The following is a 70,981-nucleotide window of genomic DNA, read 5'->3' on the forward strand; positions in this document are numbered from 1 at the left end:
CTGGACAGGAAAGTCCATGACACTCATGGACGATGAACCTGTTACACACCGAAAGTGGGGCTGTGGCTCAAGTGGTAAAGCACCAGCTATGAGCAGAAAAGCTAAGGCCCGGAGTTCAACCTGCAGTACCAGCACTCAGAACAAAGTGTCTGAGATATGCTGTTGAACAAACAGAGAGAGCTGAGGGAGAGGGAGAGTGCATGTTAGAACTTGGGCGAGTGCAATGGCGCTATCTCCCTTGGACAGGTTCTGGCACCGTGATCGTGACTTGCAAACGTGAGACCTCTTGCCTCCTTCTGCGGCAAGCTCGGCAGCCAGGATTTCTTAACTCCTGTCCTGGAATTGAGGGAACCGTGCCCATGTCTCCCAAGGCAGCCCAGAGACCAGACCCCCCTGCAGGCTGCTCGAGCTGTGCTTGCTCAGAATCTGTTGTCTCTGTCGGTACCCAGGGGAAACCCAGTCACCAGGCCTCCAGCTCCACCAGCAGTGCTCCCCCACCTTGGTCCAGAACTGCTCGGACTGGCCGAGAACAGCGCGGGGCTTCACTGACCGGGACCAACCAAGGGTTTTCCCTGTAGGTCCACAGAGGGGCTATGCGGACTAAGCAGGTGGAATGCACCTGTTCTTAGCTTCTGTGAGGTGAAGAGCTCCAGAAGCCTCGCCTCTCCGGAGCCTGCGGCGTGCTGCTGAGCACTCCCGGGGGAGCACCAGCGGAAGGCCTGGCAGTTGTTCAAGGCCCTGCACTTGCTGCCACCATCTACCACTCAAGGTGAAACCATTCTGGCCAGAGGGCTGGGGGAAGCTACAGGGACCCTTCTGGAGCATGTCTCTGCATCTTCCTAACTCTTTGAAGGTCTCCCCCCACCCCGCTTCATTTAGAATGTAAATTTAAAAAATTGGGGGGGGAGGATCATAGGTCTTGAACTCTGCCTGGGCCCTGTGTCTGAGCTCTTCAGCTCAAGGCTACCACCCCACCCTTGAGCCAAGCCCCACTTCCCATTTTCTAGAGGTTCATTGGAGATAAGAGTCCTTTTGTGCCTGGGCTGGCTTTGAACCTTGATCCTCAGATCTCAGCCTCCTGATTATCTAGGCTGACAGGCGTGAGCCACCGCGCCTAGAATGTAGATCAGTTTTAAACAAGTGTCACCACTTTTTACTGTACTGTGGCAAAGGCAGATACCATGGAAGTGCCTAACACTCTTGGCAACTAAGTTCACATTCCTTCAGGCCAATCTGTAAGTTAGGCCTATTCTCACTTACCATGACAACGCCGAGAATAATTTTCCTAAGTTACCTGAGTGTAGGTAGCCAACCAGGAGCAAGGATGGGGTTTGAACTCAGGACTGCCTGGCAGGAATATCCAGTGTCTTGGTGCTCAGCACACAGCTCTGTAATTATACCCAGAGTGGCAAAAGGCTTGGTAAGGCAAGAAGTCTCTACTAGGACAGGGTTGTGGGGAGGACCGGGGCACATGCTTGTGTGCGCATGTGTGTATCTGTATCTGTACTGGGGCTTGCACTCACAATGTGGGTGTTGCCACTTAGCTTTGTCCTCAAGGCTAGTGCTCTACCCCTTGAGCCACAGTTCCACTTTTTGGTAGTTAGAGATAAGAGTCTCAAAGACTTTCCCACCAGGTCTGGATTCAAACTGTGATCTTTAGATGTCACCCTCCAGAGTAGCTAGGCTTAAAGGCATGAGCTGCCAGTATCTGGCTAAAAGAAAATTATTATTATTATTATTATTATTATTGTTTGCCAGTCCTGGGCTTGAGCTCAGGGCCTGAGCACTGTCCTTGGACTTTCTCAAGGCTAGAGCTCTACCACTTGAGCCTCAGCACCACTTCTGGCTTTTTTCTATGAATGTGGTACCCAGAAATCTAAACCCCGTCTTTGTTCATGCTAGGCAAGCACTCTACCACTAGGCCAAACTCAGCCCAAGAAAATTATTTTTGAGCACCATCAGGAGAACTAGGATAGTACATAGCCTACTGCCTGACATACAGCAGGAATCAAGTCAGTGTCTAGTTGTCTAAATTACTATCTTATGCCCTGAAACATGAGCAGGTGAGTAGGATAGGTGCCCGGCAAGGCGCCTTTCTGTATGTTCTAGGCACAACTATTATTTATTTAAAAATACACACACTCACATGGTTCCATAGTAAGTCTGTTGGCCAAGCTAAAAATAGATTCTAAACATAGAACGGACAGAAACTGGATCTAGATAACAAGTCATGGGAAGCCGTCACAGAGCTCGCACCAGAAAAAGAGGAGCTCACAAAAACTGCTTACGCATTTGGATAAAACACCCATCTCCATCTCCGTCTTTCCCGTCCTTCCTCTAGAGCAGGAAGTCCATAGAGGCACATGCATGAATATGTATATCTATGCAAATGAAGATGAACATAATTCATTTCTGCCGATCAGCAGTGACATCATTTACAAACCTATTGATTTGGAGGCTTGGGGACTTTTGTTTTCCTGGTACTGGATCTTGAACTCTGGGCCTTGGTGCTGTCCCTTAGCTTTTTCATTCACGACTGATGCTCTACCACTTGAACCACAGCTCCACTTTGGCTTTTGGGTACTTAACTGGAGATAGGAGTCTCACAGATTTTCCTGCGTGGGCTGGCTTTGAACCATGATCCTCAGATCTCAGACTCTGAGTGGCTAGGATTATAGGCATGAGCCACCACCAGCATCCTGCAGAGGCTTGGAGTTTATGAATGCATAGTAGATCCATGGCAGAAATATAGTTCCTTAAAGCAATCCAGTCCAAACTGGGATGGAAATTCACCAATGGCTAGGCAGTAAACAGCTAGAAAAGCAGAGGGAACAATGACCTCTGTGCTCAGTAAATGCACAGAGGCTGACTTAGAAAGTGAGTGAATACTACCATCCTGTCATTGGAAACCCCAGGGCGGAAGGCCAGATAAGAGCTCTAATCACTGGGCCAGAGACTTGGTTGTCAGGCAGGGCCCACCCTCAGGAACAGAGAAGGAGCTCAGGTTCCCGTCTCTTTTTAAAATGTAGTCTGGAGCACACAATTATTTTTCTCTCTGTTGCTAGGGTGCTTCAGCTGTGGGCACTGGGAGAAAGCCATGAAATGTGTATTCTTAAATCTCATAATCTTCTTCCACGGCTGTTAAGAATAACAGATCTGTATGCATTGTGACCTGAAGGAATGGCGTATCTGTCATATTGGACAAAACTTTGCACAGACAAATATCAAGGCACACCCACTCAAGAAGTGAGTTTGTCCAGGAATGGTGGCTCAGGACTGCAATCCTAGCTACTCAGGAGGTTGAGACTGAGGATCACTGTTCAAAGCCAGCCTGGGCACTAAAGAAGGTGAGATTCTTATCTCCTGGGAGCCCACTCATGCCCTGCTGGGCCATGAGTCTACTGTCACAAGTACATAATTGTCATATAGACCCCATAGAGTAGGAGTGAGTGTTTGGGTTCTTTCTGGGTGTTGGCTGTATGCTATTAGTATTAGCCATTGTCATTTCCTAAGTTACAAAGATAATAGGTATTTGATGTAGATATTGAGGACTGATTCCCCTCCCCCACTTAAACGAGAGTTACATTTTGACAAACCAATAAGAACTATGGGAAGGAACAAAGGAAGTTAGCAAATGGATCCTTGAATACAGGATGCTGCCTGCGTCCTAGTAGTATCCCTACTGGTGGCTCTGCAGGGTCGTCCATCACTTCTTCTTTTTTTTTTTTTTGCCAGTCCTGGGCCTGAGCTCAGGGCCTGAGCACTGTCCTTGGACTTTCTCAAGGCTAGAGCTCTACCACTTGAGCCTCAGCACCACTTCCGGCATTTTTCTATGTATGTGGTACCGAAGAATTGAACCCGGGTCTTCATGCATGCTAGGCAAGCACTTTAACCACTAGGCCAAACTCCCGGCCCTCGTCCATCACTTCTGAGCACAGCTCAGCCCCTCACAAGCTGGTGGTCCGCACAGCCAGCTCTGGTAGTTGCTCGAAGAGAAGCAAATCATCTAATTTGCCATAGGAAAGCAGAAGAAGGCATGTTTGAATCAGGTTTGCCCAGCAAATTGTTAATAGAGCCTCTGAAAAGTGCCTAAAAGCATATTTTGACTATTTGTTTCCTTTTGGAAAGTCTTTTTTCTTTTTCTTTTTCTTTTTGATGGTTTCTTGAGTTTTTATTTTATGTACAAATAAGGTCTTTCATTGCGCTTGATGTCTTGGATGATCCACTCGAGGAACAAGGACGATCGATTATGCACCTTAATGAAGCCATGTCCTCGGTGTCCTGGTGGAAACACTGCAGCACACCTGAGCCTGAACTTCTGGACCAGACCCTGGCGGTTGGAGCACCCATGGCAGGAGCAAGATCCCCAGCTGAATTTTCGGGGGTGACTCCAGTATGGCGGCTGGTGACCCATCTTGCTTCCACAGGTTCAATGAGGGAAAAGGCTCTTTTTATTTCTGAAGGACAGCTTTGCTAGGTAAAGGATTCTTGGTTGGCTTTTTTCCCCCTGGACTTTAAACGTATTGTCCCATTCTTTCCTGGACTCCTAAGGTTCTGAAAGTTTGGGGGAAGGGAAAGTGGGAGAAAAGCATGGGAAGGGATACCAATGTTCAAGAAGCAAGGTACCCACTATCTGATGAATGTAACTGTAACCCCTCTACACATCACCCGACAGTAAAATAGAATGGAGAAATAAAAAAAAAAAAAAAAGGCTGCTGTCATTCTAAGGAGATTGCCTTTAAGTGACCTGATATTTTTCCTTTGCTATTTTTTTTCCAGTCCTGGGCTTGAGCTCAGGGCTTGAGCATTGTCCTTGGACTTTCTCAAGGCTAGAGCTCTACCACTTGAGCCTCAGCACCACGTCCGGCTTTTTTTCTATGTATGTGGAACTGAGTAATCGAACCCAGGGCTTTGTGCATGCTAGGTGAGCACTCTACCACTAGGCTATGCTTCTGGCCTGACACAGCTCCACTTTTGACTGTTTAGTGGCTAATCAGAAATAAGAATTTCATGGACTTGCCTGCCGGGGCCGGCTTCAATCTACAGTTCTGAGATCTCAGCCTCGTGAGTTGCTAGGATTACAGGCCAATTCCATTTTGCTTAAGGAGCAGACGAGTTACTGCATCGTGCTACCATGTGTTTCCATGCTTCTTGGGCTGTCTTCCCTCCTGTTTGTGCATCTGGCTGAATCATTGGTCCCGTGTTAACTTTATCTGGTGGCTTCTCCCATAGAGAGCTTCTCCCTGGGCACCGTGTCCTGAGTCCTGGCTGGAGGCATGTGTCTGCCGTGAGACTCCAGTGCAGCTGTGACCTGCAGGTGCACAGTTGGCTCTGTGGCCTGAGCTGCTGAGGTTCTGGCACCACGCCACCAGCTGGGGCGCAGAGCCTTCACATGGGGTCCACTCTGTCACGACGGAGCCACACCATGGGCCCAGGAGGAAGCAGGCTGGGGACCCTGGGGTTCTGAAGGCTGTGCCGTGCCCGTGGGCCAGACGGGCCCCCATCGGTGGGAAGGGCTGAAGGCACAGCTTCCTGGGGACCTGGGGCAGGACGGCTGCCCACCTGTGCCCTGGGTTCGGGACCAGGTGGGGGCCTGGCTACTTCCCAGGGCCTGGACAGGCCACACTGGCGGGCAAGGCGAGTGCAGGGCCAGGCAGCAAGAGATAGGGGTTAGGCTACTTCTGGGATTGAGGCAGGTGACTGGCCTGCCTAGTGGTGGGTGTGAGGCTGGACCCGGCACTGGGCTGGCAGCGCTGCTCAGGCCCCAGTGCTGCGCCGGTGGGGGGGGGGGGCAGAGGCCTGCATGTGAGTGGCTCTTGTCCTGGGCATTGCAATGGTGGGGTGACTCCATGGCTCCGAATGTGGGCGCAGTGCCTGCGAGGCTTGCTTGCAGCATCCCGCCCCCCCCCCTCCACCCCAGCCCGCGGTGGCAGGGACCGCTGGAAGCCTCCTGCTCACCCTCCTTGCCCAGTGAAGTCTTGGTGCTGCATAAGGCCGGCCTGCACCCGCGCTCAGTACCATCTCTGCCACCGCCCCACTAGCTCTGGCACCCTGCCTGGCACACCACAAAGAAACAGTCATTGTTTTCTGTTCTGTCTTGCATGAGGAGAGAAGAGTACCAAGCACCTCCAGTGGGTGCTTTTGTCGTTGTAGCCATTTTAAAGAAATGGAGACACATGGGATGGCAAAGGACAAAAGATAAATCACGCAGACGTTCCCCGGGTGAGATCGTGAGAGAGGGTCACGAAGGTTTACCAGCCATGGACCTATGATTTTATAAGACAATGTGAGCGGATTTAACTCCAATAAATGGAAGCAGAAGTTTTTCTGTTATGTTACTTCTTTTTGTTTGTTTGTTTTTTTGATTTCTGAACTTTTTGTCATGTAAGTTTATCTGCTGGGGGAAGATAAGAAAGAACACAGAAATGGAGGGACAAAGGGTAAACAAATGCAGCAGACATACTGTCTGGACATTGCACTGAAAATGAACCATACGACTTGTGGGTCGGGGGGGAAAAACTGGGAGAAAATGAGGGAAGAGGTGACACTGGTCAAAAGAAATGTACAGCAGGGCCCAGTGGCTCACGCCTGCAATCCTGGCTACTCAGGAGGCTGAGATGGGAGGGCCAAGGTTCAAAGCCAGCCTGGGCACAAAAGGATGAGACTCTTATCTCCAATGAACCTCTAGAAAAACAGGACGTGGGGCTTGACTGGAGCGTACTCATGACCTGATTTATGTAAGTGTAACCTCTCTGTACCTCATCTTTACAAAAACACACAAGAAATGGAGCCATGGTGGTATCCCATTCCCTCGATAAGACCAGAGTGGGGAAGTCAGGATTTTTTGGTTCTGTCTCTCTTATCCACTGTTCGTTGCTAAAATAACCCTTTTTTTTTCTTTTGATACTACTGGCCTTTGATTTCCGCACCCCATATCAAGCTTTTTTTTCTGTGTGCTTTTTATTTTATTATTATTACTTTTTATATGGATATGTTGGTCCTGGGGTTTGAACTCGGGGCTTGGAGTCTGTGCATGAACTTCTTTGCTCAAGGTTAGTGCTGTGTCATTTGAGCCACAGCTCCATTCCAGCTTTGTGGTGTTAATTGGACATAAGAGTGTCATGGATTTTCCTGCCCACACTAGCTTTGAACCATGATCAGTTCTCAGTGTCTGGTTATAAGGGTGAGCTAGCAGTGCCCAGCTTGTTTTATGTTTTAAGCTGTTTTTTTTTTTTTTCTTTTCTTTCCCTTTAAGTCTCACAGGGAAAGAGGTGACTAATTTTGTGAAGAACTTTTGCCCTTCCTATTCTGTTTTTTTTCTTTCTTTCTTTCTTTTGTGGGTCATGGGACTTGAACTCTGGGCGTGGGTGCTGTCCCTGAGCTTTTCAGCTCAAGGCTACCACCCTACCCTTGAGCCATAGCACCACTTCTGATTTTCTGGTGCTTAATTGGAGATAAGAGTCTCATGGACTTCAGTGTCCAGGCTGGCTTTGAACCTCAATCCTCAGATCTCAGCCTCCTGAGCAGCTGGGAGGACAGGCGTGAGCCACCATGCCCGGGTCTTCATAGTCTTCTCTAAAGATTCAGGAGTAAAATTGGCTGTACCAGTGACGTACTTGCAATGAAGCGGCAGGAGACGGCAGCAAAAGAGCTACACAGCTCTCAGTAAACCATATTCTTGCTCTGTTGCTGTACGTGCATGTACACGTGTGTGTGCTGAGCACAGCTGCTGCGGCGCACACCGAGCCACACCCCAAACCCCTCTCGGGTGTGTTCTGATCATTTCTTTTCTTTCTGAACTCCTCAGGTAGGGCTCTTCCCTGGAGTCCTCAAGAGGCGTGGCCATGCTTGCTGTCAACCACCCCAGGAAGGCAGATGCCTGAGACCACCTCTCCCCATCTCACGCCTACAGACTCGGGGCGTGCTCTGGCTAAAATGGCAAGGTGGAAATCGATAGGGGCCAGAGTGAGGGAGATTGGCAATCACATGAACTGCATCCCTTACACTCATCAACTCACTGTGCAGCCAAGAGTGCCCTGGAAGCCGGGCCTGGGGCAGAAGGCAGGGTCTGCTTGCTGCCTGCCCCTTCCTGAGAGTGGACGTTTCACTTGAGTGGATTTTCCTTGTTTCTTTCTCTCTCTCTCTCTCCCCCCTTCTTTGCGCCCTCTCTCTTTTCTCTGTGTGTGTGTGTGTGTGTGTGTGTGTGTGTGTGTGTGTGTCTGACTTTGATCCCTCCTAGCCAGCTCTCTTACACTGGCGTGTCTTCTGAATACACTTTTTCTTGGGCCGGTCCTGGCGCTTGAACTCAGGGCCTCAGCTCTGTCCCTGAGCTCGTCAGCTCAAGGTGAGTACTCTACCAATTGAGCCACAGCACCACTTGCAGTTTCCTGGTGGTTAACTGGAGATGAGAGTCTCCCAGACTTTCCTGCCTCGGCTGGTTTTGGACTTTGATCCTCAGATCTCAGCTTCTGGAGTAGCTTGCACTGCAGGCATGAGTCACTTGTAAGTTTTTACTGCGTCAGAGCTCTCACTCACCTGTATGGAGTCTCATGAGAACCATTTTTGTGTGTGCCAGTATCGGGGTTGATGTCAGTGCCTGGGTACTACCCTCAGCTTTTCTTTTCTTTTTAATAATTTATTGGCATTGATTTTTACACCATATTTCAAATGTCATGTTTAACAAACAAGTATTCAAGAAGGTAGTCTCTATATACAATCACGGACACATAGATTTTAGAACATGAAGTTAACCCGACCCCTGAGCTTTTTGACCTAGGCTAGTACTCTTGACCATTCATAGCTCCTCTTCTGGGGTGTGGCTCGTTATGTGGAAGTAAGGAGTATCACAAGCAGCTAGGCTTGCAGTTGTGAGCCACCAGAATGGGGTTCCTCAAGGGGTCTTGGAGTTCACCTCTCTTGAAAAGTGGGGGACTGATAAGTTCCCAGCCCACGAAGCTTTCAGCTCCCTTCATGCTAGGAAAGCAGGCCCAGTGTCTTAGATAATGGATGCAACTGTATTTAGAAACATTTTCTTCTGTGTAGTATAATCCAAGCATGCCTAAGGACATAACCTACGCATACACAGAAAACAGCTAGTCAAGCCAGTGTAATTATCTAAAGCTGTGCTCTTTTTTTTTTTTTTCTTTTTGGCCAGTCCTGGGGCTTGAACTCGGGGCCCAGGTACTGTCCTTGGACACTTTTTGCTCAAGGCTAACGCTCTATACCACTTGAGCCACTGCGCCACTTCTGGCTTTTCCTGTGTATGTGGTACCAAGGAATCGAACCCAGGGCTTCCTGCATGTTAGATAAGCTCTCTACAATCAGCTAGGCTCCTGACCCTCTTGCTCTTCTTAGCCTTAATGAAATCCCATAATATTCACTGAGGCAATAAAAAATAATTTTATCATTCTCACTTTCTAAAAATCACTATGAGATGCTTAAGTAAACTAATGTTTAGTCTGTTTTCATTTTGTTGAGAGATCTCTCACGGTGTTGCACAGGCTAGCCTTGAATTTGAGATCCTCCTGCTCCTGTCTCCTGAGTGCTGGGATTATAGAAGCTCATTCAGTGTTAAAAAGTGACCCAAGTAATACTTCAGAAACAAAATAAAGTCTAAGGAAAATCAAAATAAAAAATGGACAGCTGAGAGCATGGCCTAGTGGTAGAGTGCTTGCCTCTAGCATGCATGAACACCTGGACTCCATTCCTCCATACCACATACCTAGAGAAAAAAAAAAAAGAAAGCCAGAAGTGGTGCTGAGGCTCAAGTGGCAGAACACTAGCCTTGAAAAAGCCCAAGGAGAGTGCTCAGACCTTAAGTTCAAGCCCAGGACTGGCAAAAAATAAAAAAATAAAAAATGGTTGTAGCTTGCCATTATTGAAAGCAAGGGAATATTTAAGAAGACGTAAAATGGAATATAATCAGCAGTCAGCATTCTACAATTGAAGAGCAGACATGTGAGTTAAGTATTAGAATGATGCAGATGGCTGTTGAGGCTTCCTGGGTCTGTAGTTGTTACTTAGGTAATTCTTTTCACCTGTGAGATGTCGTCCACAGTAAGCATATACTTTTATGTCTCACCAGATTGGAAAATGTATACTAAGCCCCTAAAATGCTAGCCTGGAAGGGAAAAAGCCAGGGGACAAAATAAGACCCTGAGTTCAAGCTTTATTATTGGCATATCCACACAGAAAAAGAACTAGTTTTCTGTATAAGTCTGCACACAGGAGTTTGGCCTAGCATGCACCACATATCTGGGAAAAGCCAGAGCTGGAGCAGGGGCTCCGGTGCTGGAGCTCCAGCCTGGGGAAGGTCCAGGGCGTTGATGGGGCCTGAGCTGGAGCCAGGACTGCGCCCTGCCCACCAATACAAAGAGGAGGACGCAGGTCTGGACCGCACCTCACTCCACGTCCTCCCGACATAAAGAGGAGGACGCAGGTCTGGACCGCACGTCCCTCCGGGTCCTCCCATTGGGTCACCGCGGTGCACCGGGCCTGGGCCCTGCTGGTCTTTACTGTCCTGTCCACTCCTCCTCCGCCGGCCAGGGCTTCCCGGCAGCCGGAGGGGACTCCGCGGGGTGCAAGGCTTCACCGCCGGGCTCAGCCTCCCGGGGTCCCGGGGTGCCCGGCCTTCGCTGGCCGGCGGCTCTCCTGCCCCAGCCAGCGGGGCGGCGGTGCGGGGGGCGGAGCCGGGGCCGCCCCGGGGGCCCGGCCTCTCCGGGAGCTCGGCCCCGACGGCGGCCCGCGGGGACGGCGGGGACCGCAGGCCGCGTCCAGAGGCCGCGCCGTCCGGGGGGACCAGCGGGGCTCGCAGTCAGGGGGGAGGGGGGGGAGGGGGAGGGGCGGGACCCGACCTCCAGGCGACCTTGAGGCGGCCGCGCTGCCCTGGTGCGGCGCCGTGGGGTCAGCACGCGGCTGGGGAGGCGCGGCGGGGCGTCCGTCCCCCTCGTCGGCCGGCCCCGAGGGCGGGGAGGGCGCGGGGGAGGGGAGGGCGCCGCGGGGAGGCGGGGCGTCCCTGCCCCTCGTCGGCCGGCCCCGGGCCTGGCTCCCAGTGCGCGCGGGCCCCCGGGAGCCCCTGGCCGGGCGCGGGCCCCGAGGGCGGGGAGGGCGCGGGGGGAGGCGCGGGGGGGCGGGGCGGCGCGCCAAGATGGCGGACGATAGAGACCGAGAAGGTAGAGCTGGGCGCCGCCCGCCTCCCCGTCCCGGCCCCCGCGTCCCGGCCCCGCCGCCCGGCCCGGCCCCGCCGTCCCCCGCCCGGCCCCGATCCCCGCCGCCGGCTCCGGCCCCGCCGCCCGGTCACGGGCAGGCGCCATCTTAGCGAGGCCGGCGGGCCGGGCCCGGCCTCCAAGATGTCTCCCTCCCCGCGGCCAGGGCTCGGGGGGCGGCGGCGCCCGCGGCCCCGACCCCGGACCCCCGGACCCCCGGACCTCGGCTTCGATCCCTGATCCCCGGACCCCGGACCCGATCCCGGATCCCCCGGATCCCTGATCCCCCCCCCGGCCTCGATCCCTGACCCCCGGACCCCGGATCCCGGCCCCGATCCCGGATCCCCCGGACCCCGGCCTCGATCCCGGAACCCCCGGACCCCGGCCTCGATCCCGGCCCCGATCCCGGATCCCGGACCCCCCGCTCCGATCCGGGCCCCGATCCCGGCCACCCCCCCCCTCCTCGAGCCGGCGCCTCCCGGGAAGGTCGCCGTCCCAGCGCCCGGCGGCGGCGGCGGCACGGGGAGGCGGAGGGCCTGCGGGAGTCGAAGCCAGCCTGGACTGGGGCGCTCCGGACCGTCCTCCACCGGGGGAGGACGGGGAGGAGCAGGACCAGACCCCCCATCCCCCGGATCCGGGACGCAGGGCTTCATCGCCATCCCGTCCCGTCGAGGGCGGAGCCGGAGCCGGGCTGCAGCCGCGCGGGTCCCCGCCGGTCCCTGCCGAGCCCGGCGCCCTCCCCCTCCGGCTCGTGGGTTTCGGATGCAGCGCCCCTTGGGGACGGGCAGGGCCCCCGACCCGGCCCAGGTTCAAGCCTTACCTCGTTCCGGGGAGAGGGGAGGGGAGGGCGGACGACAGCGCCGGGCGGGGCTCCCGCCAGGGGACCCCGGCTCAGACCCGAGGAAAGAAAGAGAAAGAAAGGCAGGGGTGGAGGAGCAGGAGGAGGAGGAGGAGGAGGCCGGGACGGCCAGGCCCTGGGCGCTCACACACACATACACACACACACACACATACATACATACATACATACATACATACATACATACATACACACACATATATATACAACAACACAACACACACACACATACACATACACATATGTGTATACAACACACACACACAGCCCGGCCCTGTGCACACACACACATTAGATATATACATGCATATATATATATATATATATATATATATATATACACACAACACACACACACAACACACACAGCCAGGCCCTGCACACACACACGTTAGATATATACATGCATATATATATATATATACACACATATAACAACACACACACAGCCCTGCCCTGCACACACACATTATATATATACATGCATATATATATATATATACACACATATAACAACACATACACACAACACACATACAACACACACACACAGCCAGGCCCTGCACACACACACACATTATATATATACATGCATATATATATATATATACACATATATATACCACACAACACACATACAACACACACACACAGCCCGGCCCTGCACACACACACACATTAGATATATATACATGCATATATATATATATATATATATATACACATACATACAACACAACACACACAGCCAGGCCCTGTGCACACACATTATATATATACATACACACACATACATATATATATATACACAACACAACACACACACATACAACATACAACACACACAGCCAGCCCCTGCACACACACACACACACACACACACCACACACAGGCAGACCCTGCACACACACACACACACACACCACACACAGGCAGACCCTGCACACACACAGTCTGGATTTGGCTGAACATTAAAGTTTAGATGAGTAGGTACCCCTTAAACTTCCCTTCCTTTTGTCCTTTCCGTGTGATTTAAAACGAATGGCAGAAGGGATGGACCGCTGTTTATTACTGCCCTCTTTTTTTTTCCGTTGTCGGTCACAGGGCTGAACCTGGGGCTTGGGTGCTGTCCTGAGCTATTCAGATCAAATCTACCACCCTGCCCTGAAGCCACAGCCCCATGTCAAGTTATCTGGTGGTTAACTGGAGATAAGAGTCTCATGGACTTTAGTGTTCTGGCTGGCTTTGATCTGCGAACCCCAGATCTCAGCCTTCAGAGTAGCTAGGATTACAGGCCCAAGGCGTGTAGCTGCCATATGATTAAACTTTGCTTGAAATTGAATATTATGACACAGATGAACTATTTCAAATAGGGCCCAGCATAATAAACCTGAAACACGGTAGTATGCCATGGACATGAGAAGTTTGAATTTTTCTCACAATATTCCTTAGTAATGAAGATCTGTATACCTCTTCACTGGTTAGTTGATTCGAATTGGGATATAAACGTTAAAAGCCTTGGGAAAAATTCTGAGATTAAAAGTGTTAGAGCCAGTAAGTAAAACGCTACAGAAATGAGCCAAAAAGCAATAAAGTGTGCACTCCATCTTACCTGTTAGGTTTCAGCCACCCACTCCCCCTGAGAAATCAGAGCAGCAGGTCTCTCGAGATCTGAGCTTCACATGTTGGGTTCCCAGACTGTGACCGTATTCAACATCCACTACCTTAAGATCTTTTTTATTTTTTGTTGGGGCTTGAACTTGGGGCCTGAGCACTGTCCCTGAGTGCTAATGCTAAAGGCCAGCGCTCTGCCATTTTGAGTCACAATACTACTTCTGGGGTGTGTGTGTGTGTGTGTGTGTGTGTGTGTGTGTTGATGGTGGTATTTCCATATTTTTGGAGGGGTGGGGGATAACATTTTCATGCACTTTACTGCCTGGGTTGGATTTGAAGTGTGTTCTCAGATCTCCGCCTTCTGAGTAGCTTGGATTATAAGCATGAACCACATGCCTCTAGCATCAAGGTCACTAGTTGTTTATTTGAGACAGTTTTCTTGTGTTGGCCAGGCTGGCCTTGAACTCTTGAGCTCAAATGAACCTCCTATCTCAGCTTCCCCACTAGCTGAGCCTACAAGCCCATTTTATTTTATTATTTTATTTTTTTTGCCAGTCTTGGGGCTTTAACTCAGGGCCTGAGCACTGTCCTTGGACTTTCTTGAGGCTAGCACTCTACCACTTGACCTACAACACCACTTCTGGCTTTTTCTATGTATGTGGTATTGTACCTAGGTCTTTGTGCATGCTGGGCAAGCACAATATCATTAGGCCATACTCCCAGCCCCAAGCCCATTATTATTATTATTATTATTAGTGGGTCAAGGGGCTTGGCCTGGGTACTGTCCCTGAGCTCTTCAGCTCAAGGCTGCTTCCCGTTTTCTAGAGGTTAATTGGAGATAAGAGTTTCAGGTCCTTTAGTTACTTGGGCTGGCTGTGAACCTTGATCCTCAGATTTCAGCCTCCTGAGTAGCTAGGATTACAAGCGTGAGCCACCATGTCTAGCCCAAGCCCGTTAATTTTTAACATTCATTCATCCATTCACCTATTATGTCAGTATTGGAGTTAGAACTCCAGGCTCCTCCCTTGCCCAGCTAGCAGTTTTGGGCCACACCCAGCTGACGTTTTGCTAGTTATTTTTGGAGATGGACTCTTGCGGACTCTTGTGCTTGTGTTGGCCTCAAACCTCCAGCCTTTAGATTTCAGTCCTTTGAGGCCCATGGATGGAGGCATCAACCATGGGCACCCGATTGTTAATTGGTTGTCTGTGCCAATCCTGGAGCGTCAACTCTGCCTGGCACTGTTCTTGAGCTTTTGTGCTCAAACTAGCGCTCTACCACTTGAGCCTCAGGTCCACTTCCAGCTTTTTTGGTGTTTTAGTTGGAGATAAGAGTTTCTTGGGCCTTCTTGCCTGGGCTGGCTTCAAACCGTGCTCTGACTTCCTGGACTAAACATTACCCTCGTGGAGATTACCACTAAAGAGTTACACAACTGGCCTGCATTGCTCTTGTAAGCTATGCAGCTTGTTTTCCTTTCCCATTAGAATGCTTCTGTAAAAGGAGGTGGTCAATTAATGTTTTACAAATTATAAAATTAGACTATGATTGAGTATAATATTTATGTTTAGTGGGGAAAATAGGAATTCATGAAGAATTACCTTTTCCCTCCAGAAAAGACAGGACTGTATCTCTTGGCTGTTATTTTTTAATGCAGTCTGCCTGTGCTTTGGGTGCTACTGAGTCAGGCTGGACATAACATTGTTTATTTATGCTTCATTAATTAACCTTGAGGGCCTCTCTTCACCTTCTCTGTAGTATACTTTAAACAGCTCTCCTGACAAACATTTCTCTTGGGGCTTATTATTTTATCTCAGTTCCTTTAGGGGGGGTTTGGGCACCTTCTTAAATGTTTAATATGTGTGCAGACCTCAACTTTAGAAAAAACTCAGCTCCATTATTTGTTTAAAAAAAAAGAAAAAACCTGTATGATTGGGGCGGGGAGTGTGGCCTAGTGGTGGGGTGGTTGTCTAGCATGCACAAAGCCCTGGGTTTCATTCCTTGGTACCACATACACAGAAAAAGTCAGAAGTGGTGCTGTGGGTCAAGTGGTAGAGCTCTAGCCTTGAGAAAGCCCAAAGACAGTGCCCAAGCTCTAAGACTTGCAAAATAACAGTTTTTTCGCTTTACTTTGCTTTGATTTTAACTTACCTAGATTTAGTTGTCTTAGTGTTTCTATTGCCAAAAATCAAATATAACATAACATTTTTGGCAATGGTAGTATATAGTATGGAATTAAGCTGTGTAATGATATAACTCCCCTCTCACTGGAGTTTTATCAATTAAAAAGCATTTTTACTTCAACATTAATTTAGTGTGGCCTAGTGGTAGAGTGCTTGCCTAGCATAGACGAAGCCCTGAGTTTCATTCCTTAGTACCACATACAAGAAAAAGCCAGAAATGGTGCTGTGACTCAAGTGGTAGAGCGTTAGCCTTGAGAAAGTCCAAGGACAGTGCTCAGGCCCTGAGTTTTAGCCCCAAGACTGGAAGAAAAAAAAACCCAAACAACTAAGCATAAGGTAGAATAGATATGTGTGTGTTTATATATGCGTGTATATGCACATACATGTGTATACACATACATGGTGTCTCAGACTTTCCTACCCAGGGTGGCCACCAGCACCCTGTTTGGTTTTCTTTCTGATTATTAGTCTGGTTATATTTATTGAGAACTTATTTACTATGAATCTACTTGATGCTAATCCATTTATTTTCATTATTTCATCTAATCTTTATAAGTCAATGATTTATTGGGAATATTATTCTTATTTTACAGATGAAGAAACACGTGAGTTGGCAGAGTTTGTGATAAGCAGGACTTGTTCTATCACCAGTTTACTGTTGCCTGCTATGTTAAACTTGATTGCTAATGACCAGTATTTGTAGAAACTCATTTAAAATCTTGATATTTGTGAAAACAAATACAGTAAACAAATATTGATGAGACTTTTTTTTCAATACTTTTCAAGTTATTTTCACATAGTGTGAGTCTTTTTCAGGCTGCCTTTCTTCCCTTTGCCCAAGGTCTCTCACCTCAGACCTCATATGGCCTTTGGGTTCTGAAGCCCCGTCAAGCCTTAAATGCATGACTCTCCTACCTCAGCTTTGCAGAATCTAGGAATCCAGGTGTATGCCACAAAACCTGGCTAGCTTGAGACATTTAAACACAGAAAGGCATGCTACTGGGGTCACACTTAAAACCCTACCTACTCCGGAGACAGATCTGAGAGTCAGGATTGGAACCATCCGAGGCGGGAAGACTTGTGAGAGTCTATCTCCATTTAAGCATCACAAAAACTGGAAGAAAAGCTGAGGCTCAAGTGCTAAAATACCAGCCTCAAGCAAAAAACTCTGGGACTGTGGCCAGGCCCTGAGTTCAGACCTAGAACCAGCACACACACACACACACACACACACACACACACACACACACACACACACACAAGTCCAGGCCCTGAGTTCAGACCTAGAACCAGCACACACACACACACACACACACACACACATATCCAGGCCCTGAATTCAGACCTAGAACCAGCACACACACACACACACACACGCACACACGTACACACACATACACACACACCACACACGTCCAGGCCCTGAATTCAGACCTAGAACCAGCACACACACACACACACACACACACACACCACACGCACACACAAAATGGCTTGATTACTTTTCATAGTGCAGTGTGTAAAGGACGCTGTTAAACTTGACTTTTTGCTGTGTTGAAAATGAATGTTACAACTTGTGGATAGAGGTGGGAGGGAAATTGTATTCGTAGAAATGTATTCTTGCCCAGTGCTGGTGGCGCATGCCTGTAATTCTAGCTATTCAGAAGGCTGAGATCCGAGGATAGTGGTTCAAAGTCAGCCTGGACAGCAAAGTCTGTAAGACTCTTAGCTTTCAACTACAGGAAAGCCAGAAGTGGAGCTGTGTCTTAAAGTGGTAGAGTGCTTACCTTGAGTGGAAAGCTCAGGGACAGTTCCTAGGCCCCAAGTTCAAGCTCCACAACCAAAAAAAAAAAAAAGAAGAAGAAAAATATACTCTTTACCTGACTTATGCAACTGTAACCCTGCTGTATATCACTTTTATAATAACAATAAAATACAAAAGTAAAAGATAAAAAAGAAATAAAAAAAACTTTGTGGATGGAGAAATACTTGGATTTATGGAAGGCCTGGGGTGTTGACCTGGGCGTTGTCCCTGAGCTCTTCAGCTCAAGGCTGCCACCCTACCCTGGTTGTCCTTGAACCCTTCAGCTCAAGGCTACTACCCTACCCTGGAGCCAAGCCCCATTTCCTGTTTTCTAGAGGTTGATTGGAGATAAGAGTCTCAGGTCTTTTTGTGCCCAGGCTGGCTTTGAACCTTGATCCTCAGATCTCAGCCACCACGCCCAGCACTGTCCTTGGACTTTCTCAAGGCTAGAGCTCTACCACTTGAGCCCCAGCTCCACTTCCGGCTTTTTCTATGTATGTGGTACTGAGGAATCGAACCCTCGTCTTCATGCATAATACAGGCAAGCACGCTATCTCTAGGCCAAGCTCCTGGCCCCATGAAGCTGAGATTTCTTTCTTTCTTTTTTTTTTTTTTTTTGCCAGCGCTAGGGCTTGAACTCCAAGCCCAAGCACAGTGCTTGGGCTTTCTCAAGGCTAGAGCTCTACAACTTGAGTCATAGCACCACTTCTGGCTTTTCAGTGTATGTGGTGCCGAGGAATTGAACCCCTGTCTTTGTGCATGCTAGGCGAGTACTCTACCACCAGGCCAAACTCACGGCCGCTGAGTGTATGTTTTAAGCCACATTAAAAACAAAAACAAAAACAACATAAATAGGAATAGCTGACAGGAAGCTGAAAGCTGCACTAAGCTTTCTTCTAAATTATAAAATGCGGCTGACACATCTTTTTATGGACATATCTGTGATTACACACTGTTTTTAGACTTCGATAATTTTTTTCTGAAGGGAACTCTCTCCTTCAGATTTCTAAAAGCTAAAATAGCAAACTATGATGAGACAGAATCAGTCTTGCCCCTTTTAAAGCTGGGTTGGGCCCTATTCTCTTAAAGTGTGGACAAATGCAATGGTAAAACACAATCATGTACACTTGGGTGAGTGCAAAAAGTTTATATACAATTTCCAAAATAACATTTTGAAATAAAGTTTCAAGTGAGCACAGTTTTTTTGTTTTTGTTTTTGTTTTTGTTTTTGCCAGTCTTGGGGCTTGAACTCAAGGCCTGGGCACTGTCCCTGGACACTTTTTGCTCAAGGCTAGTGCTCTGCCACTTGAGCCACAGCACCATTTCTGGCTTTTTCTGAGTATGTGGTACCGAGGAATGGAACCCAGGGCTTCATGCATGTGAGGCAAGCACTCTACCACTGTGCCAAACTCCTGGCCCAAGAGAGTGGTTTTACTGGGGAAGTGGAAGAGAGCACCTCAGGAGAGCCTCCAGCTGGAGCCGCCTCCTCCTCACTGCCTGGAGTGTTCAAGCATTCTGGCGGGGGGCTAGCAAGAGAAGCTAGTGGTCAGACTTCAAGGCTGGGAAGGGAGAGGACCGGGGGAGGAGTGTTGGTGACACAAAACTTTATAGGGAGAGAGGAGGCGGGAATATCTGTAAATGGAAGCAACCTCAAGGTAAACACACCTGGAAGCCAATGTGGCTTGGTAGAGTGCTTGCCTAACATGCATGAAGCCCTGGATTCAATTCCTCAGGGCCACTTAAACAGAAAAAGCTGGAAGCCATGCTGTTGCTCAAGAGCCAGAGCCCTAGCCTTGAGCATAGAGAAGCTCAGGGACAGTGCCCAGGCCCTGAGTTCAAGTCCCAGGACTGGCAACCAACAAACACACCTGCGTATTGGGCCTAACAGTTAGGATTTTGATCAAAATTAAATGGAATCCAGAGATCTCTAGACAGTATGTTACTTGACTAGGATTGCTGAAACAAAGTAGCACAGACTGAGTGGCATAAACACTAAAAGTTGTTTTGTCTTATGGCTCTGGAAGTCAGACACTTTGACACCTAGGACATTTGTTCCATGTTTCTGTCCTAGCTTGTAGTGTTTTCGTTTTTCTTCTTTCTAAAATGTAATTCTTTTTATTTATTTATTTATTTTTGGTCAGTTGCTGGGCTTGAACTCTGGGCCTGAGCAGTGTCCCTGAGCTCTTCAGCTCAAGGCTACCATTCTACCACGCGAGCCAAGCCCCACTTCCAGTTTTCAGGTGGCTAATTGGAGATAAGAGTCTTGCTGACTTTCATGCCCTGGCAAGCTTTTTTTTGGGGGGGGGGGCATGGGGCTTGAACTCTGCCTGGGGCGCTGTCCCTGAGCTCGTCAGCTTAAGACTACCACCCTACCCTTGAGCCAAGCCCTACTTTCCATTTTCTAGAGGTTAATTAGGGATAAAAGTCTTAGGTTCTTTTGTGCCCTTGGTGGCTTTGAACCTTGATCCTCAGATCTCCTGAGTAGCTAGGATGACAGGCGTGAGCCACCAGGCCTGTTCATTGATGCTTTTATAAGTAGAGTTCTTAAGCCTGCTACCCCAGGACTGCAGTTAACACTGCACTGAGTTCAAGGTTAGCTTTCACTATATAGCAAGACTATCTCACAAAACAACAAAACAAAAAGAATTGTTCTCTTAATTCTTTTCTGATTATTTATTTTTGCCCGTCCTGTAGCTTGAACTCAGGGCGTGGGCACTGTCTTTAGCCACTTTTTGCTCAAGGCTAGCACTCTGCCACTTGAGCCATAGCACCATAACTGGCTTTTTCTGTATATGTGGTGCCAAGGAATGAAACCCAGGGCTTTGTGCATGCTAGGTGAACACTCTACCACTAGGCTAAGCTCCCGGTCCCCTTTCTAATGATTTTTTATGTCTAGAAATGCAGCTGATTTTTGTATTGCTTTTGTGTTTTGCTGCCTTGCTGAACTCTTAATTCTTGTAGTTTTATTGTGGAATCTCTAGGGGCTGAGGTGTAGCCCAGTTATAGCCTAACTAGTGTTTGCAAGGCCCTGGGTTCCATCCCCAGCAAATACACACACACACACACACACACACACACGCGCGCGCGCGCACGCGCGCGCGTGCGTGCCTCTTTTCTGTAACAAGATATTTGTTTTTACTTAAAAGAAGTTTTTAATTTAATGCTGGTCCTGGGAACTGGTGCCAGTGAGAAAAATCTCACGGACATTCTTGCCCAAGCTGGCCTGAACCATGATCCTCAGATTTCAACTTCCTGAGTAGCTAGGGTTACTGGTGTGAGCCACCATCACCTGGCTTGTGATAGCTTTTCTGTCTTCTCCTTGCCCAGATCCTCTGGGAAGAACATTCAGTAGTGAGTGGAGCAGCAATGATGAAATCGGATAGCTATGTCTTGTTCCTGGTCTTCGAGGAAAAGCCTTAAGTCTTTATCCTTGAATATGGTACTAAATGTTATTTTTCATAAATGCCTTTTATCATGTTGAGGAAATTGTCCACTCATTCTTTTTCATTTGTATATTGAATGAGTTTTATATATTGAACCAATCTTATATTTCTATGACAAATCCCATATGATGATAATATGCAATCATTTGAATGCTGCTTAATTTCAATAAGTTAGTATGATGAAATGTAGTGGTTAACAATTCCTCTTTAGGCCGGGAGCATAGCCTAGTGGTAGAGTGCTCACCTAGCATGCACGAAGCTTGGTGGGTTCAATTCCTCATTCCCCCCCCACCTCTCTCTCTCTCTCTCTCTCTCTCTCTCTCTCTCTCTCTCTCTCTCTCTCTCTCTCTCTCTCTCTCTCTCTCACACACACACACACACACACACACACACACACACACAGAGCTTTAGTAGGGCTTAGGTTGCAGCTCTTTGGAACTGCTTAGCATTCCCTGGGTTCCGTCCTCAGCCCTGCACACTGCTGTATATTTGAAAAACGAATGGCAGCCTGGCCCGGCAGTTGCGGAGGACTGCCTGGGGCCCCGAAGATTTCCATCCTACGGCCTCTTTCTATCCGGGAAGGAGGACGCCTGAGGCAGGAGTCCCTCTTCGATGGCCTCCAGCAGGGTCAGACAAGCCCTAACTGCATTATAATCTCATGGCAGGCTGAACCATCCTCTTCCAGAACCAAGAAGACCGATTGTCATGGTGACTACCAGAAAGTAGAGATTTTCCAAGAAAATCAGCCATCCCATGGAAAGTGCCACAATCTCGGTTCCCTTTATCAGCCTGTCCTTCCTCATTTCTTTTACTACACTCCCTGACCGCCAAGTTGACATGCTGATTTGTGAGCATTTCTTCCACTTTTGCTTTTAGGGGACAGGAAGGAGAGTCTCTCTTGCTGCTCCATTGGGGTTTGGGTTTGCCTGTGGCTCTAGGGACCTCAGAGGGGAAAAAAAAAGTAAGTCAGTTTAGGGGCATGATACTGAAACTGCAGCAGCCAAGTAGTATAACCAAGTGAGATTTCCCCAAGATACCATGAGGATCAGGGAGAACCAGCATTAGAAGGCAAGTCCAACCATTTTCTACTCTCTAAAAGGTGAGCAACTATCAGAGACATGCACAAAGATGAACTAGGTAAACCTGACTTTCAAGAATTGATTATAATAATGAAAAATTGGAAATAACCTCAACTTCCACAATTTTAGTGTTGGTTAAATAGATTTTGATAAAGCCCTGTAATTGAATAGTAAGCGGTCAAAAAAAAAAGATTATGTAATACTCTTTTGAGAATGTTGTATGCTCCCAATTTATTTTTGAGTGAAATACCAAATTATAGGACAGTATTAAGTTGTTGATTCTGGTGGTCAGAGGTGAAGATTTTTCCGTAACCTTTTTCATATTTTTCCCTTCAGGCATTCCCTGCTCCCCAGTAATGTGTGATACTTGTGATGGGAAAAGAAATGGAGCAGTTTTCATTTTACTCAAACAAATACAGGTGGGGGGAGGGATAATGGGACAAAAACGCAAGAAGGAATATCAATGTTCAAGAAGTAATGTACCCACTACTTGATGAATGTAACTGTAACCCCTCTATATGTTACCCCAATAAGACAATACAATAAATCCAGAAAAAAGAAAAGAAAAACAAAACAAATATGACTGACCTTGAAAATTGCAGTGATTCTGACATTGAGTTAAACTTACACTTTTTATGCTCATAGACATTTTTTTTTATGCAGCTGGGCTCACATCTGTAATCCTAGCTACTCAGGAGGCTGAGATCTGTTGATCTAGATTCAAAGCCAGCCCAGGCACAGAAGAACCTGAGACTCTTATCTCCAATTAACCTCTAGAAAATGGGAAGTGGGGCTTGGCTCAAGGGTGGGGTGGTAGCCTTGAGCTGAAGACTCAGGGACAACACCTAGGCCAAGGTCAAGTCCCAAGACACACACACAAAAAAAAAAAAAGAAAAGAAAAAAGTAATTTTTAATGCAAAAGATTCAAGATCTTAGTTGGGACCAAGTAGAGGACACGGGAAGATGGGTTTTGTGTGTGTGCACGTGAGTGCACACATCCATTTTCTGGGCCGTTTTAGTAGAAGTGATGTGTCAGTAACTTTTCACACTCACCTGTAATCAAAGCAGTGCAAACTTAAATAACGAAGGAGCATTCTTTTGTTGTCGTCGTTTCACGGCATGTGATTGCAGCGGTAAACGTGGTGTGCTTCTGTGGTACTGTGAAAGTGGAAGCTCTCAGCCTGAAGCACAGAGCATTCAAGTGAAGGAAGGAAGGTGACCACTGTTGAACTGGGAATACTAGCCGTCGTGGTCTGGGGCTGGAGAGGAGGGAGAGTTGGGTTTCTACCAGCGCTGCAGTTGTGAGGCCTCACGTTCTTTCTTTCTAAGACCGAGACACGCCACTGTGCCCGGCAGTGTACACAAGGCGCCTGGCACAGGGTCTGGAGAGCAGCGCTTACTCGGCAACCAGCTCTGGAGTGAGTGAATGGTAACTATTAAGAGCTATAGTAAGAGGATATAGGTGAAGAAAGCTGGAGGGAAAGTGCAGCAAAATGGTCAGTGCTGTGTTATCTAAAGAATGTGAGTCATTCTGCATTTTCTCTTCTCCTCTTCTACCACCTCTTCCTTTCCTTTTGTTTTGTTTTCTTTTCTGTGCCAGTACTGGGGCTTGAACTCAGGACCTTGTGTTCTTGCACTCATGACTTGAGCCATGCCTCCAGTTCTGGCTTTTATCGCTGGTTAATTGGACATAAGAGTCGAGGTTTTTTCTACCCAGGCTGGCGTTGAACTATGATCATCTGATCTCAGCCTTCTGAGTAGCTAGGATTTGCAGGCATGAGCCATCAGAGTTGGCCCCATTTTTTGGGAGGGGGGGTCTGATTGTGGGGCTTGAACTCTGGACCTGGCATTGTCCCTGAGCTCTTCAGCTCAGGGCTACCACCTTCCCCTTGAGCCACAGTGCCACTTCCAGTTTTCTGGTGGTTAATTGGAGGTAAGAGTCTCATGGACTTTAGTGCCCGGGCTGGCTTTGAACCACAATCCTCAGATCTCAGCCTCCTGAGTAGCTAGGATGACAGGGGTGAGCCACCGAGCCTGGCATATTATTATTGTGTGGTTGTTTCCCTGTAAATAGAAGGTGGGAGACTCACTTCTTATTTGGTAATATATTTGCAATTAAAATACTCACATTCATATTTACCCTTTTTCTCCTTTTCTGGCTGTTCTGTTATACTTACTTAATACATTTTGAAAACTGGTTACATTTATCCATATTCAGCCAAACATTTGACATTGACCCTGGCCCTTTTCTTCCTCTGCTTCTCCTCCTCCTCCTCCTCCTCCTCCTCCTCCTCCTCCTCTTCCTCCTCCTCCTCTTCCTCCTCCTCCTCCTCCTCCTCCTCCTCCTCCTCCTCCTCCTCCTCCTCTTCCTCCTGCTTCTTGCAAGTCCTGGGGCTTGAGCTCAGGGCCTGAGCACTGTCCTTGGCCTTTCTTAAGGCTAGAGCTCTACCACTTGAGCCACAGCACCACTTCTGGCTTTTTCTATGTACGTGGTACTGAGGAATCGAACCCTGGTCTTTGTGCATGCGAGGCAAGCACTCCTGGCCCTGGCCCTTTCCTTCCACACCTAGCATCATGCAGAACCCTGGGGCCCTCTGCACGCTCACTGATCCACTCCTGGTTCTCTGACCTGCGCTCTGTGCCACAGCCTCTGCCTGGCCCCAGTGCACTGGCTAGAGTGGACAGAAAGCAGATGAGACCCCCCAGCGGCGCCCCTTGAATTTCAAGCAGAAGCCCACATCTCAGAGGCAGCCATAGGCTCCTATAGAATCCTTCCCCTGTCTTCAAGCTTACACCCCTCAGGTCTTCCTGCAGTCCTGTGCTTTCTGGTCTCCGCCTAAAATCCTCACTTCTTCCTCCCACTGGGACCTTCCCGACCTCACCCTCCAGTTTTCCTGCCCTGCACCCCACATCCCTTCCTGGTTTGTTAGCTCACCTATAGCAAGCACCTTTTGACTTACTGTCAGCAAATATGTACGCCATCTAGCTTCCCCAATAAAAGAAGTGCGGGAGGTGGGGATTTCTGTCTGTTTTGTTCCTGGCTGTAACCTCACCAGGTGGTAGAGTGGCATCACTCACTGGGTGTAAGCACTCATCACCATTTTCTGTCGCAAGCCTTAGCCCCTCCCGGGTTGAGAAGCTGTTGGCGGGAGCCTCCTAGATTGAGTTCATGCCCCGGGCTCCTCCAGCCCCTCAGATGTAGAGCACAGCCAGAGGGCTGGGCACACGGCAGCGGCGCTGCCTCATGTACTCTGCCGCCTGCTAGGGTGACTCTGAGCTGGTGGGGAGGGTGGGTTGGCAAGAGTGTCTGCTCTTGTTCAAGGTAGTGGCTTTGTGAGTACACATGGGTAAAACGCCTCCATGGTGAGTTGAAGATTGAAATAACTTTGGTGTTTTATCTCAGAAGATTTGGACATAGCTTGTTCTGTTCTTTAACATGGAGAGGAGTTCAACATGCCACGTGCTACATAAAGACTGGGAGACGGAGCCGGGAGTTTGGCTAGTGGTAGAGTGCTTGCCTAGCATGTATGAAGACCCGGGTTCGATTCCTCGGTACCACATCCATAGAAAAAAGCCGGAAGTGGTGCTGAGGCCCAAGTGGTAGAGCTCTAGCCTTGAGAAAGCCCAAGGACAGTGCTCAGGCCCTGGCAGCATGGAGCCAGCCAACCTCCAGGTCTGGCTTTTGGGAGTCTGAAGCAGGAGGAGGATCCTAAACTTGAGGCCAGCTGGTACCAACAACCCCATCTCAACCAAACCAACAAAACCCCAAAAAGATGTTATTGAGATTTTTGTTTTGAATTTATAACTAAAGAAAAATAATTTTCTTTGTGTTTTGCAGAGGTAATTGTAGCAGAATTTCATAAAAAAATCAAAGAGGCATTTGAAGTGTTTGACCACGAGACGAATAACACAGTGGATGTGAGGTTTGGAAATCTCTTTTGTTACTGTCATAATTCTGAATTATTGATGCAATATACTGGTAGGAGAAGAATCTTTTTTACATTGTACCTTGGACTTAATATGCTAGTTAGAGCATTTTCCTGTGCTCAATAAAGGTCTTTGCTAATAACTATTTCAGATAAATTTTGTTTTTTATTGTTCATAGTCTAGTGGATGAAACATATTCATATTGCTTATTCCAGTCTATAGATTTAAACTCAGGGAATAAGTTGAACTCTCTTATTTAGTGCACATAGTTGGGACTCAGAAAGCATTTGTCAGGTGAATGAGTAGGATTTGCTTTTTTTTTCCCTTTGCCAGTCCTCGGGCTTGAACTCAGAGCCTGAGCTCTACCACTTGAACCACAGCACCACTTCCCGCTTTTTCTGTGTGTGGGTAATACCAAGGAATCAAACCCACGTGCATGCTAGGCAAGCACTCTACCACCAGACCACGCTCCCAGCCCCTAGAATTTGCTTTTAAAGATCCATGGTTTGTCTTATCAAGCCACGACAAACAGGTGATTGCAAAGAAAGAGCAATGAAGCTTACAGAATGGCGCCATAGCAGAAAAAACTAAACCAGATCTAGAGCATGGAAACGTGAAATTGGCAGAGGGACAACAGAGAGATGAGGAGAATGATGAGGAGAGGGACGAGGAGAGGGACAAGGAGAGGGACGAGGAGAGGGAGGAGAAAAGGGGTGAGGAGAGGGCCAAGGAGAAGGCCCCCTAGCGGGGCTCGCAGGTGTCCTGGCTTTGCTGCAGCCTGTCTGCCCCTCAGGAGTAGGCTGAGGAGACCCAGGCTTCTTGGAGGTGTTGTGGCAGCCATCCTCCAGTTTCCTTAGCAAGGTTTAGCTTGAAGTTAGGTCACTTTAAGCAGGAGGCAGGCCTGGCGTGGTGGTGGCTGGTAAGCAGTGATGGGTGGCTCACCACCATCTCAACTGGGAGGGACTCAGCTTTCCCCAGACCCTGTGGAGGCTTCTGGGGCCCAGGCCCCCCTTGGTGACTGCTAGGAAGTGATGTCTTTTCTTTGTGCCTCGCTCTTGCATTCACTCAGAGTTGTTAGTAATGTAAGTCATCCCTTGTATGTCCCCGGGGCCCTCTCAGGTGGCTGAACACAAAACTGTTTTTTATTAATAAAGCTAAGACAGTATCAGCTACTTTTGCGCCAGCGTGTGTATTGAAAGACTACATGACATGCATTCTAGCAGGATGGTTGGATCCAGCGGCAGAACCCTAAGCTGGACGGCAAAGGGACCTGCAGATGTGTAAAAGCACAACTCCTCCCAGTCTTCCTCCTAATTTAGTTTTGTGTTGGAAGGATTGACCTAAAAAATAAAAATAAAAAATTGAGCTTTCATTTCTAATATGATGAACATAGATTCAAATAGCACCTAAGTGAGGAAGAGTGTAAAGGAGTTCGCAGACCAAAACGTTTGGGAACTGCTTCTGTAGCGGACATTCTTTCTTTTCTTTTCTTTTTGTCAGGCCTGGGGCTTAAACTCTGGGCCTAAGCTCTTCAGCTCAAGGCTACGGCTCTACTCCTTGAGCCACAGTGCCACTTCTGGTTTTCTGGTGGTTAACTGGAGATAAGAGTCTCACGGACTTTCGTGCCTAGGCTGGCTTTGAACCAGGATCCTCAGATCTCAGCCTCGTGAGTAGCTAGGATGACAGGCGTGAGCCACCAGTGCCCGGCTGTTCTAATTCTTATAGCGATATTTCCTGTGTGTGTGTGTGTGTGTGTGTGTGTGTGTGTGTGTGTGTGTGTGTGTGTGTTGGAGTAAAATGCACACAACATGAAGAAGACCATTCCCACCACTTCATGTGACAGTTGAATGGCGTGTGCTCTTTTCAAGCTGAGACTCGGTGCTCCTTTGGCGGGAAGCACTCATGTGCGGGCCCACGGATTCTGGTGGACGCTGCGAGGCTCTCCTGCAGTGCTGTCTACAGGTGGACTGCAGTGTGTCCCCGGCGCTGCCTGGGCCCCCTCCTCCGGGACTGTCAGTTCTGTCTGCACGTCGGGGCTCTTGTCACCTTTCGGCTATTGTGTGTGCTGTGCACGGATCCCGGCGTGGGGTCTGGCTTCTCATCCCTCTGCACATGTCTGTGGAAGTGGGTGGTGGGCTGGTGTGGCGGGGTACTTCTGCGCTGCCTTTCTGAGGATGCCATGCTGTCTCCACCACCGTCCACTCCTGCTGCTCACTGCCCGGCCTCTCTTATTTCTGGGATCTACTTCCTTCCTTCTTTCCTTCCTCCCCGCTTCCCTTTCCCTCCCTCCCTCCCTCTCCCGCCCCTCTTTTTCTGCTCCTGTGGTGGAGCTTGGAGTCTTGAATCCTCTCCTGTTCCCATGAGCACAGCACCAGCTCCCTGTCGTTTCCGTGGTTTCCAGTGCCATGGGTGGGAAACCCGGGCAGGGCCTCAGGCTCCTGTCCTGAGCTGCTCCTGGGCTCCAGTGGTGCTCCGCTGGACGTGGTGGGGACAGCGACGTCAGGGGAGTCCTTAGGAAAGCCTGTGGCCGCCTGGAGAGCCTGGAGGACACTGTCTCAGGCCTGCTTCTCACAGGCTGGAGTCAGAGGCTCTGCACACCAGGGGCCTATGGAAGGGTAAGCTGTGTCCAAGGCCCCAGAATCCCTTCTGGGCCATTCAGAGGGGGCGGATGGGATCTGAGAAGGGTGACACTGTCTCACTACTCCAGTCAGTGGGAGGTGAAGACGCCCCGTGGCACTCTCCACACTCACAGGCTGTGAGGTGAAGATGCCCCGTGGTACCTCCACGGTCACAGGCTGTGAGGTGAAGACGTCCCGTGGTACTCTCCATGGTCACAGGCTGTGAGGTGAAGACGCCCCGTGGTACTCTCCATGGTCACAGGCTGTGAGGTGAAGACGCCATGTGGTACCTCCACGGTCACAGGCTGTGAGGTGAAGACGTCCCGTGGTACTCTCCACGGTCACAGGCTGTGAGGTGAAGACGCCCCGTGGTACTCTCCATGGTCACAGGCTGTGAGGTGAAGATGCCATGTGGTACCTCCACGGTCACAGGCTGTGAGGTGAAGACGCCATGTGGCACTCTCCACGGTCACAGGCTGTGAGGTGAAGACGCCCCGTGGTACTCTCCATGGTCACAGGCTGTGAGGTGAAGACGCCATGTGGTACTCTCCACGGTCACAGGCTGTGAGGTGAAGACGTCCCGTGGTACCTCCACGGTCACAGGCTGTGAGGTGAATACACCATGTGGTACCTCCACGGTCACAGGCTGTGAGGTGAAGACACCATGTGGTACTCTCCACGGTCACAGGCTGTGAGGTGAAGACGCCATGTGGTACTCTCCACGGTCACAGGCTGTGAGGTGAAGACGCCATGTGGTACTCTCCAGGGTCACAGGCTGTGAGGTGAAGACGCCCCGTGGTACTCTCCATGGTCACAGGCTGTGAGGTGAAGACGCCCCGTGGCACTCTCCACGGTCTCAGGCTGTGGTGGGGACCACAGGTGTTAGCGGTGCTGTAAGGAAGTCCAAGAGTGTAAACGCTTGTCCTCAAACCAGGGACCAGTGGCTCTGGCCTCTAATCCCAGCTCCTCAGGAGGCTGAGATTTGAGGGTCACCTTTCAAAGCCAACCCAGGCAGGAGCGTTCACAAGACTCTTAATTCCAATTAACTACCCCAAACTGGAAGTGGAGCTGGGGCTCAAGTGGTAGAGTACTAGCCTTGAGCACAAAGCCCAGAGACAGTGCCCAGGCCCTGAGCTCACGCCCCCGACACAGAATGCGCCCCGGGTTATTTAGAGAAGGGGATCGGGAGTGGTAATAAGAGGGGATGGGACCCTGTCCACAGAACAGGCAGCTGCGAGCTCTGCTGCTGGCAAGGAGACCCACATCTGCTGTTTGCCTGGGGAGGTGGTGGGGACAGGACCAGCCGGTGCTGGTCACACGTAGGAAAGGGAGCAAGCGCCAGTGTTTCAGGCAGTGGGGGAACTCATGCTTTGTCTCTGAATGAACTAGAAACAAGTGTAGAGTCGCCACTGTGAGGTGCAGTAATGAGATCAGGCAGAAGCCAGGCTGTAAAAGTACAAATTCAGGCATGAATCAATGGTAGGAATTGAGGGCAGGGCCTTGGCAGAGCGAGGTAAGCATTCTACCATTAATCTGCAGCCCCACCCCTGCCCACACTGGTAAAAGGATCCTCTTACTGAGTTGTAAAGGTCCTGGAGTAAGTGAATGCGCTTGGGAAGGAAGAACAAAGCTGCCCTCATTGTTGTTGATTTCAAATTTTACTTCAGGACTAATCAATCAAGATTGTTCTGGTGTGGCATAAAGCGAGACACACGGAGATCAATGCAGTAGCCCGGAGAGTCTGGAAACAGGCTTATGTTCATGGTCAGTTGACCCTCAGCCAAGATGGCAGGACAGGAAGTGGAGCTGTAGCTCAAAGCGGTAGAGGATGTCTTGAACGCTAAAGCTCAGGGACAGTGCCCAGGCCCTGAGTTCAAGTCCCATGATCAACAAACCCTCTTCATTCTAGCTGGGCACTGGCGGCTCACGCCTGTAATCCTAGCTACTCAGGAGGCTGAGTTCTGAATGTCACAGTTTGAAGCAGGCATGGGCAGGAAAGTCTGAGGGACTCTTGTCTTCAATTAACCACCAACGGCTCAGGGTAGAGCTCTAGCCATGAGCACAAAAGCTCAAGGACAGCACCCAGGACCTGAATTCAAGTCCCCAGGACACTGGTGGCTCACACCTGTAATCCTAGCTACTCGGGAGGCTGAGATCTGAGGATCGTGGTGTCTAGCCAGCCCAGGCAGGGAAGTCTGTGAGACTATCTCCAATTAACCACCAGAAAACCAGAAGTAGTGCTGGGACTCAAAGCGGTGGAGTGCTAGCCTTGAGCAGAAAACTTAGGGACAGTGCCCAGGTCCAAGTTCAAGCTCCATGACTGACAAAAAAGAAAAAAAGCAATAAGACAAGCTATAAGGAGAAAATTTCTACAAATCATCTATCTGATAAGGGTCTACTTATTAAATAACTGTTATTATGTCCAGTTATTATATAACTATTACTGTAGATCTTATATAAGGTCTAGTTATTATGTAGGGTTCAGAATAACTCTTATTCTTCAATAATGAAAAGATGAATTAATAAATGAGAACTGATTTCAATAGACATTTCTCTAAAGAAGATACTTTGTGACCACAAAGCATATGGACATAGCTGAAACACCATTAGTCTCGGGAGAAATTCCAAAAGACCAGCATGACTGCTGTCCCAGACCCACTGCACCACACAAAAACTGCAGAGCGGCTTTTTTATGAATAGAGATAGATGAAGTTACAATATTAGCAATATCATTCAATAGCATATCACAGCAAGCAAGTTTATTCTACAAATACAAAATAGTTCTATATTTGGAGGTTTATGAATATAATTCTAGGACCAGTGAAGCAGCATTTGACAGAACTGAACACACATTCACACTTTATGTATTTATTTATTGTTTTTGCTAGTCCTGGGCTTGAACTTAGGGCCTGGGCACTGTCCTTGAGCTTTTTTTTGCTCAAGGCTAGCGCTTTGCCACTTGAGCCATAGCGTCACTCCCAGCTTTCCCTGTGTATGTGGTGCTGTGGCATTGAACCCAGGACTTCATGCATGCTAGGCGAGCACTCTCCCACCAGGACCCCCCCCTCTCTTTCTCTTTCTCTCTCTCTCTCTCCACCTCTCCCCTTTTTCTCCCCCCCCACCCCTGCTTGAGCTTCAAACCCACTTCCAGGTCTTTGGTGGTTAATTCTCACAGGCTTTCTTTTCTGTCTGGACTGGTGTTGAACCCAAACCTCAGATCTCTGCCTCCTGAGTATATAGGATTATAGATTTGAGCCACAGCAGCCTGGCTTGGAAGTGACCTTTTTGAGTAGAATAGATCTGTCAAATACAGATTTTGTCCTGATTTTAGCTTGATTTTGTTGTTTTCTTTTTTAAACCTTCAATAAATAAAGGATCAATGAAAAAAATTACTTATAGGAAATAAGGGCAGGTCTTGAGCTCGTTTTTACTGTATTGTAAGTGGTACACACCACACAGTTATGTGCAATATTTGTTAAAAGAAAATCTGTTGAAAGCAAATCAGTTTCAAAATCTTTGTTCTGAGGCATTGCTTTAAACATGCTCCTTCTGTGGCATAACGTCAGGCCTCCTTTTGAGAAGTGGAATGAGTAGCTTTCTCTTTTGTTCTTAGAGTTGCCTTAGTCTGGTCTTCACTTGGGGTGTTTTTGACCTTAGACTGCCCTTAAAGCTGACAGAGACTTAGCTCAGGGCACTGGCGCCACCTGGTGTCAGAAGAATGAAACTACGCCCTTTGAGTGTCAGCGTGCCAAGAACCAATCTTGAACCAGTCAGGCCTAAGAGTCCAATTTCTGATAATGATGATACCAGTATTAGATCACTTATTATGACTCATTTGATCAGAAATAATTTTAATCTCATGTATACTACAAATGCAAAAGCAAATTCTTTGTTATAGCTATTATCAAAGATTGATACAAAGGGGTTACAGTCCCTTAAGTCAAGTTTAATTTTTTTTTTTTGCCAGTCCTAGGCCTTGAACTCAGGGCCTAGGCATTGTTCTTGGGCTTTCTTAAGGCTAGAGCTCTACCACTTGAGCCACAACACCACCTCTGGCCTTTTTCTATTTATGTGTTACTGAGGAATCAAGCCCTGGTGTGAGTTACCAATGCCTGGCCACTTATTTTTTTTGCCAGTCCTGGGGCTTGAACTCGGGGCTTGAGCACTGTCCTTTTACTTTCTCAAGGCTAGAGCTCTACCACTTTAGCCATAGCACCATTCCCGGCTTTTTCTATGTATGTGGTACTGAGGAATTGAACCCCGGTCTTTGTGCATGCTAGGCAAACACTCTACCACTAGGCCAAACTCCTGGCCCACACAGTTCATTTTTTAATATATATACATGTACATGTGTATATATACATACACACACACACATATATGTATGTATATGTAGTCAGGCACTGGATGCACATGCCTTTTATCCTAGCTACTGAGGAGGCTGAGATTTGAAAACAAAGTCCGTGAGACTCATCTCCAGTTAACCACCAGGAAGCTAGAAACTGAGCTGTGGTTCAAGTGGTAGAGCCTAAGTAACCTTGAGCAAAAAAGCTCAGAAACAGCACCTAAGCCCTGAGTTCAAGTCCCAGGATTGGCACAAAACCAAACATATTAAAAAGAAAAGCCTATTTCAACTCAGGTGAATGGTAGTAGGCACCAAAGTGCTTGCTTTGTAGCAGAATGTACAGCCTTAACCTGGCCTGGCCTAAGGTCGACGCATAGATGCTGTGTCTCTCATGTTGTTCTGTGTGCAGTCGAAAGTATACATTTTTATCAGCTTACTTCGGCCTTCCCCTTGCACACTTAAGCTTATGCCTTGCTACATTGTTGCTCCCTGGTGTCCTCCGGCCTCCACGGCCTCCCCTCACAGGAGCCAGGGTGATAACCCGGGCACATTAATGTCAAAATCCTAACTACTCAAGAGGCTGAGATCTGAGGAGCACAGTTCAAAGCCAGCCCGGGCAGAAAAGCCGGGGAGACTTTTATTTCCAATTAAATCACAGAGAAAGGCAGAAGCTGTGGCTCAAGTGTAGAGCGCTAGCCTTGAGCAAAAGAGGCTCAGGAGGGGCTGGGATGCAGCTCAAATGGTAGAGCTTGCCTAGCAGGCACAAGGCCCTGAGTTCAAACCTCAGTTACCACCATAGAAAAAGAAAAGAAAAAGCTCAGGGACACAGCCCAGCCCTGAGTTCAAAGCCCAGCACCTTGCTTTCTGCTGCTGTTTGTGGCTCTGGGATGGGTCTGGGGCCGTGAGCGTGGCAGGCGGATGCTGGGCCCGGAGCTCTGCCCAGCTGTCAGCTTCCTCGCTCTAAGCAGTAACTTGGGCATGTCTGCTCCTCAGTCTCCCCAGTGCTTGTCTACATCCCCTTCTCAGAGCGGAGGGCCAGACCTTTCCCTGTACCGTGCCTCTTTCCTCCTCCCCTCTCCCGGACCCTGCCACCCCAAAGCTGAGCGGCCAGCAGCCTGCGCGGCGGCCAGCACTCCATCTGAAGTTCTCCAGGCCCGCCCGGCCCCTTCCGCGCTGCTCTGGTGTGCTGTCACCAGAGAGGCACGGGAAAGTGGCACAGAGGTGCCTCCGTCCTTCTGCCTCTCTAGCCTGGTATTTCAGGGAAAACAGGAGTCTTGGCTTCTAATGTGATCCCTCCACTCTTACCTCCAGGCTGTTCTGGGGCTCGAGCCCAGGGCCTTGCTCCTGGTGAGGGGGGCTGTGCACCTGTGTGGTCGTGAGTGCTCTGGGAGGAAGGCGAGGAAGGCATAAACATTAGCTTCTGCTCCTCATCATGTGCCCTGGCTCACAGTCCTCTCCCGTCTTCCCTGGGTACTGCAGTCAAGGCCGCCTCTGTGGGGCCTACTGGCGAGCTGCCTGGCTGTTCCTCCATGGTGGGTCTGAGTGTCCCTGGACAGGCGGATCATCTGTGGAGAGCAGGGCATTTCTGCGGTGATGCCCTGAGCGCTGTGCCCCACTCACGCAGAGCCAGCTCTGGCCCTGCCATCCCCAGCATGTCTTCCTCCAGCCACCTTGTCCTTACGAGGTGTTCTTGTGTGTGTTAGTCCTGGGGCTTGAACCCAGGGCCTGGGAGTTGTCTCTGAGCTTCTTTTGGCCGTAGTTCCACCTCTGGCTTTTTGGGGGTAGTTAAGTGGGAGCGCGATCCTCAGATCCCAGCCTCTGGATTGGCTAGGCTCCGGTGGGCGCATCAGGGTGCAGCCCGTGTCGATGGCCGGCTGCGTCCAGGCCCCCTGTGTGTGAACTGCGCTGCCACTGCTACACCGCGCTGCAGTCTTGGGGAAACTGAGGAATGTTTATTGCGGCTTGTGGTTTTGGAGGCTGGCGTGTTGCTGTGGGCCTGTGGCCGCACAGCACCACACAGGCACGGTGGAGGAGGCCTGCTCACTGCATGGGGGCCCGGAAGTAGAGGAAGGGCTCGCCCCATGACCTAACATCCTACCACCAGGCCTCACCCCTGCAGCTTCCCCCAGCTCAGAGCACCAGGCTGGCACCCAAACCATTCCAAGATGTGACTGCAGGCGTCACTTGATTGTAGCGCCCTGTCGGGTGCGGGTGCATGGGGAGCAGAGCCTTGCAGCTGGAGGGAGAGCAGATGAGAATCCTGGTTCTGGGTGCCCGTGCTGGGGACTAGAGGCTTGCAGGCGCCTTGCAGGACCTGCTGGGCCTGAGGGAGTGCAGATCTGTGTTGGGCCAGGGTCTCTCTGCTTGCCTTCTCCCAGCAGCTTTGCAGAAAACCAGGAGGTGCAAAGGCGAGTTGTCAGGGCTGCAGATTCCCCAGGCACGGAAGGCGAAGGGCCAGGGGCCAGGGTGGTGACCAGGGAACACTGGACGGCTGGCTGCAGAGGCATTAACTGCCAGACACAGGTGCCCACGTGGTCCCAGGCCAAATCCATCCAGGAAGCGCTTGGCCAGCCCACGGCACAGAGGTCCGCGTCAGGCCTGGTCCTGTGTGGTGGTGCGGCCGCTGGCTGCACGCTCTGCTGGGGACTGCTGGCCATGTGCAACAAGAGCAGGCTGTAGAATGTGAAGGCATGGCCCTCCCTCCCTCTCTTCCCTCCACTCCCCTCCCCCCTCAGCCCAGACCTGGCCTCAGGCTGTGCATCGGGGACAGTTTTCTCTGGGAAGGCTGTCATCCCACTGGGAATCCCATGGGAGGGTGCCGGCCAATGAGGCAGCCAAACCCCATGCCAAGACCTGCTAACGCATTCCCGGAGGGGCTTTCTCTTCCCGCAGCACCCAGGGACCCTAGGTCAGTGCAACTGTGGGGAAAGCTGGAGTTAGAAGAAGTCTGCAGACCTGAGAGGTCCAGTGTGGGGTGGGGAGGAGGTCACAGGAGCTCACTGTGGCTCCCGGGACCTGGGTACCCCGGAAAAGGGCGGCTCCAGAGCCTCCAGGGCAGGGCCAGTGCAGAAGAGGAAAGGGAGGGGAAGAAAGAGGGCAGGCAGCAGGGGAGCAGTCAGGTGGACAGTGCGTTGCTCTCTGGTCTACTGTGGCTCTCCAGCAAAAGAATCTGCTGTGGCCAAGTGCTAGGGCTCACGCCTGTTGTCCTAGCTACTCAGGAGGCTGGGGTCTGAGGATCACGGTTCAAATCCAGCCAGAGCACTAAAGTCCTTGAGATTCTCATCTCAAATTAACCACCAGAAAACTGGAAGTGGGGCTGTGAGTCAAGGGTAGGGTGGTAACCTTGAGCTGAAGAGCTCAGGGACAGCGCTCAGGCCCAGAGTTCAAGCCCCATGACTGACAAAAGAAAAGGAAAGATAAATTGCTAGGTGCTGGGGTGTGACTCAGCTGGTAGAGTCACATTAGCTGGTAGCTAATGAGTAAAGCACCAGGTACTGGATTTGAGTCCCAGTCTTGGACCAAACAGACAAACAAACAAAAAAAACTAAATAAAATAAAAACACAGTTAAAGTAGCATAAAACTGGTATTAAGAGTAACAGATAAAGCAGAAGATGCAGCTGTGAGTGAAAAAGCTGAGAATTTGAGGTCCTGAGTTTAAAAACTAGTACTACTACTACTACTACACACACACACACACACACACACACACACACACACACACACAATCTTCTGTAAAATATGTTCTCATTAAAACAGGAAGAGATTGAAATTCTACTGAAATTATCCTGAGTAGTAAAGAAAATAAATACTTAGGTGAAGTGAATAGTTGTGTGTGTGTGTGTGTGTGTGTGTGTGTGTGTGTGTGTGTCTTTTCTGTTTTGATACCAGGGATTGAACCCAGGACATTGTACTTGCTTGGCAGGAGTTTTGCCTCTGAGCTACATCCCAACCCAATAGATGTGTTTTAATTAACATTCAAATATCCCCACTCCAATTTCAATACTTTTTTATTTTTTGCCAGTCCTGGGGCTTGAACTCAGGGCCTGGGCACTGTCATTGGACACATTTTGCTCAAGACTAGTGCCCTGCTGCTTGAGCCACAGCACCACTGCCAGCTTTTTCTGTACGTGGGACCAGGGCTTTGTGCATGCTTGGCAATCACTCGTCCACTAGACTACACTCTGGGACCTAATTGTAATACTTTTTTTTTTTTTGCCAGTCCTGGGCTTGAACTCAGGGCCTGAGCACTGTCCTTGGACTTTCTCAAAGCTAGAGCTCTACCACTTGAGCCTCAGCACCACTTCAGGCTTTTTTCTACATGTGGTACCAAGGAATTGAACCCGGGTCTTCGTGCATGCTAGGCAAGCACTTTAACCACTAGGCCAAACTCCTAGCCCCTGTAATGCTTTTGATTGGAGATGTTTAACAATGTGTTACAAGTGTGGTCTCTGGGGAGACTTTGCAGGCTGATGCCAGTGACATGGGGGACAGGAGGGGAGGGGAGGGGAGGGGAAGGGAGGGGAGGGCTGTGTGTGACAGTAGAATTTGCCTTTCCCTGGGTCCTTGGCCCGACTGCACGTGCTGCAGGGAGGCACTGTTTTCTGGACAAGGCTTCTTTGGGCAGTGGAAGGCTGGGAGCCTACCGTGCAGGCTGGGCTTACGACCTCAGCTTTTTGCTTTTGTCTCTCTGGCTGTGTCTTCCCTTTCCCCAGAAAGTGTCTTTTATAATCAGCAGGCCAAACTCCGTGAGTCGGCGTGCTGTGTTATCCACGATAGGAAATGATTTAGCGCAGTATTTCACTTGAGAGTTGACGTAACAGTTGCCTTTGCACGTTCTATTCTCAACGGTTGATGGTGTTTTTTCCCCTCAGAGAGGTCGGAACGATCATCAGATCCTTGGGGTGCTGCCCCAGTGAAGGGGAGCTGCAGGATCTCATTGCCGAGGTAGGTGGGAGATGGGGCATGCGAGCCTTGCTCAGCTTTGAGACTAAAACCCTTACCTGGCAACCACAGAGGCCAGACCTAGGGCCGGGCGGAAAGCACCCGGGGCAGCTGTGCGTCCCAGCGAGCAGGAGGGGACGGGTCTAAAGAAACCCTGTGGACGACAGCACTCTGCTTTCCACATGGAGTTGAAGACAGGCCAGGAGACGGGAGGAACAGAGGAAAGGAAGGGTGAATAATGACGCTTCACCAATAGAAGCAGAACTTTACAGGCTATTTATTTATTTGGAGAAATACGATGATCAGAATAACGACTAGGCAATAAGTAGTAAAATAGGATCAGCCTCGAAATTCTAAATTATTATTTATAATATTGTGAACGAAAAGATGCAGCCAATTTTGAGATTGTGGTTGGCTTTATTTTGTAGTTCCAGAATGGAACCCCTTCACTCGTGAACTTACGTGTTCTAGAAGGGCTGGACAGAGGGGAAACAAAGCAAAGGCAGCGGGCCTGGCAGTCACTCTTTCAGGGAGCTGAGAATGGGGAGTGGCTGGCGGGTGCATATCAGGTGACTGACTGCAGCTCTTTGTGGGGAAGGATTGAGCATCACGCTCCTGCCCTCTCCTGGTTTCAGGAAAGTCCAGTGGTGATGGTGGGCGTGGGAGGGGGGACTCCACTGTGGAGGGGGGCCCTGTGGAGGCTCTTAGTCCTAAACAGCAGTCCCCTGTCGTTTGTGTTTGTCAGTGAACCTGAGTCCTGGGGAGAGGGCGTTCAGGAAATTGGCGCTGTGCCTGGGGACAGGTGTCTTATCGTTCTCGGTTCCGTAACAGTGTGTAACATGCGTGGATACTTTTTTTTTTTTTTTTTTTTTTTTTTGCCATTCCTGGGCTTGAGCTCAGGGCCTGAGCACTGTCCTTGGACTTTCTCAAGGCTAGAGCTCTACCACTTGAGCCTCAGCACCATTTCTGGCTTTTTGCTATGTATGTGGTACCAAGGAATCGAACCCAGGTCTTCATGCATGCTAGGCAAGCACGCTACCACTAGGCCAAACTCCCGGCCCTGGTTTTGTTTTTTGATTGTGGGGCTTGAACTCTGGGCCTGGGCAGTATCACTGAGCTATTTTGCTCAAAGCTAGCACTCTACCACTTAGAGCCACAGCACCACTTCTGCATTTCTGGCGGTTCACTGCAGATGAGTGTCTCACAGACTTTCCTCTCTGGGCTGGCTTTGAACCGCAATCCTCAGATTCTAGCCTCCCAGGTAGCTAGGATGACAGACACCAGCTGCCAGCTGTCACGTTCATGGGTGGTCATGTGCGGCCTGTCACTCTCTGAAGTTCAGCTGGAAACGTGGCGTTTCTTCTGGAATGGCCCATTACACAAATCCCGTGGAGCCGGGAGCCCGCGGCTGGAGTGCTCTTCAGGACGCACGAAGCCCGGGTGCTGGATTCCTCCCTACCACGCACACAGAGAAAGCCAGGCTGGGCGGAGGCTCCCAGAGAGGAGCTCCAGCCTTGAGAAAGCCTGAAGACAGTGACCATCCCCGCAGTGCTCATCTCCACAGTGTCATCTCCACAGTGTCATCTCCACAGTGTCATCACCAGTGTCACCTCCACAGTGTCATCTCCACAGTGTCATCTCCACACTGTCATCTCCACAGTGTCATCTCCACAGTGTCATCCCCACAGTTTCATCCCCACAGTGTCATCTCCACAGTGTCATCCCCGCAGTGCCCATCTCCACAGTGTCACCTCCAGTGTCATCTCCACAGTGTCATCTCCACAGTGTCACCTCCAGTGTCATCTCCACAGTTTCATCTCCACAGTGTCATCTCCACAGTGTCATCCCCGCAGTGCTCATCTCCACAGTGTCACCTCCAGTGTCACCTCCACAGTGTCATCTCCACAGTGTCATCTCCACAGTGTCATCTTCACAGTGTCATCACCAGTGTCACCTCCACAGTGTCACCTCCACAGTGTCATCTCCATAGTGTCACCTCCACAGTGTCATCCCTACAGTGTCATCTCCACACTGTCACCTCCACAGTGTCATCCCCACAGTGTCATCTCCACAGTGTCATCTCCACACTGTCACCTCCTCAGTGTCACCTCCACAGTGTCACCTCCACAGTGTCATCCCCACAGTGTCATCTCCACAGTGTCATCTCCACACTGTCACCTCCACAGTGTCACCTCCACAGTGTCACCTCCACAGTGTCATCCCCACAGTGTCACCTCCATAGTGTCACCTCCACAGTGTCATCTCCACAGTGTCACCTCCACAGTGTCATCACCAGTGTCACCTCCACAGTGTCACCTCCACAGTGTCACCTCCACAGTGTCACCCCCACAGTGTCATCTCCACAGTGTCACCTCCACAGTGTCACCTCCACAGTGTCATCCCCACAGTGTCATCTCCACAGTGTCATCACCAGTGTCACCTCCACAGTGTCACCTCCACAGTGTCACCTCCACAGTGTCATCCCCACAGTGTCACCTCCACAGTGTCATCTCCACAGTGTCACCTCCACAGTGTCACCTCCACAGTGTCACCCCCACAGTGTCACCTCCACAGTGTCACCCCCACAGTGTCATCTCCACAGTGTCACCTCCACAGTGTCATCACCAGTGTCACCTCCACAGTGTCATCTCCACAGTGTCACCTCCACAGTGTCACCCCCACAGTGTCACCTCCACAGTGTCACCCCCACAGTGTCACCTCCACAGTGTCATCCCCACAGTGTCATCTCCACAGTGTCATCAACAGTGTCACCTCCACAGTGTCATCTCCACAGTGTCACCTCCACAGTGTCACCTCCACAGTGTCACCTCCACAGTGTCACCCCCACAGTGTCATCTCCACAGTGTCACCTCCACAGTGTCACCTCCACAGTGTCACCCCCACAGTGTCATCTCCACAGTGTCACCTCCACAGTGTCATGTCCACAGTGTCATGTCCACAGTGTCACCTCCACAGTGTCACCTCCACAGTGTCACCTCCACAGTGTCACCTCCACAGTGTCACCTCCACAGTGTCACCCCCACAGTGTCATCTCCACAGTGTCACCCCCACAGTGTCACCTCCACAGTGTCATCCCCACAGTGTCATCTCCACAGTGTCATCAACAGTGTCACCTCCACAGTGTCATCTCCACAGTGTCACCTCCACAGTGTCACCTCCACAGTGTCACCCCCACAGTGTCATCTCCACAGTGTCACCTCCACAGTGTCACCTCCACAGTGTCATCCCCACAGTGTCACCTCCACAGTGTCACCTCCACAGTGTCATCTCCACAGTGTCATCCCCACAGTGTCATCTCCACAGTGTCATCCCCACAGTGTCATCTCCACAGTGTCATCTCCACAGTGTCATCCCCACAGTGTCATCTCCACAGTGTCATCTCCACAGTGTCATCCCCACAGTGTCTCCTCCACAGTGTCATCCCCACAGTGTCATCTCCACAGTGTCATCTCCACAGTGTCATCCCCACAGTGTCATCTCCACAGTGTCATCTCCACAGTGTCATCCCCACAGTGTCATCTCCACAGTGTCATCTCCACAGTGTCATCCCCACAGTGTCACCTCCACAGTGTCACCTGCACAGTGTCATCTCCACAGTGTCACCTCCACAGTGTCATCCCCACAGTGTCATCTCCACAGTGTCATCTCCACAGTGTCATCCCCACAGTGTCACCTCCACAGTGTCACCTCCACAGTGTCACCCCCACAGTGTCATCCCCACAGTGTCATCTCCACAGTGCTCATCTCCAATGTCATCCCCACAGTGTCATGTCCACAGTGTCACCTCCACAGTGTCACCTCCACAGTGTCATCCCCACAGTGTCACCTCCACAGTGTCACCTCCACAGTGTCATCTCCACAGTGCTCATCTCCAATGTCATCCCCACAGTGTCATCTCCACAGTGTCACCTCCACAGTGTCACCTCCACAGTGTCATCCCCGCAGTGTCATCCCCACAGTGTCATCCCCACAGTGTCACCTCCACAGTGTCATCTCCACAGTGTCATCCCCACAGTTTCATCTCCACAGTGTCATCTCCACAGTGTCATCCCCACAGTGTCACCTCCACAGTGTCATCTCCACAGTGTCATCCCCACAGTGTCATCCCCACAGTGTCACCTCCACAGTGTCACCTCCACAGTGTCATCCCCACAGTTTCATCTCCACAGTGTCATCTCCACAGTGTCATCCCCACAGTGTCACCTCCACAGTGTCACCTCCACAGTGTCATCCCCACAGTGTCATCCCCACAGTGTCACCTCCACAGTGTCATCTCCACAGTGTCACCTCCACAGTGTCACCTCCACAGTGTCATCCCCACAGTGTCACCTCCACAGTGTCACCTCCACAGTGTCATCTCCACAGTGCTCATCTCCAATGTCATCCCCACAGTGTCATCTCCGCAGTGTCACCTCCACAGTGTCACCTCCACAGTGTCATCCCCGCAGTGTCATCCCCACAGTGTCATCCCCACAGTGTCACCTCCACAGTGTCATCTCCACAGTGTCATCCCCACAGTGTCATCTCCACAGTGTCATCTCCACAGGGTCATCTCCACAGTTTCATCTCCACAGTGTCATCTCCACAGTGTCATCCCCACAGTGTCATCCCCACAGTGTCTCCTCCACAGTGTCATCCCCACAGTGTCATCTCCACAGGGTCATCTCCACAGTGTCATCTCCACAGGGTCATCCCCACAGGGTCATCTCCACAGTGTCATCTCCACAGTGTCATCTCCACAGGGTCATCTCCACAGTGTCATCTCCACAGTGTCATCCCCACAGTGTCTCCTCCACAGTGTCATCCCCACAGTGTCATCTCCACAGTGTCATCTCCACAGTGTCATCCCCACAGTGTCATCCCCACAGTGTCATCTCCACAGTGTCATCCCCACAGTGTCTCCTCCACAGTGTCATCCCCACAGTGTCATCTCCACAGTGTCATCTCCACAGTGTCATCCCCACAGTGTCTCCTCCACAGTGTCATCCCCACAGTGTCATCTCCACAGTGTCATCCCCACAGTGTCTCCTCCACAGTGTCATCCCCACAGTGTCATCTCCACAGTGTCATCTCCACAGTGTCATCCCCACAGTGTCTCCTCCACAGTGTCATCCCCACAGTGTCATCTCCACAGTGTCATCTCCACAGTGTCATCCCCACAGTGTCACCTCCACAGTGTCATCTCCACAGGGTCATCCCCACAGTGTCATCTCCACAGTGTCATCCCCACAGTGTCTCCTCCACAGTGTCATCTCCACAGTGTCATCTCCACAGTGTCATCCCCACAGTGTCATCCCCATAGTGTCATCTCCACAGTGTCATCCCCACAGTGTCTCCTCCACAGTGTCATCCCCACAGTGTCATCTCCACAGTGTCATCTCCACAGTGTCATCCCCACAGTGTCACCTCCACAGTGTCATCCCCACAGTGTCACCTCCACAGTGTCATCCCCACAGTGTCATCTCCACAGTGTCATCTCCACAGTGTCATCCCCACAGTGTCACCTCCACAGTGTCACCTCCACAGTGTCATCTCCACAGTGTCACCTCCACAGTGTCATCCCCACAGTGTCATCCCCACAGTGTCATCTCCACAGTGTCATCCCCACAGTGTCACCTCCACAGTGTCACCTCCACAGTGTCACCCCCACAGTGTCATCCCCACAGTGTCATCTCCACAGTGTCATCCCCACAGTGTCACCTCCACAGTGTCATCTCCACAGGGTCATCCCCACAGTGTCACCTCCACAGTGTCATCTCCACAGTGTCATCCCCACAGTGTCACCTCCACAGTGTCACCTCCACAGTGTCACCCCCACAGTGTCATCCCCACAGTGTCATCTCCACAGTGTCATCTCCACAGTTTCATCTCCACAGTGTCATCCCCACAGTGTCACCTCCATAGTGTCATCTCCACAGTGTCATCTCCACAGTGTCATCTCCACAGTTTCATCTCCACAGTGTCATCTCCACAGTGTCATCTCCACAGTGTCACCCCCACAGTGTCACCTCCACAGTGTCATCCCCACAGTGTCATCTCCACAGTGTCATCTCCACAGTGTCATCTCCACAGTGTCATCCCCACAGTGTCACCTCCACAGTGTCATCTCCACAGGGTCATCCCCACAGTGTCACCTCCACAGTGTCATCTCCACAGTGTCATCCCCACAGTGTCACCTCCACAGTGTCACCTCCACAGTGTCACCCCCACAGTGTCATCCCCACAGTGTCATCTCCACAGTGTCATCTCCACAGTTTCATCTCCACAGTGTCATCCCCACAGTGTCACCTCCACAGTGTCATCTCCACAGGGTCATCCCCACAGTGTCATCCCCACAGTGTCATCTCCACAGTGTCATCTCCACAGTTTCATCTCCACAGTGTCACCCCCACAGTGTCATCCCCACAGTGTCATCTCCACAGTGTCATCCCCACAGTGTCATCCCCGCAGTGCTCATCTCCACAGTGTCACCTCCACAGTGTCATCTCCACAGTGTCATCTCCACAGTGTCATCCCCACAGTGTCATCCCCGCAGTGCTCATCTCCACAGTGTCACCTCCACAGTGTCATCTCCACAGTGTCATCTCCACAGTGTCATCCCCACAGTGTCATCCCCGCAGTGCTCATCTCCACAGTGTCATCTCCACAGTGTCATCCCCACAGTGTCATCCCCGCAGTGCTCATCTCCACAGTGTCATCTCCACAGGGTCATCTCCACAGTTTCATCTCCACAGTGCTCATCTCCACAGGGTCATCCCCACAGTGTCATCCCCACAGTGTCTCCTCCACAGTGTCACCTCCACAGTGTCATCTCCACAGTGTCATCCCCACAGTGTCTCCTCCACAGTGTCATCCCCACAGTGTCATCTCCACAGTGTCATCTCCACAGTGTCATCTCCACAGTGTCATCCCCACAGTGTCTCCTCCACAGTGTCATCTCCACAGTGTCATCTCCACAGTGTCATCCCCACAGTGTCACCTCCACAGTGTCATCTCCACAGTGTCATCTCCACAGTGTCATCCCCACAGTTTCATCTCTACAGTGTCATCCCCGCTGTGTCATCCCCACAGTGTCATTCCCACAGTGATCATCCCCACAGTGCTCCCGTGCCTGTTCTGAGCCCTTGGGGACACTGGAGGAGACTCAGTCAGGTGTCACCAAGCTGGGTGAGGCAGCTGGCAGGGGTCCCTGGATCGGAGTTAATGGTCCTGCGCCTGCTGAGGGGGCCTCCTGCCAGCAGGCCCTGTCCCCTGTGTCACCTCACCCTCTGGCATGTTCCTGGCTTCCACAGGATGACGTGTCCTCCCAGCCACCATGCCCTGCCCCTCCCCTCACTGGTTAGCCATCCCTTGCTGCAGGGTCTGGCCAGGCAGCCCTGGGCCGCTGGTTCACCCACCTCTGGGCTCCTTCCAGGCTTCAGGACCCTGGGTCCCCAGAAAGAGCTGCAGGCCGTTCTTGGTCTTCCAGCCTTAGTTCCTGATGCCTGGCTCCTGGAAGGGTGGGGACTGTCCAGGCCTTTCAGTCACGCCTGCCACATCCACTTCCCGACTCTGCGTTAGAGAGCAGCACTTCCCTGCCCGCTTATGCTCGGGCTGAGCGCAAGTCCCAGCCTGTCTGCTAGGAGAGACCAACTGGCTGGCGGTGGGTGCTGACCTCTGGGGAGTCCTCTGTGCCCTGCAGAGGTTCTGAGCCCTGTCATGGAGGATGGGTGTGCGGAGATTTTCCCAGCATCCTCAGAGATGTGTGGATGTGGGCATGCCCGGCCCTGGCCCCAAGTGTCTGTGCTGGGTATCCTGAGCTGCTGTAGGCTCTAAGTCAAGGGCCAACCCTGGCTCACAGGCCCTGCTTTGCAGAACCTGAGCGAAGGATGCTCTTACATTGCTCAAGTGATCTGTCTACAGACAGAAGGAAACGTAGCAAACATGTGAAATACTCGGCAAAGCTTAGAGCATTTATCATCTTCTCCTGTTGATTTATTTATTTTTCCAGTTCTGGGGCTCGAAGTCAGGGCCTGGGCACTGTCCGTGGACACTTTTTGCCCAGGGTCAGTCATTTGAGCCAGCACCACTTCTGGTGTTTTCTGTGAATGTGGTACTGGGGAATTGAACCCAGGGCTTTGTGCATGCTAGGTGAGCACTCTACCACTAGGCCAAATCCTGGCCCCTCTCCCTGTTTAGCTGGCTTCATAACCTAAGAGTACAGGAGAGAGGAGCTATAGAAGAGAGTTGCTTCCTCACAGGCCACAGAGGAGCCAGTGGCTTCACCCCTGCTCCATGGTGGCTTTCTCATTCTGTGGGCTGCAGGCACATCAGAGCCACTTGATTGCATCCTTCCTGTTCCAATGTCTGAGTTATGGACCTGCAGGGACTGTTCCCTTCTGTACCATTTTTGAAGATTTTAATGAGGATTTATTATTTTAGTATAACAGAATTAAAGAAGGGAGACTTGGAGAAGAGAAACTTCCAGTTTCCCATGCAGGGAGTGGGAGCTAACAACTCTTCCCAGGCGTCTGGCCTGGGTCCCATGGTGGAATCTGTTGCAGTGAATGGACAGACAGACAGGCTTAACAGGGACACCATCCTTTTTGCCTCCTATGCTGTTACCTGTGTCCATAGCCGCCTCTGGCACCACTGGTGGGGCTCTGGACGCTGTAAGATGCTAGCGCTGAGACTAGCTACTCAAGAGGGTCAGGAGGTGGGCACAGGTCTGCCATGGGCCCTGGGGGAGAGACGGGTGGAAGGCAGGCCCTAAGGGGGCCCTTAGGTGTCTAGTAGCACTTGTGGCCTGGACCGCCTCTAATTCTAGAGCCCCACACTAGGTGGGGTGAACGTCCTCCATTTATGGTCTCTCCGTCTGGAGATGAGTCAGCCGGGGCGGCTCCTCCTGTGTCCCCTCTCCGGCCTCTCCTTCTGCTGGTGTGGGGGTGCTGGAGCTGGACCCCAGGGCCTTGTCCTAGGAGGCAGGCGGCTGCCCCGAGCTTCGCTGAGCTCTCCCCATCTTGCAGATGGCCCTCTTCCCATCCCTGGCCTTTTCCTTACATCTGTGTCCAGACATCCCTTTTGTAAGGACACCGGTCACTCTGGTGGAGCCCCAAGCAGACCACTTCACTTTAACCCAGTCCCGACTGCAAATACCTGGTCTCCAGATGAGTTCACCAGCTGAGGAACTGGAGAGTACGACCTCAGTGCATTCATTTGGGAGAGACAGAGCTCAACCCATAATTCTCATTCTTCCTCCCTCCCCCTTCCCTCCTCCTTCTTCCCTTCCCTCATGCCATATAGAAAACTCGGCTCCACATTTAGACGTGAAAGAGCTGAAACCATCAAACTAGAAGAGAGCGGGGACAGCAACTTGACATGGCTCTTGGCAATGAGTTGCAAGATAAGAAAAAAGCACAGCGGCGAAAGAAAAACCAGTGGCATAACATCAAACTAAGAAATTTCTGTGCCAAAAAGGAAACACCCCAAATGTAAAGAGAGACAGCGGAGGGTGAAGTAGTCATAGCCATGTATCTCGTCAGGGCTGAGATGTGTGAGGACTCCTGCAGTTCAGCAGGATGCAGGAAGCTGTTAAGTATGGACAAAGAAGCTAAGGCGGTGGAGAGCGGGCATGGGACAAGGCCTCGGCATCAGCATTTCCCCAAGGGAGATGCAAGGCCAAACTGCACGAGCACTCACCCAGTCCTGCCTGTATTAGAAAAGGAAGATTTCAGCCCCAGTGACTCGCGTGTGTAACCATAGCTGCTCAGGAGGGTATGTCTGTGACTGAAGCAAGCCTGGCAGAAAAGTCTGTGACTTACCTCCATGTAACCACCAAAAGGCCAGAAGTGACGTTGTGACACCAGTGGTAGAACATCAGCTCTGCAGCCAAGTAAGAGCGATAGGCACCGAGTTCAGAGTCAAAAGACACCAAGACATGTGGAGGACATGGAAAGAAAGGAAGTCTGTACCCTGGCGAGAGTGTAAGTCAGCAGCTCTGCTACAGAAAAGAGGGGGTCCACAAATGCCAGAACTACTCTTGGATTGGATCCCCAAAAGCAAATGCAACTGGAAGCGCCATCTTTACTGGCAATAACCAAAACATGGCAGCCATGTCACTGTCTGTCCACGGATGACTAGATGGAGATGATGTGGCACGCAGCGTGGACTGTTCCTCGGCCTTGAACTTTCAGACAGCACAGACACACCTGGAGGACCTCACAGGAAGTGAGGCCAGCGAGGCCCGCGTCTGGTGTCCCGTGTGAGGGCCGTGGAGCTAAGGCGCTGAAGTCACAGACACAGGGCAGAGCGGTGCCAGGCAGAGGTGCAGCGTGAGGCTGGAGGTTCGCAATAATGCATGCATGATCATTATGAACAATTAGTAAGATTTGTTAATTAGCTGAATTGTGGCAATCATTTCACTGTATCTTGAAGTAGCATACTGTACCCCTTTAAATGTATGCGGGCTTAAGACATGAGGTCTTACCTCAATAAAGCTTAAAGAGAATGAAATGTGCTGGGCACTGGCAGTTTGGGCCAGTCATCACAACCATTCAAGGAGGCTGAGATCTGAGGATCACGGTTCAAAGCCAGCCCAGGCAGGAAAGTCTATAAAACTCTTATCTCCAATTAGCCACTAAAAAAAGCCAGAATTGGAGCTGTGGCTCAAGTGGCAGGGCACTATCTTTGAGTACAAAAGCTCAGGGACAGTGCCCAGGCTCTGCATTGAAGCCCTAGGACATAGAAATAAACAGGAATAAAAAAGTAGAAACAAAACAAGGAACTGTGTAGGGCATGCGAGAATTCTCCGAATCTCTTTTGTAAATCCAGATGATCCTACAATGAATGATATTTAAATCTACAGTCTTCTTATGGATGTTGTGGTGGTGTTGCTGAGCTGTGCTGTGCGTACAGCTTGCACATGGAGAGCAGGTGCGGGCAGCGGCCCGCAGAGGGCAGCAGTGGGTCACAGAAAGACCGGTCAGGCCCAGCTTGGAAGTGGACGTAGTTCTCTCACTTTTCCCACCTGTGCTACTATTCATTTTAAATTTTTTTTTTTAACACAAAGGAACACTTGGGATAGCTAATTAGTTTTGTTTAGTTTTGACTCTGGAAGGAATTGTTAATCAAGGAGAGCAGGCAGTCTTCCCCTCTCCCAGGGCTGGTGGAAGATCTTTAAGGCTTTGGGAACTGGGAACGGTTCACATATTACCAGAGACAACTGGACATGAAACCTGGAGTTTGTTGGAGACAATTGTCATAGGCTCAACATCTCTGGAACATTCTGCATGTCGATGAGCTGGATTTCTGCAGAGTGGAGCCAGGCATGGGACTAAGTGTAAACATTACAAAGTAATTGTCCCTTGGATGAGCGTGTTTCTCCCAGTTAGCGGCAGCCTGGAGTTTTATTTTTAGTCCACACATAAATCTGTGGAGGCCCATCTGTTGCAGTGGGATCGATGAGTTTTAACAGGATCTCTGGCAGGCAGGGGACAGCCCGCTGTGAAGGTGGAGGTCGCATGGCTTTGTTGTGTGCCCATGGCATCCCCTGTGCTGGGCTCTACTGCTTCTCCTCACTGGGGTGGCAGAGCACAGCTCCCGCCCCAGGCTGCCATCTGTTGCCTTACAGAGGTTTGAGGTACGGCGTCCCTGTGGCTCCTCCTCCGGCTTCAGTTTCCTGATGCTGTGGCCCCAGGCCCGATGGGAATGCTTCTTCCCTGCTGGCTTGCTCACGCCTTCTCCTCATCCTTAGCAGCCTGCTCAAGGGCCACTTCCTCTGATCTGTTCTGACACTGCTGTGCCTCCTCGTTACAAGGGTATACTCAGTTACATGCCTGGACCCTAGTGCTCGGAGACAGAGACAAGAAGATCTATAGTTCAAGACCAGCCTGGGCTACATAGCCAGACCCTGTGTCCAAAAGAAAAAGGCACTGGTAGACTTGTGGGTCTGGATTGACGTTGTTTCCCCTAGCAGAGTGCAGCTCCCATGCAGGGGGCGTCCTCCAGCCTCGGCATGGAAAATGGCTCTGGACAAACAGTTGCTCCATGTAGTGAGAGGCTGAATGCATAAGTGACTTTTAAAATTCGATGTTTAGGTGGAGGAAGAAGAACCCACTGGATACATTCGCTTTGAGAAGTTTCTTCCGGTGATGACCAAGGTACTTCTGGAGAGGAGGTCAGTGAGAAAGTGATTAGAGAGATCCATTCACTGCGTTTATTGATTCATTTTGCATATGATATTATGGATTGAACTCTGGCCACTTACTGGCCAGGCAAGTTATCTACCATATGAGCTATGTCCCTGTCTGAGAATTGCATTGATTTCAAAACACTTGACTTCTTCTTGTATTATACCCGAGCAGTGTACCTTAACGTAGCTTCCTCTGGCCTTTCGGCGTACTTCTGAATTGTCTGTTTGTATGTGCTTAGCAATATCAACCACATTGCTATTAATCTAAGCAAAGAACAACTATGGGACAAAGAAACTACAAAAATGCACAAGACAACAACATTCTAGCAATCTCTTTTGTGAATGCCTAATTATTAATCTTGGTGAGGGAGAGTGTTACAGGCCTGTAATAGCAGTACCGTAGGGGCTGGGGCAGGAGGATTGAGAAGCCAAGGCCGGCTTGAGCTACAGAGGTCAAGGGGAGGAGGGAAAAATGGAGAAGGGGAGGGTGGAAGCTGTCATACTATTCCATGCAGGTATGTGAGGGGATGGGTAGGGTAGGGAGAGATGGAGGAGAATGGTGAAAGAAATGACACTGACAACATGTATTCATGTTGGTACAACTGCTTAGGGATGAACTAAAAAATGCTAAAAAAAAGTTGCTTTTAATTTTTAAAGCAAAGGTATAGTATTTCAGCTTGCTGAGTTTGACTGATTGTAGAAGTTTTTAAACAATAAAAATTAATTTCTGTACTGATAATTAAAAATACTAATTGAGTTGGCTGTGGTAGCTTGTACCCATGGGCCAGCTGCTCTGGAGGTGGAGCTCTAGAGGATTGTGGTTCAGGCCAGCCTGGGAAAAGCTAGTGAAATCTCAGCCAATAAGCTGGGTGTGGTGGCCTTGCCTGTCACTTCAACCACATGAGAGGCACAAACTGGAGATCTGACAGCCAGGCCTGTCTGAGCAAAAAGAAAGCCTTATTCAAAACTAAAGAAAGGCATTCAAGACAAAAGGCCAATATGTAACCGAACACGTGCCCGAAAGTGTTGGCAGTTTTAGCTTTGTTCTACTGGTCATTTTTAGGTGCAGCCTGAGAGAAATGCTGCCGAGTTAACCCGTTGCATTCCATACTTACAGATACAGACCAGTTCCGGAGGACGTGCTTCTGCGAGCGTTTGAGGTGTGTGAACTCCAGCTTAGTTGTATCTGATGAGCAAATTCATGATGTAGAACTTATTTGCCAAATGAAATGTATAATATCTGCGTTTCCCTAGGCTTTAGATACAGCTAAACGTGGATTTCTCACTAGGGAAGAGCTGATCAAGTATATGACCGAAGAAGGTAAGAATACTCTTTCCTACAGCTGTGGCTTATGTTAGGGATCTGTAAATTTTACCAACAATAACAAAATCATTAATCACATGATTAATCATAATGTAATCAACGTTCCTACTTGGCTGTGGGTGGTTATTTTGTAGGGGTTAAAAGGACAGTAGGTCAAAGGCTGATTGAATATGTAATGATGAATCCTATAAACTACAGCCAGCCCTGTCACCAGTGTTTCCAGAATAAAAGGTATTCCACCTAGAAAACATGACTATTAGTCATTATACATCTCTCCTTCCCTCCCCCGCCTCCCTTCTTTGTGCTGGAACTAGGGCTTAAACTCAGCAAGGGCCTTATGCTCTTGCTTAGCTTTTTCACTCATGCTGGCACCCTACCATTTGAGCTGGGTGAGCAAGGCCTCTAGACCAGGTTTTTGCTGGATTAATCTGGGGTGTCTTCAAATATTGATCCTCATATCTCAGGCTCTGGAGTAACAAGGATTACAGGTGTGAGTCATCAGTGCTAAGCCTAAATTTTTTTTAAAGATAAAGTTACAGATAATATCACCTCAATTGAATGCAAATTTATACAATTTCATTTTTTTCTGCTAGTGAGACCACCTGTATTAACTTTGAACATAGTTCACACACATGCATGCACGCACACGTACATGCACACTCACACATATGCTAACATCTCCTTTTGGATTTTTCACTACTGAGGCCTCTGGGCTTCTCTGGACTCATGGAGGCCCAATGGCACTGTCTGGAAATCTTTCTCATCCTGGTCACTTCCTCGACTCTTATGCAAAGAGAAGGGGCCGAGTCTCCTGTGCTTGGTGCTTGGCTCCGAGACAGAGTCCTGAGTGATGTGGCATCTCTGATCCCTTGAGACCAGGTCACAGCGCTAGTAATTCCATGGAGAGACCAGGGCTGCAGCACATGGCCACCTGGTGTGACCACTGTGACTCGATGTGCCCTACGAGGGGACAGGAGGTAAGAGCAGGAGTGACAGGGAGATTCCAGCTGCCATGCAGGAACTGCGCAACAATGTGACGCTCAGCTTAGGGGTCAACTTGGATGGGAGTGGTGAGACTTGCGAAACCTTAGCCTCTGCATCCCAAGGATGACAGCAAGGATACCCTGGATTGTATCAGGCAACAAGGCCCAAACAGTGGTATGTAACTAATATCCTGTGCCCACAAATGGGGTGTGTTTTTGAGCACAGTGGTGGTGAAATCTCTCTTTGCCCATGTTATTGGGGAAGCAAAAGGAACATATTAAATAGATAATAGAAAAACAAGTCTCAGAAGATCCATGTAGGCTGGACTGCCCTGGAAAAGCCTGGGGAGACTCAGAGAGGAAACAGTTTTCCTTGAGAAGGCAGAATGTATGTGGGGAGATGTTGAGGGCAGGGCATACTCTTATGTCTGCCATGGGTTTCTACGAGTTAAATACAGCCGATGAACACTGAATGAATGAATGAATGTGTACTTGGCTGAAAACTGAGTGAAGGAAAGCAGTGCAAACAAAACTGGGAGGTGGCGCTGAACAGGGGGCTCAAGAGAGAATGGGCCCAGCCGGCTAAGAGGGCTCCGTGACAGGCTGGAGCTGAAGGAGATGTATTTACTGGGGTACATCGTGCAGGCCTGGGTGCAGGAGTTTGGGGTTCACTGTGGGCAGTGGAGAAGAGAGGTAGGTTTGGGGTGAGTCACACGGTTGGGAGTGGCTGTGGGAAAGTGTCTGCTGGTTGTCTGTCTGTTCCTGAGAAAGAGGTTCAACCCGGGGCATCCTTTTGGAGGCACCCTGACAAGGAGTGCTGGGAATGGAGAGAAGGGATTGGATGATGACTAATGGAGGGACAAAGGCAGGCACCCAGTCAACAACAACAAGAAGCCTTGTCTTGGGTGGTGGTGTTGAAGCCACACCTGACTGCATGCCGACTGCAGCTGTGGCTTCCAAGGTGGGGCCGTGCGAGCCTGTCACAGAGGCTCATCCACAGAGCTGGTGACACTCACAGGCCCACTGCTGGCTGCCTCTGGAATTCTCTGTCTCAGAGAATGAGTATTTGTAGGTAAGAATATATGTGGGTTCAATGATTCAGTCAAATAAATATTCTTCGACATCTTCCAGGTATCTGAGCTACTCTGATAGTGATGCATGAGCTGTAAAGTACTATACAGATGGAAGGTATTGGTGATTATTATTAGATGTAATGGTAATTATTATTAGATGTAACAGACCATCATTTACGTGTGAAGCAGTTGGTGGCTTCAGTAATACAGTTGCTTTGGGTTAGTGCTGTTTTGTCTTTGGTCAGTTGTGGGGCTTGAACTCGGCCTGGGCGCTGTCCCTGAGCTCTTCAGCTCAAGGCTAGCACTCCACCCCTGCAGCCACAGTGCCACTTCCAGTTTGCTGGCGGTTCCTTGGTGGTAAAAGTCTCGTGGTCTTTAGTGCCTGGGCTGGCTTTGAACCCTGATCCTCCGTCTCGGCCTCCTAAGTAGCTAGGATGACAGGCGTGAGCCACCCCGCAGTGCCTCATAACAGAGTCACGTGCACAATCTGCTCACCTGATCCACAGAGCATCAGAGAACAAATGTGCCTTCTAATGCCCAGAAGTCATTTGGTAAACCTCGAGTCACATAGCACCCAGTCCTCGCAGCTGAGTGTGCAAGGGGCCAGCACAACCGCCTGGGAGCAGGAGGTCTGGCTGATTTTAAACACGTGCGCCCCCCTGTTGTCTGCTTACTGCTGGGTCTGCGGCCTGCACATGGGTCAGTCTTCTTTCTGTGGCAGTGACACAATTCCCAGGCTGTCAGTGTGGAGGTGTGGAGGTGGAGAGGGTCACGGTGGCTCTCTCAGTGGGGGGAGACACGGGTGCTCCCAGGAACCCCCTGACACCTCCTCCAACCGGCCGCCAGGCCCCCAGGCGGGCTCGCCTGTGACTGACCCGCCGCTGCAGTGCAGTGCAGTCCTCCAGGCCCAGTGTCCTCACGGCCCGTGGGGGACAGGCAGGCCCTGGGAACACCTCCCTCCCAGGCCACGAGGCGGGAGAAGGCTGTCACCCACGGCTGTGCCTCCACCCTTCACCCGTCCCCACCCACCTGCCACGACGTGCGGAGATGGATTCCCGGAGGCAGCCTGGCTGCTTCTGCATCGTGCTGGGGCCCCCACAGATTTTCCATCCAACGTGTGCTTTCATGTGGTCCAACTCTGGGCCACACTACGAGAAGGAGGAGTTTTGTCGTCGTTGTCGTCGTTGGGGTGATGCCAGCACCTGGTGCAGCCCAGGTCTTGTGCCAGGCCTTCCACAGCGACACCGGAGCTCCAGCTTCTTGTCTGGCTTTCTTGCTGGTTAACTGGAAATATGACTCTCACGGACTTTCCTACCTAGGCTGGCTTTTTACAGTGCCCCTCCGATCCCAGCCTCCTGATTAGCTGGGATTATAGGTGGGAGCCACTGGCACTTGGGCGAAGAGGAGGGTTTTTTTTTTTTTTTTGTGCTAATCCCAGGGCTTGAACTCAGGGCCTGAGCACAGAAGCACTTCCGGCCTTTTCTGTGTATGTGGTACCGAGGAATCAAACCCAGGTCCTCGTGCATGCTAGATCAGCACTCTACCGCTAGGCCAAACTCCCGGCTCCAGGGAGGAGTTTCTAAAGAGTTGACCAGTGAGTGGGGCACTCGGAGGCCAGACAGCAGAGGAGTTACTCAGAGATGTCGTGATCACAGTGGTGTCTGCTGTTTGCTCTTCAGTGATTTTTCATGGTAAACATTTAATCATCTCTCCATGCCTTTGCTGAAGATAGTAATAGATTCCTTGTGAGGCCGGGGCTTCGAGTTAATCTTTCAGCAATTCAATCTTCTTCATTCAGATACACAGCTTCATTCACCAGGTCTTTCTTTCCTCCTGCTGCTTTGACTGCAGAGCTGGATTCAGTAGGTTGCTTGGTCTATGATGGTGCAGGGAAAAATCAGTGCACAGCCTGCCAGAGAGTGCCTGGCTGTGCTGGTACAGGGTGTGCCAGACGAGCCGTCCCAGAGAGAGCCCAGACATGTGCTGGTCTGGGGTGTGCCCAGATGTGTGCTAGGGTGTGCACAGACTCCAGAGCCCCAGGAGCTCAGGTGGTGACAATTGGGGGCCTCAGGGCCTGAGACAGAGATGATAAATAATAAGCTGCTTTTTGTCTCCCTAGGTGAGCCTTTTTCTCAAGAGGAAATGGAGGAAATGCTGTCTGCTGCAATTGATCCACAATTAAACTCAATGAATTACAAGGACTACATAACAATGATGGTGATAGACGAATGAATCTTAAATCCTTTGAAGACTTCACATCTGATCAAAGGGATTGCGAGTCTTTGCTAATTTTACATTTTCTATCTTATATAAAATGCATGGTGATATAAGTGTTCCAAGATAGTTTTCATTTTTCACTATGATTGGAATAATTTGATATAAAATTACTTGGTATGGATCAAGCATTATGAAATGACAGATAATTATTTTAAAACAAATCTTAAAACATTCTAACACTACAATGGATTGGTTGAAATTCTTCTTTCTTCTCCCTCTCCTCCCCTCCCCTTGCTAACTTTCTGTGCATTTCCAGGTGGGTTTAACTGTGACCTTTCCGGCCACAGACACAGTGCGCTGTGCCCCCGACCCTCCCTGCAGGTTGGTCCCCAGGAGGGGACACTTGTCCCCTTGTCTTTTTGCCCTTCCGGTTAGCTCTGAATTCCACCTTGGGAGAAGACATGGCTCATTTGTCTTCTTCTTTTGTCAGTTGTAGGTCCTGACCTCAGGGCCTATGTGCTGTCCCTGAGCTCTTCTGCTCAACGCTAGCCCTCTACCACTTTGAGCCACAGCTCCACTTCTGTTTTCTTGAGTGGAGATAAGAGTCTTAGAGAGTTTTCTGCCCGGACTGGCTTCGAACTGTGGCCCTCGGATCTCAACCTCCTGAGTTGCTGTGATTACGGTGAACCACGGGTACCTGGGGTCCCATTTGTGTTTTGAGCTTGGCTGCTTCCCTCAACATGATAATTCCCAGTTTTGTCCATTTTCCTACAGGTGGTTTCAGTTTTTCCCACTTGTACAATGTTGGCCATGAGTTTGTCATAAGTAATTTTATTATGTTGAGGTGAGTCTCTTCTATTCTTCACGGCTTTTCTCATTAAGGGAAATGGAATTTTGTGGAAGGCTTTTGGTGCATCTATTCAGATGATGATGTGATTTTTTTTCTTTATATGTGTGCAGTAGTGCATTCATTGATTTGCACGTGTTGACCCATCCTTGCATTTTTGGAAAGAAACCATCTTGATCATGGAGGGTGATCTTTTGATGTGCCGTTGACTCAATCTGTGAGTACTTTACTGGGGATTTCTGCATCTGTATTCATCAAAGAAATTGGTCTATACTTTTATTATTTTTAAAGATCGCTATTATATGGCCTAGTGGTAGAGTGCTTGCCTAGCATGCTTGAAAATCCAGGCTTGATGCCACTTACATAAAAAAGCTGTAAGTGGTGCCGAGGCTCAAGTGAGCTCTAGCCTTGGAAAGTCCAAGGACAGTGCTCAGGCCCTGAGTTCAGTCCCAAGGACTAGCAAAGCAACTGTTATTATGCAGGTGATACACAAAGGGGTCACAGCGATGGAAGTCAGGTGATAAGTGCATTTCTTTTTGGACAATGTTCAGCCCTTCCCTTGCTCTGTGTTTCCCGCCTTTCCCAGCTACAAGTTAAGTTGGTCCTATAGCCCATTTTCAACAGAGTGCCTAATGAGTATGACGGCTGCATTTCTCCAACCATTGTCCTTCTATTTCTCCATAAAATTTTCATTTTAAAAATTGCGTCCTTATAGGGTTTGGACTCAGGGTAGAATGAGGCTACATAGAATGAATTTGGTAGTATTCCTTCCTTTTCTATTTTGTGGAAAAGTTTGAGAGGTGTGTTAGTGTTAATTCTTCTTTAAAGGTCCTGTAGAAATTGGCAGTAAATCCATGTGGTCCTGGCATATTTGTTACTGGAAGACTCTGTGGGTGCATGCGTGCATGCGTGTGTGTGTGTGTGTGTGTGTGTGTGTGTGTGTGTGTGTGTGTGTGTGTGCCACTCTCAGGTTTGAACATAGGGCTTGGGTGCTGTCTCTGAATTTTTTTTTTTCCTCTACCACTTAAGCCACAGCTCTACTTTGGCTTTTTGGTAGTTAACTGGAAAAAAGAGTCTCATGGACTTTCTTCCCCAGTCTAGCTTCTAACTATGATCCTCAGATCTCAGCTTCCTGAGTATCTAGAATTATAGGTATGAGCCATTGGTGCTTAGTGTTAGACTTACTATTTCTTGAGCCTCCTTGCTCATTATAGGTCTGTGTAAGTTGTAGACATCTTCTTTTGATTAGTTTGGCTAAAAGTTTGTAATTCTTATCTTTTCAAAGAACCGAGGCTTTGTTTAATTGACTCTGTTAGCCACTATTTCATTAACTCTCATCCTGATCCTTATTATAATTTTCTATCTGCTAAAATTGGTTTGGTTTGTTCTCATTTTCTCCTGGTCTCTGTCTACTCTTTTACTGGTTCAGTCTGCCTTTGTAAACCACACACCTTTCCTTGTAGCCACATTACTGAGATTCTAGTTGAGATTTAGGAGATGCAGGGATATGGTAGGTGTCTTTAATCTGATTTTTGGCCATCTTCTGCTGTGTATTTTCTGCAAGACCCATGTCGCCTGCAAATGAACTAAACTGAGATTAGCCCTATGATAAAAGGCTTTTTTGAACAACATCAAGTAGTACGGGTCTACATGTCACCATGTGTGGAGAGCCCAAGGAGTTGAGGCAGCTGGGCCTGGGGGAAAGAGACTAAGAGAACTGGTTATGCAAGGCTGCGGCCTTTAGCATCCACACTGCTTCAGAGTGTTCACTGTGAGAAGAATGTACCAAATACCAAGCACATCAGCCAGCGTTTCCTTACCACTATAAAATACCCGAGGTGGATCGGGTTTTAAAATACAGTTTTATTGTTTTTATTAGGTGATGTACAGAGTGGTTACCATTGTCTAAGTCAGGTAATGAGTTTTCTCCAATTGATCATGGGACTTGAACTCTGGGCCTGGGCGCTGTCCCTGAACTCTTCAGCTACTGCCCTACCCCTTGAGCCATAGCACCACTTTCGGTTTTCTGGTAGTTAATTGGAGACACCAGTCTCTTAGTGTCTTTACTTTCTTAGTCTCTTCAGTGTCCAGGCTGGCTTTGAACCACTATCCTCAGATCTCAGCCTCCTGAGTAGCTAGGATTACAGGTGTGAATGATCATATTTTTTGAAACTGGGAGCTCAAATCCTTTGTCCAGGGGCTGGGAATCTGGCCTACTGGTAAGAGTGCTTGCCTAGCATGCATGAAGACCCGGGTTCGATTCCTCAGTACCACATACAGAGAAAATGCTGGAAGTGGTGCTGAGGCTCAAGTGGTAGGGCTGTAGCCTTGAGAAAGTCCAAGGACAGTGCTCAGGCGCTGAGCTCAAGCCCAGGACTGGCTTTGTCATCTAGCCCACGAGAGAAGATGTGGGAAGGTGAACTGGCACACCAAGTTGAGATCCTTTTTGGTAGCACCAGTGTTCCTGCCCCCGTTCTTGGAAGCCTTAGGGGACATCTTCCTTGTCAGGGTTAGCTCACTGTTCCGGGCAGACCTGGAACCTGGCTGCAGCTGTAGGTATGTCCCTTCTGTTCTCTCTCGGCTCCCTGCCATGCCAAGTATAAGATGGTGGCTTCTTATTGCTTCTGTAGTTGCCTGGGCCCAACTCTCACTGCAGGATGCTGGAAAGGACTCCCTGGCAGGACCTGGCACCCGGCAGGCTTTTAGTGATGGCAGCCTCATGCCTCTGTGCAGCCTGTACAGCCGGGGCCCCTGGAGGCTCGGCTCCTCCCCGGTATCTCCGTTTCCCCCAAGGCCACCTCCCTCACAGGTGCGCACGACAAATTAGAAAGCGATGCAGTGACTGCTTAGCATATGGCTAAATGTCAAGGGCAACAGAAATGCTTAATTTCATTTATTTAACAGTAGTTGTGTGGCCACGTGAATGTTGCTGTGGAAACCGTTACTCCTGAGTTCCCTGACACTTCTCTATACTAGTGTTTTGGGTATATTTTTATTAGCATATACTAACTGACATTGCCACACATACATACGCTATCTCCCAATCAAACCCAACCCCCTCCCTGTCCTCACACAATCTCAGCAGGTGTCGTTGTTCACAAGGGCCACTGACCTTTTCACCCTTGCCCACCGGGCCCTCCCCCCGCCCCAACACAACGTGCTTTACTTTCCCATCAGGTACCTTTTTTCCTTTCTTTTTGTGTGTCAGTCATAGGCTTGAACTCTGGGCCTGGGCGCTGTCCCTGAGCTCTTCAGCTTAAGCTATTGCTCTACCCCTTGAGTCACAGCACCACTTCCAGTTTTCTAGGGGTTAATTGGACATAATAGTCTCATGGACTTGTGTGCAGGGCTGGCTTTGAACTGCGATCCTCAGACCTCAGCCTCCTGAGTAGCCACCGCGCCTGGCCTTGTAATAACCTGGGTGTGTATTGATTATGCCAAGGGGTTTCACCACAGGGTTCACATGTGCATAGGATATGTGCTGTTGTTTTAAAATGAGGCTTTATTTTTAAATACTAGGATTTCCATTTATTTTATCTCTTCCTCATCACCTGGCACATAGCATTTACTGAATGAAAGTTTGCCTTGACATTGCACTCCACTCTCAACCAAGACTCTGTAAATCCCTGTGCTTGTTGAAATTATGTTTTTATTTTCTTTAAGGAGTTGTACAAAGAAGTTATTACTCAACCAGTTTATGAACCCAGTTCATTGTCAGTATCAATGAGGTCTAGTGTTGAAGACAGCACAAAGAGGATCACAGCTGGATCTCAGCTGGATCATAGCTGGATGTCCAGCTCAGCCTTTCTTGTTTCCCTGGATTGAACTCAGAGCACCCAACCGCGAAGCAGGTCCTCCACTGCTTGAGCCACTCATCTATCACCTCACCTTTTGCCCTATCCACAATCATCTAGTGTCTATTTACTCTCTCCCCAAGGTCTTTTGTCTCTTCTCTATTTCATCCATCTGTCCACTCCTCCATCCATCCTTTTGTCTACCCATCCACTCACCCATCCATTCATGCCTCTTTCCTTCCTTCCTTCCTTCCTTCCATCCATCCACCCATCCATCCATGCATGCATGCCCTCTCCACAAACCCACACATCTTACCATGCATCTACCTACCCAAGCAGCGTCCATCCATTCTTCCACTCGTTGTCTCTTTTAAAAGATTGTGCTTGCTTTTTGATCCAAAGAAAATCAACAACAATCCTCACTACTGCTACTCTCGAGTTCTGTTCTGGTTGTATGAAGTTGGCTTGCACACTGGCGATGAGGGGCTCGAAATCAAGATTTGGAATTGGGCTAGCTCTCAATGTAGCATGCCTGCCTGGCATGTGCAACACTGTTTTCCTGGGTTCCATTCCAAGCAGAGAGAGAGGAGGGGAAGAGAGTGTGAGCATGAGGCAAATGTTAAAAAGATGATTAATGTTTGAAACAATATGCCCTGAGTGGGAAGGCCCTCCACTTCCGCTACCCCAGTGACCCGGCATGCAAGTTCAAGTTCATTCAGCTCACGGGGACTCTCTGGCAGCCCAGGCCTGCTCCTTAGGTCCGGGGACCCAGTAGATCCTATGCATATGTTGTCTGCATAGTCATCGACATTCCACACGGATGGCTTAAGCTGCTTTAGTTATCTTTTCAGGAGAAGCACACCACTGGCACAGGCACTTGGGGCTCCACTGGCACGTTGCTGCCTGAATCGATGTGGAAATGATTTCAAGAGAAATGGATTCTGCTACAGCCTGTGTTCTGCTTGGCAATTAGAAGTTGCCAGCCTGAGTTGGGATTTTTATTTCTGATTTATACTTTCAGGCTTTCTAAGACTCAATGACATAGTATATTTTAGCTGTAAAATTTATGAGCTATTCATCTCTGATGAGAAGGGTAAATTGCATTCACAGAAAATATAAAAGGCCTATGAAATATTCCCAAAGAAGCTGGGTCTATTTAATAATTAAGCAGCAAGGAATATGGATTAAAAATTGCATTTTTTAAAAGTTTCAGTGATGGTTTATTTTTGTATAATAGGACAAAGTGGAGAGATAAGAAATATTTCCTGCTACCTATGAAGAAAATGGGAGTTAAAAATTCCTCCGCTTTCTTCGTTTTCCTTTTCCCTTTCAGTATTGGGGTTTGAACTTGAGGCCTTGTGCTGGTCAGGCCAGTGCCTCTATCAGGTGAGCCATGCACCGCGTTCTCAATAAGATCCTGGGCCAGTCTCCGAACGTGCGCCTCTGCTCTCTATCTCTTAAGCAGCTCCAGCATGGAGCCTGTCTTGTAGCTGGAGCCTCCCTAACTTTTCCCTTGACTCGGATCCTCCTCCTGTCTACCTCCTGAGTGTAGCAGTCATGTGCCACCAGGCCCTCCTGAGAACTCCACTGTTGTTCAGAACTACAGTGTTCTTTCATGGACCTTAGCTTATTCGTTTGGCACTTTGTGCTCATTAAGTGGACCAAAGCGATACTGTCTCTTACCCAGGCGTAGCTATGGAATCAATAAATTTGTGTTTAAGCCAGGCGCGGTGGCTACACCTGTCACGCCAGATGTCAGGAGGCTGACATCTGAGGATCGTGGTTCAAAGCCACCGGGCACTAAAGTCTGTGAGACTCTTATCTCAATTAATTACTAGAAAATCGGAAGTGGTGCTGTGGCTCAAGGAGTAGGGTGGTAGCCTTGAGCTGAAGAGCCCAGGGACAGTGCCCAGGCCCAGAGTTTAAGTCCCATGACCTACTCCCTCCCCCTCAAAATTTTTTTTTGTGATCATTAGAAGCTTTGGGTTTTAAAGTTCATATGTATGCATACCTATTTCTATTGCCAGGGTCTGAATCTCGGGGTCACGATTGCTAGGCAGGCACTCTATCACTTTAGTTACTCGGCTGCTCCCTTTCTGCACTGCTCTATGCCTCAACTGGTGTGGACCGAGTGCTCTTTCTTCTCTGGGCTTCCTGGAGTCATCAGGATGACAGGGGCATGCTGCTGTGCGCAGCAGGTGAAATGGAGTTGTGTGAACCTTAGAACCTAGCTAGGATTACAGGCTTGAGCTATGTGGGGCTTGAACTCTGGGCCTGGGCTTTGTCGTTGTCCCTGAGCTCCTTCAGCTCAAGGCTAATACTCTGCCTCTTGAGCCACAGCGTTACTTATGGCTTTCTGGCAGTCAGGTGGAGATAAGAGTCTCATGGACTTTTTGAGCCAGGGCTGGCTTTGAACCATAATCCTCGGATCTCAGCCTCCTGAGTAGAAATGAGCATTTAAAATTTTTTTTGGTCAGCGCTGGGGCTTGAACTCAGGGTCTAGGCACTGTCCTTGGACACTTTTTGCTCAAGGCTAGCACTCTGCCACTTGAGCCACAGCACCACTTCTGGCTTTTTCTTGTATATGGTACTGAAGAATCGAACCCAGGGCTTTGTGCGTGCTAGGCAAGCACTCTACCACTAGGTTATACTCCCGGCCTAAAAAAAACGTTTAACCTAAATCTTCAAGTACTGCGTCAACATCTTGGACTATGAAGGGAGAAATGCATGTGTGTTTAAGTCTAGCCAACCTCTATATGAAGCATTCAGCTGAGACACTGGAATTTTTCAGTCTGGTAGAAAATAAAATCATGACCCATAGCTAGGTGTGGTGGCTCATGCCTGTAATCCTAGCTAAGAGACAGTGGCCAGGCCCACAGTTCAAACCCCATGACCCACCAAAACAAAACAACATGGCCCGTCTCCCCACACTGCAGGCTCACAGAAGAAAAACGACAAGAATTCTAAAAGCTTTCCGTGGGAGTGCAGCTCAATGGTAGAGTGCTTATAGCTCAGTGGAAGAAATTTCCTACCTAGCACATGTGAGACCCAGGGTTTCATCTCAGCACTGAAAGGAAACATGAAAAAAAAAAATCCCCAAAGCCCAAGGTAGGCTTGGAAAATCAGTAAAAACAGAATTAGGCAGTACCTCCCATACAAAATTTAATTTCTCAATGAAAACTTAAAAAATAGTATTTAAAAATGTTTGTATTATCTTTTGAGTAGCTGTCCATGGGGGTTACAATTCAACATGTCAGGCAATGAGTGTAATGCATCCTTTCCCGTGCCACCCTGCCCCTCATCTCCTAGGTTCACAGGAAATACTGAATACCATGGCTGCATTCTCTCCCCCTTCTCGTCTCCCCTTGCCCCCTGCCCACCTCAAGTACCAGCTTCAAGGAACACTCATATACTGGATAACAAGGTCAAAAGTGAAGAGAGGCGTGAGGAGCCGCCCCCAGCAGGTAGACCGTGGAGGGTCTACCTCCCCCTGAGCTCAGGACGCCGAGCAGCTATGAAGGGGGAAGAAAGTTGTGGAAGCAGGCCCTGATGTCTGCTTTAAGCTTCCTTCTTCCTTCAAATCTTTGGCTGGTACGTTTTTTATTTGTGTGCCAGTCCTGGGGCTTGAACTCTAGGCCTGGCACTGTCTTTCAGCCTTTTTGGCTCAAGGTTGGCATGCGACTGCGTGACTGCATTTCTAGCTTTTACAGTCAACTTGGAGAGAAGTTTCACAGACTTTCCTAGACTGCCTTCCAGGGTGATCCTCTGGGCTGGGCTCCTGGGAAGTGGGATCACAGTCCCCGGCCTGGACCTGTGCCTTTGTGGTTCTTTTAAACGCGGCATGTGTGAGGCGTTCCGGGGTGAAGATGTGGATGGGAAGGCTGAGCAGAGGCTCTGCCTGCGCCCTGCTGCAGGCCCCGTGAGGGCGACCCGAGGGCTACACGACGGCTAGCCTCGAGGCTTAAGGAGCAAATCCACCCTTGTCTCTCTGTGGACTAGACACGCAGGGTGGGAGACGGTGGGAGCCCCGCAGCCATGCTGTTAACAGAAGGAGCCAAGAGCACGGGGAGGATGACGAGGAAGGGGGAGCCCGCGGCCCAGGGCCACGGCAGGCCAGTGAGCACCGGCGCTGCACCGGAGGCTCTGGGAGCAAGAGCTCGAGCTCGGGGGCGCAGGAGGCTGAGGTCTGGGGGTGGAGGCTCAGAGCCGCCTGGGCACTGAAGACTGAGACTCCTGTCCCCAGGTAGCCGCCAGGTAACCCCGGGGGACTGGGCTCCGGAGCAGGGCGGGGGCCGGGAGCGAGTCCGAGACCCGCGAGCGACCGCAGCACCGGATCGAGCCCGGCCAAGACCAGCGAGTCCCCGCTGCCCAGGAGGATGGGCGAAGCCCTCCTGGAGAGCCGGGCGCCTGGACGGGGCCACAGGCTGTGTGCAGCCCGTTCCACGGCGCGGCCGCCAGAGGGCGCCGCGAGCCCGCCGACCTCGCCCCGCGCCCGCGCCCCGCGCCCCGCGCCCCGCGCCCCGCGCCCCGCGCCGCCACTGACGACCCCATTGCCCCGTTTTCCGCCGCCCGGGGTCCTCCCGGAGGGCCTTCCGTGGGAAGCGGGGGCGCCGCGGGCCCCGCGCCCCGCCCAGCCGGCCGGGCCCCCGGGGCCGGGACGCGGACGCCGCTCCTCCCGCTCCTCCGGCGGCGGCGCGCGGGGTGTTAATTAAAGGTCACGACAAATAGAGCTGCCGGCTCCGCGGGAGAAATGTCCTCCCGGGACGTGAAAAACGACCCCGCGGCAGCCACGTGCGGAGCCCGGCAGATGCCGGCGGCCTGCGCTCCGGGGCCGCGCGGGCGGGGCGGGGCGGGGCGGGGCGGCGGCGCGGGGCTCGGAGACCCCGCGGGCGGGCCCGGCGGCCGGGGGGGCGGGGAAGGGAGCCCGGGGGCGCCGCGGCCGGCGAGCGCCGCTCCCCCCGGCCTGCGCCCAGCGCCCGGCCCCCGGCTGCGGGCCGCTCACCTGTGCCGGCCCGGCGCTCGGCGCCCCGCATAGCCAGGCTCCCGCGGCAGCGCCGGGGAGGAGGCCCGGCCCGCCCCGCTGGGGTTTTACCGGGCCGGGCTGCGAGAACAAAGGGGGCGGGGAGGCCCCGGCCCGCGCGCGGACTCGCCGGGGACGGATCCCCGCGCCGGCGTGCGAGGCGGACCTGCCGGCCTCGCCGCGGAGGGAAGGCGGCCGGGGGCGGGGCGCCGCGCGCCGCTCCGGCCTCGCCACGCCCGCCCGCGCCGCCCGGGCTCGCGCCCGCCCGCGCCGCTGCCCCGCAGCCCCGGACGCGGGCCCCGCGCCAGGAACTTGGCCGCCAGCCGCGAGATTTACGACCCCGCCCCCCGCCCCGCTCCGCCTGGCCACGTCGGGCCGGAGCGCCGCGCCATAGCATGGATCGGGGCCGGCGCGGCGGCGGCGGCGGGCGGCGGGCGGCGGGCTCCGGGGCGGCGGGGCGGCGGCTCCCCAGGCTCCGCGCTGCGCCCCGGCGCACACGCGCGCCCTGACCGCGGACGGCTCCGGGCCGGGCAGAGCCGCCCCCCGCCTGCCCTCGCGCGACCGTCAGGCGCATATTGGCTCGGCGGCGCGCCGAGGCTCCTCCCCGAGGCTGGATCTTTATATTTGGGGAGAATTTCTTTGAACTCAGTTCGCCGGCGCGGGGAGGAGGCGAGTTCCCGCAGCCCGCTCGGCGGACCGCGTCCGCGCGCCGGCCCGCGCGAGGCGAGGGGCGCCCGCCGGCCCCGCGGCCCCGCGATCGCGGCCCGCCTCCCTCGCGCCGGGGACCGGACCGGGCGGCCGCGGCGGGCGGCCCGGGGCGGGGACGCATCGTCGGAGGCGCAGCCTGGGCGGACGCCCCGGGCTCTCCGGCGGCGCCCCGTGGGCTTTCATCCCCACCCGACCCGGAGGCCGGGACTCGAGGGCCAGGACCCGCCCCGCCCCCGGCCCGGCCGCGCGTGCTGGGCGAGACCGCGGCCGCAGCGTGGCCGCAGCATCTCCTCCCTAGGCTCCGCTCCGGAAGACGGCCACCATGAATTCCGTAGCCGGGAATAAAGACCGGCTGGCGGTCTCCGCCAGGGGCAAGAAATACGGGGTGAGTTGTGGCGGGCGGGACGCGGGCACGACGCGGGACGCGGTCCCAGCTCCTTCCCCGTCCTCCCCGGGGCCGCAGCCGGGTCCCGGCGGCCGGCGGGCTCCGGGCCTCTCCGGCCCCTCGTTCCTCCCGGGGCGGCATTCCCGGCTTCCAGGAGGAGTGGAGCCCCCGGGTGGGTCCCCCGGGAGCCCCGCCGGTCCGCGAGCCGCTCCCCGCGCCCGGCCGCAGCGCGTGCCCCGGCCTCCCCGGGGTGGGCGCGGGCTGTGGGCTCCTCCGGCGGCCCGGAGCCCCGCCCGACCCCGCGCTGTCTCCCCGCAGGTGAACGAGGTCTGCTCGCCCCCCAAGCCCGCCGCGCCCTTCTCGCCCGAGAGCTGGTACCGCCGGGCCTACGAGGAGCGCGCGGGGGCCCGGCCCACCCCCGAGGGCGCGGGCTCGGCGCTCGGCTCGTCGGGGACGCCGTCCCCCGGCTCGGGCACCTCGTCCCCGAGCTCCTTCACCGGCTCCCCGGGCCCCGCCTCCCCGGGCATCGGCACCAGCTCGCCGGGCTCCCTGGGCGGCTCGCCGGGCTTCGGCACCGGCTCCCCGGGCTCGGGCAGCGGCGGCGGCTCCTCCCCGGGCTCCGACCGCGGCGGCGTCTGGTGCGAAAACTGCCACGCGCGGCTGGAGGAGCTGAAGAGGCAGGCGCTGCGGCTGCTGCTCCCCGGGCCCTTCCCGGGCAAGGTGAGCCGCCGCCCCCGCTGGGCCCCGGGCAGAGGGAGGGCGCCGGCTTCCACGGGCAGAGCGCGGATGAGGCGGGTGGCCGTGCGCGGCGTGGCGGGCGGCGAGGGTGCTGTGACCGGGGCCGGGACGGCGGGGACCCGGGGCGGGGGGGGCGGTGTGACCGGGACGGCGGGGACCGGGGCGGGGGGGGGACCAGGACAGCAGGCACCCCGGCTGGGGAGACCGGGGCGGGGGGGGCACCGGGGCGGGGGAGACCGGGACGGCAGGGACCGGGGCGGGGGGGACCCGGGCGGGGGGGGGGTGTGACCGGGACGGCGGGGACCGGGGCGGGGGGGCGGTGTGACCGGGGCGGCGGGGACCCGGGGCGGGGGGGGGGGGGACCAGGACGGCAGAGACCGGGGCGGGGGGGCACCGGGGCTGGGGAGACCGGGGCGAGGGGGGCACCGGGGCGGGGGTGACCGGGACGGCGAGGACCGGGTCGGCGGGGACCGGGGCGGCGGGGCCGGGCGTTCAGGAACCGCCTCGGGAGGCGTTATGGTACCAGGGCCCGGGGAAGCTTTCCTTCCCGCCCGGCAGCGGTGTGTCGGGGGGGTGGGACGGGACCCCGGGACCCCGGGACCCCCCCCCCCCGCCGTGCAGCCCCAGCCCCGTCCGGTGGACGTCTGGGCTCGGCGGGTCTGGTCACGAGCGGCAGGGCCGCCGGGGACGGGTCGGGAGGCTCTGGCCGACTCGGCAGCGCTCCCCGCGGGAAGAAGAAGGCAGATCCCCGCCGAGGGCGCAGGGGCAGCCGCCGCGGCGGTCGAGGCAGCGCCATGGGACCTCGTGCGACCCGCGTGCGCCCTCGCGGGTCCCGGCGGGCGGGGTGGGGCGGACCCCTGCTCACATGGCTCTCCCGGGGCGCGTGGTCAGCTTGCCCTCGGCAGGACTGGAGGCTGGCGGGCCAGGACCCGCTCCATGGGGTCTTGGGGAGACGGCTTGTGTGTCTCGGGCTCCCTGACTGGCTTCGGCGTCCCTTACACCTACGAGGTTTGCTGGTGACCCAGGGCCAGACCTCTTCCCGGACCCCTGGGGGACTCACCAGCCCTGGGGCGCTGGAGGGGTCCAGTTTCCTTCCAACAAGAGCGGCATTGCCACGCCAACATGTAATTTGCCCCTGAGAGTGAAGGGTCTGGAAGACAGACATGTTTTTGTGGGGGTAACTGGCAGAACGCACCCTTGTGGTTCTCTTAGGACGCCCAATGGATCTGAGGGTGTTTTCCCAGCAGAGCTCTAGACGGGACTAGGCGCTTTACACACAGCTCGGTGAACAGGCATTACCAAGTCAAGGCAAGCGAGAGCAGGACATCTGCACACAATGGAACGGGTCACTTCTTCCTCCACCGCCAACTTGTTTTGGGATATTGAGTGATCAGTTCTTTAAAAAGTGAAACATTACCCACTAATATCATGAATGAATTTCCCAACTATCCTGCTAGCCTGTGACTCCTCCACCGTGCTCCCTGAGCGTGAGTTAGGGCTCCACTGACTTCTTTGTATCTCGTTTCCAGACTGTTGGCTGGAGTGGAGAGGGAATGCTGGGAAGCTCTGCAGGGGTGAACGTTGTCCCCCAGTAGTGATGGGCTCTGATGGCCCAGAGGGACCACCACAGTCTAGTGCTGGGAGCCCAGGCTTCTTGGCAATGGCGACCCCACCTGGCATCACTGGGAAGCTAGGAAGGTGGAAGTGCTGTGGACAGAGAAGGGGGATAGCAGGGTTGGGATTTCCCATGGATGGAGGTGGAGTTCTCTGCCGAAGGGATGGGGAATGGAGCCGATGCTGCTCAAGACTCGGGACTGTCACGGTGTTGCCCGAGTGCCCACAGACCACTCCTGAGGAGGGCATGGTGCCGGGGGCAGACCTAAGGCATCGGGGTTGACTTCCATGATCTGGGCCAGGAAGAAAGTTACTGCTTGGTTCCTATGGTTTCTTGTGTGGGACAATGGGAGTATGCGGTGGTGAGAAGTGTGAGCTTTCAGTGAGGAAAGTCCTCCACCCACTGCTGTTTCCCACGTGCAGACATAAACCTGCCTCGTGCCCAACAGTGAGGAGCTTTCCTATGTGGAGACGGTCTAGGCATCCCGCTAGAAACAGAGGCCCCGGGCTGAGGCGTCTCATGGGAACACACCTCCCTGGTGCCCACATCTGTGATGGGACTTTGGGGCTGGCTATGTAAGTCCCGTAAACATCAGACCAAAGAAATTCCTTGAGTAGTCGGCTAAAGGTTATCAGACCTGTATTCATTTCCCTGTTGATAAGAGGCTAGGCCACAGCAATGTCGCTATCTGATTTTCTTTCTCCGTCACATTTCTGAGTCCATTTATCAGTCCAGAAATATCAGGCAGATTAGCCAGGCCTCCTGAGAAGTGGGAGAAAGATGACAGATGAAAAGCAGGAATGTGTCCTGGGGTTAAAAACACCAAACGTGGTCTTGAAATAGCCTGAGCCCAAGGAAGTCTAGACTTCGGAAGATATAAATACATATTTCTGTAGTTTTGTCAGCTCTAAAAAAGGGGGGCCATGAGAAATAACTCTATTCCAAAGACTACCCCCAGCCTCATAAAACACTTCATGGAGAGGGAAAACGGACACTGCGCTTTCAACATTACCGTGAGGGAGCTGAGCTCTGCTTCTTTTAAGAACACTTAGCTATTTCCAGAAGGCATCATTACAGCCTGTCACAGGGGAAGTATTTTAGAGAGGGGGACAGCTGAGGGGTGGGGCAGTCCTGCTGTGTATCACTGTCCCTTCCCCAAGGCTTCACAAGTTGGGAACATGGCCTTCTAACAGTGGAGACAGTGTGGTCAGTCTTCATAGCAGCCTCGTTCACTGCGCAAAACTCCGGCCTGTGACTGCCCGCCCAGCCTCTGCAGATGGCGGCCTGGGCTCTCAGGTATGGCTTGTAAATGGCCAAGCTCGTAGTTTGTCAGCGTTCGAAAGGATTAAGTCACTGAGAACTTGGACCACATTGTATGAAATCAGATTGAGCCATTCATCAGCGAATGGGTAAGAGGCTAAGAGTAATGAGGGTAACATTGTTTTACACACACACACACACCATGCATACAGGCAAACAATTGCCTGTAGGAAAGTAAAGATGAACATGGTTTTGTGTGTGTGTGTGTGTGCGTGCGCGCCTGAACTCAGGGTGCTGTCCTTTAACTGCTTCTGCTTATAAAGGCTGGCACTCTGCCCCTTGAAACACAGCTCTGTTTCCAGCTTTATGCTGGTTGGTTAGAGATAAGAATGTCACAGACTTTTCTGCCCAGGCTAGCTTCAAACTGTGATCCTCAGATTTCACCCTCCTGGTGGCTAGGATTGCACACGTGAGCTGCCAGCGCCCCGCCTCAGAATTACTTCATCCAGAAATTGCAAAGATGCTAAGAACAGAGAAATCGGAGCTTGTAGCCTCCTAAGTCCTGCGTGTCACAGTTAGTGTGCCTGGGGGAGGGGGGCAGGGAGAGAGAGAGAAAGAATGTTCATATGTGCACATGCCACGTGCAGGGAGTCTGCTGTCTACCTGCTCCAGGCCCTGTCCTGCCTGGAGAGAAAGAACCTGCAGGTTCTTTGAGGAAGTATCACTTTCTCATAGAGCAGGCGCTGGCCTTCCCTGAAGATTGTGAGGTCAGGGAGGTCCCCATCTCTTCTCTGGAATACCAAACCAGTGTCCT

The 70,981-nt window shown here is 51.4% G+C and overlaps 2 protein-coding genes across 2 annotated transcripts in view; both read left to right on the forward strand.

The window, feature by feature from the left end:
- The first annotated feature begins 25,524 nt into the window (after nt 1-25,524).
- Nucleotides 25,525-56,029, forward strand: Drc8 (dynein regulatory complex subunit 8). The gene is made up of 7 exons (XM_090341646.1): nt 25,525-25,528; nt 26,020-26,104; nt 37,944-38,016; nt 50,109-50,188; nt 51,321-51,363; nt 51,458-51,524; nt 55,703-56,029. Exons 1-7 carry the CDS (start codon nt 25,525-25,527, stop codon nt 55,813-55,815), a joined length of 465 nt encoding a protein of 154 aa, XP_090197772.1. The 3' UTR covers nt 55,816-56,029.
- A 10,462-nt stretch (nt 56,030-66,491) lies between these two features.
- The window catches only part of Kif26b (kinesin family member 26B), a 268,481-nt gene continuing 263,991 nt past the window's right edge, over nt 66,492-70,981 (forward strand). Inside the window, exons 1-2 of the mRNA XM_090341527.1 lie at nt 66,492-66,554; nt 66,873-67,274. Of these exons, the coding sequence (XP_090197653.1) occupies nt 66,492-66,554; nt 66,873-67,274 (465 nt within the window). The remainder of the gene's footprint in view (nt 66,555-66,872; nt 67,275-70,981) is intronic.

Source organism: Megascapheus bottae, chromosome 10 (assembly GCF_031878675.1).
Source record: "Megascapheus bottae isolate mThoBot1 chromosome 10, mThoBot2.hap1, whole genome shotgun sequence".
NCBI lineage: Eukaryota > Metazoa > Chordata > Mammalia > Rodentia > Geomyidae > Megascapheus > Megascapheus bottae.

What these genes read in the sequence shown, in the direction of transcription:
- Drc8 (XM_090341646.1), top strand. An exon ending in AATAACACAGTGGATGTGAG is followed by an intron (nt 26,105 to 37,943) that starts GTTTGGAAATCT and finishes TTTTCCCCTCAG; the next exon opens with AGAGGTCGGAACGATCATCA. An exon ending in CAAGTATATGACCGAAGAAG is followed by an intron (nt 51,525 to 55,702) that starts GTAAGAATACTC and finishes TTGTCTCCCTAG; the next exon opens with GTGAGCCTTTTTCTCAAGAG.